Consider the following 72,089-nt stretch of genomic DNA (forward strand, 5'->3'; position numbering starts at 1 on the left):
GACCTGAGGAGTAAAATGACTCATGGCTAGGTCAGAACAGCAAGGCCCCAAAGCATGGCTCCCCAGCCAAGCAGACAAAATAATTTTCTGTTGTCTACATTTTCTGTTGTCTCAGAGACCTCCAAGGCAGTGGGGAAGTCTGATAGTAAAGTAGGAAAACACATCCAGACTATGAAAGAAATCATGTAAAGCAGCACAGAATCCCACTATGGGCAGTGGACGAAAAGATACTAATCCAGAAGACATGATCAATAATGCACTATATAACCTCGCTGAAAAGGATTTCATAGTGTAAATGCTTGGGATGTTTAGCAAACTCAAAGAAACAATGGAACAAACTGCCAATAAAACACAAAATATAAACAGAAATGAGAAAACCAATCAGAAATGACAAAAATGAAAAACAGTAGGGAAAAAAATCACTGGAAAACCCTGACATCAGAGTAACATGTGCTGAGGACAGAAATAATGGACTAAAAGATGACGTGCAGAAAACCTCCTGACAGCAACAGAAGATGAAAGAAAGTCTTAAGATAAATGAGACCTTTGGGGTAAATTTAAGAGAAACAATTTAAAAATCCTTGAGATCCCAATAAGACAATCCTAATGAAGAAGCAACATTCAAACACATTACTGAGAACTTCCCAGAGCTGAAGAATTGGTGTACCCACATACTAACAGCCAAAAGGTTAGCAGCTAAAAGAAGCCTAAATAAAAACACCCAAAACATCCTCATCAGAAAATTGAAATAGAATATTAAAAGGAGCAAACTCAAAAATGGAAATAACCTACAAAGAAGCATCTTTAAATTTTACATCAGATTTATAAATGAAATCCTCCATGAACAAAAACAATAGTGCAGGCTGAAGAGAGAGCCCAGTGTAGGGTGTTAACCTTGCACACAGCCTATTCAGGATGACGATGATTCAAATACTGGCATCCCATATGGTCCCCTGTGCCTGCCAGCAGAAAATTTTGAGCGCAGAGCCAGAATAACCCCTGAGTGCCACCAAGTGTGACAAAAAAACAAAAATGGTTCAATATAGTAAAAGTGTACACCTTATCAAAGATACTTTACCAGACACTCTCAGATTTGAAGAAATGATAGACAATTTCCATGAATGAACAACAGCTTAAGATTTTTCAGATCGAAACCACTTTTACAAGATGAACAAAAAGAGCTAATTTAAGTCTTTTGTTTGTTTTTTTGGGGTTTTTTTGGGGGGTCACATCTGGCAGTGCTCAGGGGCTACTCCTGGCTCTGCTCTCAGAAATTGCTCTCGGCAGACTTGGAGGACCATATGGGATGCCGGGATTCGAACCACCATCCTTCTGCATGCAAGGCAAACGCCTTACCACTGTGCTATCTCCAGCCCCTGGAAGCTAAGATAACTTTCCTCCCTCTATCACTCGTTCCCTCCCTTTCTGCCTTTTCTACCTTTCTTCTTTCTTCCTTTTCTCCTTCCTTTGGTGTTTTGTTTTCCCACACCTGGTGGCACTCAGGGGTTACTTCCTGGTTCTGCACTCAGAAATCATTCCTGGCAGGCTTGTGGGACCAGGGGATTGATCCCAGCTCTTCTTCCTTGCCATCTTCCACATCACTTCCCTGGAAGAAAAAAAATTGGGAGAAAAAAAAAAAAGACAAGACAAATCCCACAAACACATCTTCCAACCTTTGTCTTGGAGTCTGTATTTGCTTTGACTTCAAATGTGTTTCTTGCAGGCAATAGAATATTGGGTTCAATTTTCTAGACTTTCTTTCTACTCTCTCAATTTAGTCCATTGGAAATGAGTGAGATTAAAGTCCTGGAGTCAATGGTTGGGAGGTGGCTCTTCAAACAATCTCCTCAAATAAGGCCAGGGTGGACATACTAGTATCACATGATATAGACTTCAGGCACAAAAAAATATGAGGCAGCATGGACCATTTAATAGTCAAGAACGTATGCCTGAAAGAACACACACTTCTAAGAACATATGCCTGAAAGAACACACACTTCTAATCATACATGCACTTAATGATTAACCAGAAAAAATACTTAAAACAACTGCTTTTAGACTGGAAGAAAGACACAATAGTAGAAAAAATTGAACATCACTTGATCTTCTCTAGATGGATCAACTAAGTGCAGGAAGAAAATACTTGCTTTAAAGTAAGAAATGAAAGAGGGGTTTAGTAGATAATTGAAGGGTATTTCATCCCCCAAAAGTCAAATACACATTCTTGTCTAATGCACATGGTACATACCTCAACAAAAAGGACAGAAATAATAATTATCGGGGCTGGAGCAGTGGTACAGCAGTAGGGCATGTGCCTTGCACATGCTAACCTAGGATGGACCATGGTTCAATCCCCCAGTATCCCATATGGTCCCCCAAGCCAGGAGCGATTTACTCCTACTATAGCCAGGAGTAACTGCTGAGTGTCACGGCTCAAAAACCAGGAAGGAAGTAAGAAGGAAGGAAGGAAGGGAAAGAGAGAAAGGAAGGAAAGAAAAAGAAAGAAAGTTCTGAGCATGATTTATTAAAAACGGAAGTTAATAAAAACTGAAATAGTTCAGGCAGTTGGAAACTTAATCACAATAAGCAAAAGCAGTATTAAGAGGAAATTTCTTTGCTATGCAAGTATTCATAGGAAAGATTAAAAGGTCCTGCATAAATAATTTGACTGCACAACTCAAGAAACTAAAAAAAACTGCCAATAAAAGGAGCCCAAAGAAGGCTGGAGGAAGGAAATAATAAAACTTAGAGCAAAAATTAATGAACTGAAAACAAAAGATTAATAAAACCAAAAGCTGGTTCTTTGAAAAAATAAACAAGATTGATAAACCACTAGCAAGACTAATAATCCTTATAAATCAGAAATGAAAGGAATTGTTACAATAGACATCAAAGAATTCAAGGAATCATCAGAGATTACTTTGAGACTGTCATGAAATGAGAGAGCCTAGAGAAGGGAAACATTCTTGGAGTCCTATAACCTACCAAAGCTGAACCAAAAAGATTTGGAACATCTGAACAGTCTCCACTTTCAAAGAAATTGAATATGATGGTGTGATAATGAATAAAATACTGATAAAAATCCTACCCCCAAACAAGTCCAGGCCCAAAAGCATTTACTAGTGAGTTTTTTTCAAACCTTTAAATAAGATCTACTGATAATCTATTTCAGATTCTTTGAGGGAAATGAAGATCAACACAGTTTCTGTGAAGTAAAACATCACAGTAAAACCAAAAGTAGATACCAGCAGAGAGAAAAGAGAAAAGGAGAGAGAATTATAAAATGAGTATCACAAATGAATATATAAAGATCTTCAACAAATACTAGCAAATAGAACCTAAACATACATCAATAAGATGATATGCCATGAACAAATAGTATTCACTCCAGAGATGCAAGGATGGTTTAACATGTAAGTCAATCAGTATAATATATAATAAAGAAAAAATTAAAAATCATGATCATATCAACCGATGCAGATAAAGCATTTGATAAGATGCAGCACTTTTGATTGATGCTAAAACTTTCAACAAGATGGGAAAGAACTTACCTCAACATAATCAAAGCCATTTACCCCAAGCCTACAGCAATCATACAAAATGAAGAAAAGTGAAAATTCTTCCTTCAAATATAAGACACAATAATAAGTTGCCCACAGTAACCACTCCTATTCAATATAGTATTGGAAGTGCTTGCAATAGCAGCTAGGCAAGAAAATATATCCAGGGTATCCAGATAGGAAAGAAAGAAGTCAAATTCTCACTATTTACATATGACATGATATTATATTTAGAAAATCCCAGGCTCTACAAAAAAATGTTAAGAAACAAAACTTTTTTTGGCCTTTTGGGTTACTCCTGGCAGCACTCAAGGGTTATTCCTGGCTATAGCTCAGAAATCGCTCCTGGCAGGCTCAGGGGACCATATGGGATGCCAGGATTTGAACCACCATCCTTCTGCATGCAAGGCAAATGCCCTACCTTTATGCAATCTCTCTGGCCCACAAATTTTTATTGTAAATTGGTATCATATTTTCTGGCATATAATACAACTGAGCATATAAGACCACTCCCTACTTTTCCTGTTAAAATGTAGGATTTGGGCTATATTCGCCATATAAGACTACCTCTCTTTTAATGCACACAAAATGGAAATTAAAAAACATAAGAGAAAAAGAGTGGAACCCTCAAAGGTTAACAATATATGTTTAATAAAGCTAGACTTTGGAGTGCCAACAATCATTTTACATTTGTCATTTGTAGTGAGTGTGATTTTTGTTGTTGTTTTGGGGCCACACCTGGTGACACTCATGGGTTATTCCTGGCTGTGCGCTCATAAATTGCTCCTGACTTGGAGGACCATATGGGATGCCAGGGGAATCAAACTGCAGTCTGTCCTAGGTAAGCATTTGCAAGGCAGATACCTTACCACTAGTGTCACCGCTCCAGCCCCATGATTTTTTTTAATTGTGATCTACATTGAGAATGGGGAGAGCAGCTGCCTGGGGTGCAGTGATTAATAGGACATCTAGAAGGAGATAGAGTGCCTCTTCTGTGTCCCATAAAAACTGAACAGAGGACTGAGCACTGGAAAGCCACATACCAGCAATGACACCCGGTGGCTGGATGTTATGCAGTGCTCCGTAACTCAGCTCCTCTGTGGGTCCTGAAAGATTAATCAGGACACACAGAGGACTGAGTGATGATGCCTGGCAGTGAGATGGGATGCGGCCGTAAGAGGGGGGCAGATCACTCGTCTATGAAGCTGGAGTTTCAGCATGCTGTATACTGCTGTATAAAATGACCCCTGAATTTTAAGTTTTTCATGGGTTAAAATGTCTTAAACACTGGAAAATATGGTATGTTATAAAAGTAATATTCAAAAGTTTATGACTTTCCTTATGCAACTAATAAGAGAAAAGGGGGTTATTAATAAGACAATCCCATTCATATTTGAATGGAAATAATGATTTCATTCATATTTTTCATCCTCAGAAAATCAAGTACCTCAGAATCATCTAAAGATATAAAAGACTTCATAAAGAAAACTACAAAATATTACTTCAAGAAATAAAACGGGAGGCCAGAGAGATAGCATGGAGGTAAGGTGTTTGCCTTACATGCAGAAGGATGGTGGTTCGAATCCTGGCATCCCATATGGTCCCCAAGCCTGCCAGGAGCGATTTCTGAGCGTAGAGCCAGGAGTAACCCCTGAGCACTGCCGGGTGTGACCCAAAAACCAAAAAAGAACAAAGAAAAAAAAAAGAAAGAAAAGGGGACATGAGGAAATGTAAACACTTCACCTGTGATTGGGATGATTAATATCATCAAAGCATTATAAAGATTTAATGAGGTTACCATCGAGATTCCAAAGACATTTTTTCAAAGAAATAGGTCAAACACTACTGAATTGCATATGAAACAACAAACCCACCCTGAAATAGCTAAAGCAATCCTAAGGAAAAAGTAGTTGGGAGGCATCACTTCAACTTCAAACTGTACTATAAAGCAATTGTAAGTGAAATAGCATATTACGAGAATAAAGACAGACCCTCAGATAAATAGACTAGAATTTCATATCCTGAGATATCTCAAGTATATGATCAGTTATTCTTCACTAAAAGAGCAATAAAATGAAATGGAACAAGAAAAACCTAGTCACTTAGTGCTGTTGGGAAACATGCACAAAAAATGAACTCAGACATCTTTCTAAAACCATGCATAGGTAAGATCAAAATGTATTAAAGACCTGGGTATTTATACCTGCATAAATCAGGTACATAGAGAAAAACAGGCAGAACTCTCCAGGACACTGAAGCTAAAGGCATGAAACAGCAACTGACCAAGCAAAAGGAAGTAAAGCTAAAGAAATGGAGCAACATCAAATTAAGAATCTTCTGCACTTCAGTGGCACAGAAGCCACAGAATGGGAAAAAGTATTTTTCCACCGCTTATGTGATAAGAGGTTAATATTAAAGATATGTAAGACATTGGTCAAACTTTACAAGAAATAAAATTCAACCCTATCAAAATATAGGGAAGGGGCCGGAGAGATAGCATGGAGGTAGTGTGTTTGCCTTGCGTGCAGAAGAACGGTGGTTTGAATCCCGGCATCCCAGATGGTCCCCCTAAGCCTGCCTGTAGCAATTTCTGAGTGTAGAGCCAGGAGTAACCCCTGAGTGCTGCCAGGTGTGGCCCAAAAACCAAAACAACAAAATGGGGATAGTAGATGAATAACAATAGGATATTCCTCAAAGAAGGGCCAAAAGATACATGAACAAATGTACTAATCAGTGAAATGTAAATAAAAAGAACAATTAATAACATCTCATACCACAGATACTGGCACACATCAAAAGGAACAAGAATAGGTGCCGGAGAGATAGCACAGTAGTAGGACATTTACCTTGTGTGCAGCTGATCCAGGATGGATAGTTGTTCGAATTCCAGCATACCATATGGTCCTCTGTGCCTGCTAGGAGTGACTTCTGAATGCACTTCTGAATAACTCCTGAGCCCTGCTGGATGTGACCCCCCAAAAAAATCCAAACAAACGAACAACAACAAAAAAGAACAAGAATAATCAAAAATTTGACAGGAGATTTGGAGATTGACGGAGATGGATGGAGAGAGAGAGCAAGAGAGAGCTGGGAGGATGGAGGTAGAAGAAGCATTTTTTTTCTTTTTCTGGTTCACCGTTCCTGAAGGTACTGCAATACCAGGTCGATGCGTGGAATGGATGGAGCAAGCTCTTATTCCAGTTCCTAGTGCCAAAAATCCATTTAATATATTGTCGTCGGATAGACGACGTATCAGATATTAAACTGATAAAAACAGATACTACACTTGATCTTAACCAAAAGGCCAAGAAGCAATAGAAGAAGCATGTTAAGATGACAGGGCAGTGGAATAGGCTGCTTAAACGATTAGCCGAGGTGGCTAGGGCCATGAATAAAATTGATGTCTCCTGGAAAAAAAATAATCAAAATAGATTTATCTGGTGATAATGCCAACTGCTTCAGTCTTTCTAGAAAATAATATGGATATTAAAAAGGTTTTTGTGGGGCCAGAGCGATGGCACAAGCGGTAGGGCATTTGTCTTGCATGTGCTAACCTAGGACAGACCCCGGTTCGATCTCCCCAGTGTCCCAAATGGTCCCCCAAGCCATGAGCTATTTCTGAGCTCATAGTCAGGAGTAACTTCTGAGCGTCAGTGGGTGTGACTCAAAAACAACAACAGTTGTAAGAGTTTCCATTTGACCAAGCAACTCCACTACTTGGAATATATCCCAAGGGCCCCCAAAACAAAATGGATAAAAGACATTTGCACCTCTATGTTCCTTCCAGCACTTATCTACAATGGCCACAATCTGGAGAAGTTCAAGAGCTCCAAGAATAATAGATGACAGGGCAAAGAAGTTATGATAGAAGTGGGACCAGCATTCTTGCCATGAGGTGATCAATGAACCTTACCTGAAACAAGGAAGAGGCAGGAGGCAGGTGGGACAAGAGCATGGATGCTCCACTTCATGGCCGTGTATTTCTTCTAGTTACTAAGCCCCGGCACAACGAATAAAAATCAGCACCACAATGTAAAGGTGACAATGGGAAAACAACGCAGATCATCACCATAATTAAACAAAATTAAGATGGTAATCTGAAGACACAATTAGTACTGACCACCTCTGTAGCCTTCAAAAAAGGACTTTAAATAAAATGTTGGGAATGTTCAAAGGACTCAAAACATGGAATGAACTGAACAGAAAAAAAAAATCAAAAGGATATGAGAGTGGAAATGAAAAACTTCAAGCCAACTAAAATAGCAGTACTGAAAAACTTGGTAGGTGAAATGAGAAACTCACTGGAAGGTTTGAGCTGCAGAGTCAGAATCAATAAGCTGAAAAAAGAGCTACACAACAGAAGAGGCTGGAAAGGGGGCCTTAAAATACACACGCAGGGGGCCGGTGTGGTGGTGCTAGAGGTAAGGTACTTTCCTTGCCTGTGCTAGTGTAGGAAGGACCTAGGTTCGATCCCTCAGCTTCCCATATGGTCCCCTAAGCCAGGAGCGACTTCTGAGCTCATAGCCAGGAGTAACCCCTGAGTGTCACTGGGTGTGGCCCAAAAAACAAACAAACAAAAATACACATGCAGAGGATAGAAAAAGTCTTCAAAATAAGCAAAAAGATGATAATAGATCTCTGGGATAAATTCAATAGAAAAAACATAAGAATCATTAGAATACCAGAGACCCACGAAGAATCAACAGTCAAGGACATCATTGCTGAGAAGTTACCAGAGCAGAAGAATGCATGGATCCACAACCTGGATGCCCAGAGAGTACCACCTATAAGTACAAAAAAAAAGGGGGGGTGGGCAGACCAAATCACAACCTAGTCATAGTAATAAAAGCCACAGATCAAGATAGAATATTGAAATCAGCAAGATCAAAAAAAAAAAAAAAAGAAAAGAAAGAAAGAAAGAAAAGAAAATTAAGGGCCGGAGAGATAGCATAGAGGTAGGGCATTTGCCTTGCATGCTAAAGGACGGTGGTTTGAGTCCCAGCATCCCATGTGATCCCCTAAGCCTGCATGGAGCAATTTCTGAGCGTAGAGCCAGGAGTAGCCCCTGAGTGCCGCCTGGCATGACCCAAAAACAAACACACAAAAAATGAAGAAAAAAGAAAATTACATACTAAGAAGTATCCTTAAGAAGTTAGAGAGGCCCGGAGAGATAGCACAGCGGTGTTTGCCTTGCAAGCAGCCGATCCAGGACCAAAGGTGGTTGGTTCGAATCCCGGTGTCCCATATGGTCCCCCGTGCCTGCCAGGAGCTATTTCTGAGCAGACAGCCAGAAGTAACCCCTGAGCACCGCTGGGTGTGGCCCAAAAAAACCCCCCAAAAAAAAAAAAAAAAAAAAAGAAGTTAGAGAGGGGGCCGGGAAGATGGCGCTAGAGGTAAGGTGTCTGCCTTACAAGCACTAGCGTAGGACGGACCACGGTTCGATCCTCCGGCGTCCCATATGGTCCCTCCAAGCCAGGAGCGATTTCTGAGCGAATAGCCAGGAGTAACCCCTGAGTGTCAAATGGATGTGGCCTAAAAAAAAAAAAAAGTTAGATAGTACAGTGGTAGGGCATTTGCATGGCATGCAGCCGATCCAGAACAGATGGTGGTTTGAACTCCAGCATCCCAAATGATCCCTATGCCTTGCCAGGGGCGATTTCTGAGCACAGAGCCAGGAGTAACCCCTGAGTGCCGCCTAGTGTGATCCAAAAACAAAACAAGCAAACAAAAGAAGTATCCTTAAGATTTACAGCAGATTTATCATAAGCAACCCTGGAGGCCCAAAGGCAATGGTGAGATATAGTTAAAAAAAAAAAGCTTCAAAAAAGTGAATGCTCACCCAGCCAGACTTTCAATCAGGTTTTAAGGTAAGTATACACAGCATACAGATAAAAAGCATGTCAGAAATGTTACAGACTAAAATACCAATCTTAGAAGAACTGAAGGAGGAGGTGCCCTGGACATGCCTGAACAGGGTGAGTCCAGGTCGCCACCACTGAAGCCATTATTGAGAGTGCCTGAGCACTGTGGGTTTGAAACCAACTCCTGAGCAGATTGGGGCTAGAGGAGAGCTGCTGCTCCGCTCCGCTTTGCAGCAGTGCACATCGCTAGTAAATGAACTCCACCATAAAACGTAGAAAAGAACACATAGCAAGCATGACAATGGGGAAACAATGCAATCCAATATCAGAAATATTAAGTAAAGATGGCAGTTCTGATGACCCAAAAAATGCCAACCACCTAATTAGCCTTTCAGATAAGAAACTTAGATTAGAAATATGGAGGGTGTTCATAGAACTCAAAGAAAGCATAGATCTAGCTGAACAGATCACAAATACAGAAATCAGAAAACTCCAGACTGAAATAACAGGACTGAAAAACTTGGTAGATGTAATAAAAACCTCAATAGAAAGCCTCTCCAACAGAGTAACAGAAATTGGGGACAGAATCAGTGAGCTGGAAGATGAGATACAGAAAAACTCCATAAAGCAGAAGAGATTGGGAAAAAAACTAAAAGAAAATGATCAGACAATGGAAAAGTACTCAAGGAATGTGAGCAGATGAAAATTAAAATCTTTGATAAATTCAACAGAAACAATGTAAGAATCATTGGAGTCCCAGAGACCCAGAAAAAAATTCTCAGGAAGAATCAACAGTTAAGGACATAATTACTGAGAAACTCCTAGAGCTGACAGTGTGCAACCAAATCCTGCATACCCAAAGAGTAACAGATAAAAGACAAAGAAAAGCACCCTAAGATTCATCCTAGTCACTATGATGAATCCCACAGATAGGGATAGAATACTGAAAGCAGCAAGGTCAAAAAAGGGAAATTACATTCAAAGGAGCATCCTTAAGATTTACAGCATATCAACAAGAAAACCCTCAAGGCCAGAAGGCAGTGGTGGGATATAATGACAAAAATCAATGAAATGAATGCTTCACCTTGAATACTACATGCAGCTAGACTCACTTTCAGGTTTGAAGGAAGTATGCATGGCTTCAGAGATAAACAACAGCTCAGAAACTTTACAGACTCAAAAACAGCACTAAAAGAACTGAAGGATCTACTTTAAGGCAAGAAAGACCCAATAAGTATACCAAGTTACTACAAAATGATAATACTAAATTCTATGACAGTCATCTCTCTCATCATCAATGGCTAAATGCACCAAGAGACAAAGAGTGGCAAAATAAGTCAGAAAATTGAATTCAACTTTTTGCTGCCTACAAGAAACAAATCTGAACAGTCATACATGAAGTCAATGGTTGGAGGAAAATCATTCAAGCAAATAACTCTCTTAAAAAAGGATAGAGTAACTATACAAATATCAGGTAACATAGACTTCAGTCTTAAAAAGATGATTAAAGACAGAAAGGGTAATTTCTTAATAGTCAAGAGATCTGTACATCGGGAATAAATCACACTCAAAAACATATGCACCAAATAAGGGGCCAGAAAATACTTAAAACAACTGCTAGTAAACCTGAAGAAAGACATCAATAGCAAGACAATAGTTGTGGAAGACTTCAACATCACTTTGTCATCTCTTGATAGAGCAACTAGGGTAAAACTTAACAAAGATATACTGTTTTTAAAGGAAGAAATGGGAGACAGTGACTTTGTATAGGGTTTTTCCATCCCCGGAAAGCTGACTATATATTCTTTGCCAATACACACGGGACATTCTGGATAGAACACATGCTGGGCCATAAAACATACATTCATAAAATTAAGAGGATATAAATTATATCAACTCTCAAACCACAAAGCACTGAAAATTAAAGTAAATTACAAACAGAAACAGAGAAATAACCTTGACACCTAGAAATTCAAAAGCTCTCTACTGGCATTAGGTCTGTGATGGAGAGGGACCTGCACCTTCGTGCAGATAATGGGAGGGAAAGGCTCTGACCTGAGCGGTTGCCACCATGATCCGTGCTTAAGGACTGTGGCAGAGATGGGACCTGCATCTTTGTGCACGTAATGCGAGGGAGGAGTCCTGAGAGTGGGGCCCAAATTCAGCAACTGCCAGGGTTAGGGCCGCACTCCAGAGAAGAGACCCAGCCCCACACCACAGGTGAAAAGGAAGGGCTGAGACCCAAAGGCAGAACACTCTAAGCCACCAAAAGCAAAAAAATATGGGTAAACTAAGGAAGACACTATCAAATGCCCTACCTCCATGTTATCTCTCAAGACCATTTTAACAATATTAAAACAGGGCCGGAGAGATAGCATGGAGTTAAGGCATTTGCCTTTCATGCAGAAGGACGGTGGTTCGAATCCTGGCATCCCATATGGTCCCCTGAGCCTGCCAGGAGCGATTTCTGAGTGTAGAGCCATTTGTAACCCCTGAGCACTGCCAGGTGTGACCCCCCCAAGCCCCTCAAATAGAATAACACATTTGAAATTAAATGAATGATTTTAAATGTTTTGTTTCAAATAGTGATTAAATTAGATTATTAACGATACACTAAATTTTAAAAAATTAACACAAACAAAACCCTTTACTATGTTCAGTGGCCAGAGCAATAGCATAGAGAGTAGGGCATTTACCTTACATGTAGCCAACCTGGGTTCGATCCCCAACATCTCATATGGTCCCCTGAGCCTGCCCATTCTCAGAATAAAATGGGCTTGAGGTCTTGGCAATATAATAATCATCTTGTCTATTAGGCATAGAGATCTTTCACTTTAGAAGAAGTATGACAGACATTGTTATAAAGACAGGTCCACAATTCCTTATATGAGAAACTGTTTGCAAGGTGAAAAATATTTCAGTTATAAAAAGTAAATACAATTTAGGATGATGGCCTTTTTTTGGTCATGGCAAGCAGTACTAGTAAGGGGGATATTTGAGGACCATGTGACCACGGAGCATGTGATCAGCTCTTTGAGTTATCTCTCTGACCCCTAACAACAACTTGTATATGTTGCATTACTCTCCACAATAGATGCATTAGTATTTTTGTATCCTATAAGTAGACTAAACATAAAATCTCAAGTCAGATTTTGCTCCTAATTTGATACAATTACAAGAAATTTTGTGATTTCCAGAGACCTTTGGGTTTCAGAGCTATAGACAAGGAATTATAAACTATATTCAAAATGTGTTGACATATTTGCTTTAAATTATTTATGATATTTTTTATTTTGGAGACGTAGAAACTAAACCACTTCAAAAATTGTATAGTGTTTTCAAGATCCAGTGGCCAGGAAGGGCATTTGATTATAGGCTGTTTTCACTCTAGGAGCTCTGCTTTTCAGTATTAGGACTGTGACTGAGGAGGACTTTGCAGACTGCACTAGCCCAAGTTTTTGCTACTCATTCTGTGACATTGCACAGCTTTCTTGTTTGTTTTGTGTGTGTGTGTGTGTGTGTGTGTGTGTGTGTGTGTGCGCGTGCTTTTTTTTTTTTGGTGGGGGGGTCACACCTGGCAGCACTCAGGGGTTACTCTTGGCTCTATGTTCAGAAGTTGCTCCTAGCAGGCTCAGGGGACCATGTGGGATGCCGGGATTCGAACTACAGTCCTTCTGCATGGAAGGCAAACACCTTACCTCCGTGCTATCTCTCTGGCCCCTGCACAGCTTTCTTAGAACAATGTTTATATTAATTTTCCTTGTGCTGTTGCAGTTAAGTGAAATGCTAATATGAACTGGAGTTATCAAAAAAGTTAAACCAGACGCACCTGAAGTTTCATTTCTGCTTTGTTGCCTAAAGCCCACTTCAAGATTTACACAAATTTCTAAAGACCACAATTTACATTATCACAGTGACTTCTGTTTCTACTAAGCTTATAATAATGAATTATTATAAGTCATTAGAATCTCTTGATTTTGTAAAGTGTGATGCAGACTCATTATATAAAACTCAACTTTCTCTTAAGAAGAAACATATTGGGGCCGGGAAGGTGGCGCTAGAGGTAAGGTTGCACCTTGCAAGTGCTAGCATAGGACGGATGCGGTTCGATCCCCCGGCTTCCCATATGGTCCCCCCAAGCCAGGGGCGATTTCTGAGCGCATAGCCAGGAGTAACCCCTGAGCGTCAAACAGGTGTGGCCCAAAAACAAAAAAAAAAAAAAGAAGAAACATATTAAGAATGATGGATAGTTCTAGCCATTGCCACCTTTCCATAGATCTATATTGCTCTAGCTTCTAAGATTTGCTGTATCTCCATTAAAGCTAAAATGTCTAGTAATTAATTTCAGCATTTCTTTTAATTTTAGTGTTTCATAGCAACTAAAATAAGTCTGTATCGGGGCCGGGCGGTGGCGCTGGAGGTAAGGTGCCTGCCTTGCCTGCGCTAGCCTAGGACGGACCACGGTTCGATACCCCGGCGTCCCATATGGTCCCCCAAGAAGCCAGGAGCAACTTCTGAGCGCATAGCCAGGAGTAACCCCTGAGCGTCACAGGGTGTGGCCCAAAAAACCAAAAAAAAAAAAAAAAATAAGTCTGTATCAAAAGCTGTATCCTAATCTAATCTCTCCAGGATCAGCCAGTTAATTAAAGTGGAGGCATTATAACATTTTTCGTATTAACATGGAGAGGTAAAAACTGGGGTTGAGAGTTCAAGACATCTGTAATGGTTTAGTTGAGGAAAAAGAAGTCTATATGATCACCAAAATTTTTTTCATAAAACCTTACACACTACTGAAATGTAATTTATTTTTTATCAAAAGACATAAATAACCTTGATTACGAATTTCTGGTCAATTTCAAAATAAGAGTCCATAAAATGTCTTTACAATATAAAATCAGTGATGCTGAGAAAGTTCTAGCTAAAAGTTTCCTGGCAGAACTTGTGCATATGTTGCCAGTTTGTTTTGAAAGCTTAGCACATGACAGAAGCTCAAGTGCTTGCTGATTGAATAAATAAAATGCAACAGTAAATACATATACTAGTGTCAGAAGTACTTCAACACTGCTATTACCTGGTCATGTGTCCATTACAGTAGAAAGGAGGAATTCTAAATTCTCTGCTTCATTTCTGCCCTAAATGAGTGACTGGATGCATTAGTTAACTGTTCTAAGCTTGGTCTTATTCTATGAAGTGACCTCTAAGGTAACTTTGAATTTATATGAATGTAGTGGTCTTCAGAAAAACAATATAGATATATGGAAATAAATATTCAGATGTTATAGATGAAATAAGTAAATAACTTCTCCCTGATCCTTCAGTTTCTGTCTTTTTTCTTGAAGTTCCTTTGAAATAATAGTATTAGTCTCTACTCAGAGCATTATCAGTTGTCTTTGAACTCTTTCAAGACAAAATAGTTCAATATCTTCTCCTATGCTATATTTATAAGGATCACTTTAATGATTTATATCTATTTCCATTATTACGTTGACAAGTTTTTTGTTGTTGTTGTTGTTTTGTTTTGTTTTTTTTTGTGCGGGAGAGTAACACCAGCAGCGCTCAGGGGTTACTCCTGGCTATGAACTCAGAAATCACTCCTGGCAGGCTCGGGGGACCATATCGGATGCCAGGATTTGAACCACTGTCCTTCTGCAAGCAAGGTAAACGCCCTACCTCCATGCTATCTCTCCAGCCCCAAGTATTATTTCTTAATTCAGCCAAAGATAGTTTAAAAACTATCTTTACCCTACAAAATTAAAGTGCTTCTTATCCTTCCTTCATTTCTTCTCCTTGAATTTCAGAGGATTTGCCTGCTAATAAAGGCTTATTTTTCCCCTTTAAACACATTTACTTCTATATAGTCCAGAATTAAAATATTTAAATTCTCTTTTTTGAACCATTTTATTGATTAATTTCAAAACCTGAAAGTCAATAACAAAATTATCTGGATATTTTTCATTGCAATACCTGGTATTCTGCTTGGACGTGCAGAGAAAGATGTACTGTGCCATTTGGAAAAAAAGGCTTTAGGAAAAGAGTCATATAAATTTTCTTCTTACACTCAATTTTTTATTTAAAATAATTAAATTAATTTAAATAAAATAATTTTAACAGTCTTCATATTATGGAAATCTTTCACTTTAAAATAGCCTTAATCTTGAAGTTTAGATTTTAAGTCAAATCTCAAACTTGAGTGCATATTGAAGTAAAGGAGCTTTAAGGACTCCTGATTTTTGTGACCCGAGAGATAGCATGGAGGTAGGGCATTTGCCTTGCTTGCAGAAGGATGGTGGTTCAAATCCCGGCATCCCAAATGGTCTCTCGAGCTGCCAGGAGTGATTTCTGAGCATAGAACCAGGAGTAACCCCTGAGGGCAGCCAATTGTGACCCAAAACAAACCAAAAAAAAAAGAAAAGAAATCCTGATTTTTAAGTATCCCACATCTAGAAGTTTTTATTTTATTGGAATATGGCATGTATCTGGTTTCTAAAAAATTTGCAAAGGCTTGCTGAGTAACAAAAGTAGCAGACCATGACCAACAAGTCTAATAACTTAAATATAAAATAAAATATACTGAGCCAAGTACCAGGCAAATGGCTCAGCACAGGAGCACATGTGGGAGCCTCAGATTCAATCCCCAAGACGACATAGCCCTTAGGACACAATGGGGCATGCTGTCCCTCCAAAACACCACTACACCTAAAGAAATGAAGTCTATTGAGCCCTTTGAAATCAAGAACTGAAAATAATAACCATACACTAATCAGGGGGGTTATAGAATATTTTATTTTTTTTTTTGCTATTGCCTCCATAATTTACTACTGCAATTTCTCTGCACTCAGCTTCTGAGATGTTTCATTGGCTAGTTGATATTTGAAAGGAGACTGAATTTTCTCTGAAAACCTGTTTTTCTACTTTTGCTTGTGTGTGTGTATGTATGTATATATGTAGGTATGAAGAATTTGGAGCATAGGGAACTGACGTGTTGCAAGGAAACCATCATGTAAAATGTCATCAGATCTATGAACTTTTGTTTCAATAACTGATTTTTCCCCTTCTGGTAAAAATTTGAGTCATATTGTGTTTCCAGTGGCTCCAATATAACTGTCTAATTTCCAATGACAGTTGAAAGCTGGCTCCCTTTAAGTCCACCTTCTAAGACAACTAGAAAAGCTAAAGCCAGCTTGGCCATCCCTCTAGTAGGTATATGATGTTATGAAGAGCGATTGGGTAGAAGCAGCTCCAGAAGAGCCCGAGTGAACATACTGTCCCTTGGCTGCCTGGGAATTAGCCTAAAAAGCAAACAAGAAAGAAAACTCTGTTAGAGCAAATGAATGAAAAACTGGGCTTGACCTTATATATATTTTTTCTTTAAAAAAAAAAAAAACACAAATCGCATATTTATAATTGGAAAGATAATGCTTTCAGTATGTACCAAGAAGCAGTTTATCTTTTATATAGTTTAGTTTTAGCTATTACATTTGAATGTTTTTTATTTAAACACTTTGATTACAAACATGATTGTGATTGGGTTTCTGTCATGTAAAGAACACCCCCATCACTAGTGCAGCATTCCTATCATCAGTGTCCCAATTTTCCCTCCCCCTACCCCACCCCTGCCTGTACTCTACACAGGCTTTCTATTTTCCTCATACATTCTCATTGTTAGACCATATATTTTTACTCATTTGAAATCAGTTACACAAGCATTTACATAAATTTTTTCCTCCTTAAACTGATTTACTACTCCCTCTTTTCTTTACTACTCTCCTTTATTAATTCCACTTTTCTGAGTATTTCTCAAGCAAGTCTGAGGTTTGAGTCAGTTATGTGAAGTTTATTATTTATACCTGAAGTAATGCAATGACAATACTAGAAGTTAATATTGGGAAACTTTTCATTAGGATAATGAAAAAAATACAAGTTTTAATCTGAATAGTGGAAGCTTAAAATAGTTATGAATTAGGAAATGTCCAAGCATCAGGTACAATGCACCCAGTCATATACTCTAGTAAAAGAAAGATGCACTGTCAAATTTAATTTTTTGCTCTATATTTGTCTGTTTATATTTTTATACTAGGAAAGTGACTGAATGGCATGGTCAAGTTTTAGATAAAGAACACTTACAAAAGCATTAAAATAATCTTTTGTTTTGTTTTGTTTTTGGATTTTAGGCCACACCTGGTGACATTCAGGCATTACTCCTGTCTATGCACTCAGAAATATTCCTGGCTTGGGGCGGGACCATATGGGATGTCAGTGATCGAACTGAGGTCGGTCCTGAATCAGCAGCATGCAAGGAAAACACCCTACCACTGCGCTATCTTTCTGGCCCAAGAAGATAATAATAATCTTAAAGTTTATTTACAAATTCTACCTATATTACCTATGTTTTATATGGATGTTACCATAATCTTTTGATTTCTGTTTAATTAGATAAATTATATTTAAGTTTATATATTAAATATTGAATCCTGTGCTATTATTTGAATGTCATTCTATAGTACATTCTCTTTAAATCAGTTACTATTGTCTGCTCTTGAATTCATTTTTATCTACAGTGATTTGAAAAATGCCTTATGAATCTAAGCACAATTACCTAGTTTGATCTCAGATCTACTAAATAAGAAATTTGTGTGGTTTTTCAGATTTTTTTTTTTGCCTTATTTTGGGGAAGGGCACACCTGGTAAAAGCTCAGGGGTTACTCCTGGCTAAGCACTCAGAAATTACTCCTAGCTTGGGGGACTATATTGGACGCTGTGGGATTGAACTGCAGTCAGTACTAGGTCAGCTGCGAGCAAGACAAATGCCCTACCGCTGTGCCACCACTCTGACCTCTTTTTCAGATTGTTTTTATTTTTGGTTTTTGGCCACATCTGGTGCTTGAATATTTCTCTTGGTTCAGTACTCAGAGGTCACTCCTGGCTGTACTCAATAAGACCATCAAGTGCCACAGATTAAACCCAGTGTCCTGATATGCAAGTTACAGCCCTTTGATCTATCTCTCTAACCCAGAGAGATTTATTTTAACAAGACTTTCAGGTAATTTGGATTAACACTCGAGCTTCAGAACCACACTACATGATAAACTTTGTTTCCCTTCTTTGGTGTTTAACCATTCTGTTCTTTTCTTTCACAATTTCTACTTATGTATATAAACTACATTTCCCTAACTCATCAGTTATTTCTACAAGTATAGCCCTGGTCTACTCTCCATTTCAGATCACCCTTTCCAAAGCTCACACCTCTTTCTAAGACCAAAACTTCTAGTTTTTGTTTTTGTTTTTGGGCCTCACCTGGTGACATGGGGCTACTCCTGGTTCTGCACTCAGAAATCGCTCCTGGCTTGAGGGACCATATGGGATGCTGTAGGATCTAACCACGGTCTGTCCTAGGTTAGCGTGTGCAAGGCAAATGCCACACTGCTTGCGCCACCGCTCAGGTCCCCCAAAACTTCTAGGTTTTTTTGGTTTTTTTGTTTTTTTGGGCAGTGCTCAGGGTTACTCCTGGCTCTATGCTCAGAAATCGCTCCTGGCAGACTTAGGGGACCATATGCTGGGATTCGAATCACGGACCTTCTGCATAAAAGGCAAATGCCTTACCTCCATGCTATCTCTCTGGACCCAACTTCTAGTTTTTTTAACTCACAAAAATACTCTAAAACCTAATCAACTACTACATCTCTTTAAATATATAGACCTGTTCTACACCTATTCTTTCTCTTCCTTACTATCCTTTCTCTTCTTCTGAAGACCTGTATTTAATATCCATCTTATGTAACCCTGTTTTTTTTTTTCTTCATTTTTTTTTATTTTTGAACCACACCCATTGATGTTCAGGGGTTACGCCTGGCTATGTGCTCAGAAATCTCTCCTGGCTTAGGGGTCCATATGGGATGCCGGGAGATTGAACCGCAGTAGTCCTGGGTCAGCCCCATGCAAGGAGAATGCCATCACTCAGGCCCCAACCCTGTTTATTTCTAAGTTTTTTTTCTTTCTTTCTTTTGTTTGTTTGTTTGGGTCACACCCGGCAGCACTCAGGGGTTACTCCTGGCTCTATGCTCAGAAATCACTCCTGGCAGGTTTGGGGACCACATGGAATGCAGGGATTCGAACCACCGACCTTCTGCATGAAAGACAAACACCTTATCTCCATGCTATCTCTCTGGCCCCAAATTTTCTTTTTTTTTTTTTTTTTTTTTTTTTTTGGTTTTTGGGCCACACCCGTTTGACGCTCAGGGGTTACTCCTGGCTATGTGCTCAGAAATCGCCCCTGGCTTGGGTGGACCATATGGGACGCCGGGGGATCGAACCGAGGTCCTTCCTTGGCTAGCGCTTGCAAGGCAGACACCTTACCTCCAGCGCCACCTACCCGGCCCCGGCCCCAAATTTTCTTTCTTAATGATCTTTCTCAATTTCTTTCTCAATGATCTCTACTCCATTTTCTTCAGTTTTAGTTTCTTTGGCTTTTTAATTTTACCTTTAAACATTCAAGCTCCCTTCAGTTTATATAAACTCTAAGTTCTTTGAAGGCAGGGACTATATATGCTATGTTCATCCCAGTTCTTGAGTGATAATTGGAATTAAAAATGAAAGGTTTAGGCCAGAAAGATAGCACAGCAGTAAGGCGTTCACCTTAGGCACAGGACAGTGGTTCAAATCTCGGCATCCCATATGGTCCCCCGAGCCTGCCAGGAGCAATTTCTGAGCATAAAGCCAGGAGTAATCCCTGAGCGCTGCCGGGTGTGACCCAAAACCATAAATAAATAAATAAATAAATAAATAAATAAATAAATAAATAAATAAATAAATAAATTTTATGAAAGGGTTAATGATTAAAAAAAAAACTTTTGTCCCCATTCCTGCTAGCAGCCTTTCTGGTCTTTTATGCTAAAAAAATTTTTTGAACAGATACCTGTTTTCTGCTTCCTCTTTCAATGTCTTTCTTTGCCTTTATTTTTAATATCTTTGTAATATGTTTTAGTCCCTTGAAACTGCTTCTATTTTCTCTCAGAAATGTGGCTATCTTATCATATTGCTATTTGTCTAAGGTGCTTTCTAGCCAAAACACAGGATAGCCCTGATTTTGCCCTAGACCCTCTTACCTTCCTTCTGCAGCTTTTCTATTAAAACTGTTCTTCAACAAATATGTTATGGTCCTAGTGTGGATGATTCAAAACTCTTTCCACTCTCCAATGCTAAAATCTCAATAGGTTCTATTTGAATATATCATTCTGGTCTTAAGAAATACTTCACATTGGAATAATAGTATAGTGGGTAGGACATTTGTCTCACACATATGTTTGATTCCACGGCACCCCATATAGTCGCCAAGAATTGTCAAGAACGATCTGAGTGCATAACCACAAGTAAGCCCTAGGAACAGCTGAGTGTGATCCCCAATAAAAGTAAGATAAAGGGGCCAGAGCAGTGGTGCAGTGGTAGGGCATTTGCCTTGCACGCACTAACCTAGGATAAACTGCAATTCAATTCCCCAATGTCCCATTTGGTCCCCCAAGCCAGGAGCTATTTCTGAGTGAGTAGCCAAGAGTAACCCCTGAGCATCTCCAAGTGTGACCCATAAAGCAAAAAATAAAAGAAAGTAAGATAAGGAAGAAAGAAAAAAGAAAAAGAAAGAACAAAAGAAAGAGAAAGACAGAAAAAGGAAGAAAAGAAAAAGAAAGGAAGATGAAAGAAAGATGAAAGATAAAGAAGAAAGACAGACAGAAAGATAGACATACAAAAGAAAGAAAGAAAGAAAGGAAGGAAGGAAGAAAGGAAGGAAGAAGATGAAAGAAAGAAAGAAAGAAAGAAAGAAAGAAAGAAAGAAAGAAAGAAAGAAAGAAAGAAAGAAAGAAAGAAAGAAAGAAAGAAAGAAAGAAAGAAAGAAAGAAAGAAAGAAAGAAAGAAAGAAAGAAAGAAAGAAAAAGGAAGGAAGAAAGAAAAAGGAAGAAAGAAGAAAGAAAAAAGAGAAAGAAAGAAAGAAGAAAGAGAAAGAGAAGAAAGAAGAAAGAAAAAAGAAAGAGAAAGAGAGAGAAAGAGAGAAAGAAAGAAAGAAAGAAAGAAAGAAGAAAGAAAAAGGAAGGAAGAAAGAAAGAAAAGAGAAAGAAAGAGAGAGAGAAAGAAAGAAGAAAGAAAGAAAGAAAGAAAGAAAGAAAGAAAGAAAGAAAGAAAGAAAGAAAGAAAGAAAGAAAGAAAGAAAGAAAGAAAGAAAGAAAGAAAGAAAGAAAGAAAGAAAAAGGAAGGAAGAAAGAAAAAGGAAGAAAGAAAGAAAAGAGAAAGAAAGAAAGAAGAAAGAGAAAGAGAAGAAAGAAGAAAGAGAAAGAGAGAGAGAAAGAAAGAAAGAAGAAAAAGGAAGGAAGAAAGAAAAAGGAAGAAAGAAAGAAGAAAGAAAGAAAAGAGAAAGAAGAAAGAAGAAAGAAAAAAGAAAGAGAAAGAGAGAGAGAAAGAAAGAAAGAAAGAAAGAAAGAAAGAAAGAAAGAAAGAAAGAAAGAAAGAAAGAAAAAGAAAGAAAGAAAAGAAAGAAAGAAAGAAAGAAAGAAAGAAAGAAAGAAAGAAAGAAAGAAAGAAAGAAAGAAAGAAAGAAAAAAAGAAAGAAAGAAAGAAAGAAAGAAAGAAAGAGAAAGAAAGAAGGAAGGAAGGAAGGAAGAAAGAAAAAGGAAGAAAGAAAGAAGAAAGAAAGAAAAGAGAAAGAAGAAAGAAGAAAGAAAAAAGAAAGAGAAAGAGAAAGAGAGAGAGAGAAAGAAAGAAAGAAAGAAAGAAAGAAAGAAAGAAAGAAAGAAAGAAAGAAAGAAAGAAAAGAAAGAAAGAAAGAAAGAAAGAAAGAAAGAAAGAAAGAAAGAAAGAAAGAAAGAAAGAAAGAAAGAAAGAAAGAAAGAAAGAAAGAAAGAAAGAAAGAAAGAAAGAAAGAAAGAAAGAAAGAAAGAAAGAAAGAAAGAAAGAAAGAAAGAAAGAAAGAAAAGACAGGTTTCTCTTCCTCAGAAAGCCAGGCTAAGTATCCAATTTATCCACTAAATAAGAGGTTTTAGCATCTTACCACAGCCCGCTTCATAAAAGCCTCCTGGGTTGCCTTCTTGTTTGCAGCCTTGCCACCCCAAGCAGCCAATGCACTAGCCTGCAGGGCCCGTCCATAAGAGAAACTTAATTTCCAGGGCTTTGGTAGAGGGCATAGGTTGATGGCATTGAGATTCAGAGTAGCATCCTCCTCGCTCATGCCACCAGACAAAAAGCAGATACCTGAAAGGAAAGAAATCATTCTATGCTACCACTTCCAGCTTAGGCACCTTGCTTAGGAAAGTTAACCATTAATTTAAATGACGTAATCTTTTTTCTATTTGATTTGCTTGGAACTGGGTAGGAGAAATTGGTTTGGCTTTGCTGACACAGGAGATTCTCTTGACAGAGGAAAAAAAAATTTTAAATAAGGGGGTGGTGAAATACCAAAGAAGTCAGTGGTTTGTGTACATTACATTATTGATCTTAAGGATAGTAAAGTAAGAGTGCTGCTGTTGTGAAATAGCATAGATCTGTTTCCCAGTTAGCCATGGACTCCTAGGCAAGCATAAAAGCTTGTAGGACTTCTTCAGAGAAGTAAGACACAACTGGAGGAAAAAGAAAACTTTACCAGGAACAGCGGCAGGAACAGTTCGGTGGAGAGCTGTGACAGTGGCCATCGCCACCTGCTCTGGAGTATACTTCTTAGTGCAGGCATGTCCAGCAGTCACCATGTTGGGCTTCAGCAGGGTGCCCTCCAGGTAAACATGATGGTCACTCAGGGTTTTGTAGACAGTAGCCAGGACCTGAAGGACAGAGGTTCACAAGGTGAAACTTAGCTTTAGAATTACATATCTTTGGCACTTTTACCCTGTGGGGCACAAGATGAAAAAAATCCAGATGCGACTTAGCCAAAGTTTTCTGACCAGTATTGCAAAGAATACCAAAGCGGTCTACTCCCTACTCCTCTTCTGTCTTTGAAGGACTATTATTGGCATGCCTCGGCTGCCTGAAAATCCTCCCTCCCTCTGAACTTTCCTCCCTTCTCCACTCCCTTCCTTTTTTCTTCCTCCCTCTCTCTGTCCCTCCCTCTCTCTCCATTCCTTCCTTCCACTCCATCAAACATTTGAATCTCCCTCAATTTCCTTAGTTGTAATATCTAAATTAGTTTTCATTCTCTATCCCTATAGAAGCAAGTAGTTGAAAAGACTTATTTTGGATTTTGGGCCACACCCGGTGACGCTCAATCGCTTCTGGCCTGGGGGACCATATGGGACATCAGGGGAATTGAACCTCAGCCGCGTGCAAAGTAAATACCCTTCTGCTGCGGAAGTACTTATTTTTTATCTGAGTTTAGTCCTCCCGCTTTTAATTTTTTATGAATCTCATACATTATTATCTTATATGCTATCATATATTTTAAAATCTCTTAGTTTTTTAATAGTAGAACCAAGGTCAAAAAATGTACATAAGGGGCAGGCGCAGTGGCGCTAGAGGTAAGGTGTCTGTCTTGCAAGTGCTAGCCTAGGATGGACCGCAGTTGGATTCCCCCGCCGTCCCATATGGTCCTCCCAAGCCAGGGGCGATTTCTGAGCGCATAGCCTGGAGTAATCCCTGAGCGTTAAATGGGTGTGGCCCAAGAAACAAAAAACAAAAACAAAAAATAAAAATATTTATAAAAATACATATACATGACTGGGGCTGGAGCGATGACGCAAGCAGTAAGGTGTTTGCCTTGCATGTGCTAACCTAGAACAGACCACGGTTTAATCCCCACCCCCCGCATCCCATTTGGTCCCCCAAGCCAGGAGCCATTTTTGAGTGCATAGCCAAGAGTAACACCTGAGCATCACCGGGTGTGGCCAAAAAAAGTAAATATATATATGACTAACCCAAGGAACCCAAATCTTCGGTTCAAAACTTCAAATTCTGTACTTTTTTTTTTAATAAAGTGCAACCCATGACCAAAATTAGAAATCTTTATATATTTCTCCTTATGTTCAATACATGAAAATTCCAACTGATGACTATTTCACATAGAGTAGCTATTACATATTACAGAATAGTTGTTACTTAAGGACTTTCAACTGGAATTGGAAGCTTTATATGTGACTTACCTTCTCTGTCACATAAAGACAGTGTTCTAAGTCATGATCTCCATCAGGAATTACTTCTGGTTCAACAATAGGTACCAGCCCATTCTAAATAGGAAAAAGAAAGGGACAAACTGAAGTTCTGTTCATTGGGAGTTCTTCCTAAGGGTTAGTCTAAAATGAAGCCATTATGAAGAAATAGCTCAGACAAGTGAGTTATTGGCAGTGAAAAAATGTTACTGGGACATTTAGGAGCATAGTCATAGGAAGAGGTTTCTATGGTCTGGTTTTGTTGTTGGTGGTGGTGGTGTTGGTTTCTTTTTTTAATGGTTTTTATGGTTTTTTCCTAGAAAGGGTGTTATTAAAAATTAAAATTTTTCAAAAAGTTTAAAAAATATTTAAAATTTTCTGTATTTCTTTTTGGGGAGTGGGTCACACCTAGTGGTGCTCAGGACCTACTTCTGGCTCTGCACTTAGGAATCACTCTTGGAAGGCACTAGGAGCATATGGAATGCCAAGCATCAAACCTGGGTTGGCCACATTCAAGGTGAATGCCCCACCCTCTCTACTATTGCTCAAATCTCTAAAACTTCTGTATAATATTTGAAAGACTATTTTCATTTCCTCAGACACAATCCATATTACTGAAGAACTGATAACAGGACTGAGTTTGAGGGTAGAGAGAAAGGGAGGAACATTAGATCTTGAAGAGAGAGATGGGTACAGATTAAGGGTTTGTATTTGAATTATGTACATGGGAAGCCATTAACACTGTTAATGTAAATCATAGTGCTTCAATTAAATAATTTAGGAAAAATCCATATCTATTTTAAAGCAATGAAGCTTAAATAACTAAGAAATAAACCTATTGTGTGAATTTAAAATCAAGCCATTCAAACTGGGAATTTCTGGTTGCCTACAACTCATCAACTCAGCATAGCACACACACAAGAATGTGGATCTCAGAAACACTTCCAACATATATTGGAAACTTTAGTACCAAGTCCCACTTCGCCATGAAATTATCTGAAGTAATATAGATTAGAGGTATCAGCCTGCAGCTTGGGATCTATGAGAAATATATCTTGGATGTAGTGAAGCATGGACAAGCAAGAACCTTGGCCTTAAAGGCCTGATCTACAAGGCTTTGCTTATTGATATTGGCAGAGGGAATAAATGAAATGCACTGGCCTTTCAGACATATAGCTTATTTTTTGAGTCAGACCTTTTCCCACTACACAACTATTTCAGAAATTTTTAATCTACCAGGATATTCTATGGAGAAATATGGAAACGACACTGGAGAAAGTTCTCACCAAATGTTTTTATGACCCAAAGGAAAAGCAGAGTACCTGCTGACAGATACTGGCATAGCGGGCCAGGGCATTGGCATTCTCCTGGATAGCAAGGCTAGATGGACACTGGTCAGAAATTCTTAGCACAGCACGCCATTTTCCAAAGTCAGCACCATCTTTCTTATACTGAGCACAGCGCTCATTAAGGCCATCAAGCCCTGCAAGTAGCAAAGAGAAAAATGATTCTTTGTGTCTCTGTCCCTAATCCATGGGATTGCTAACATAGTAAACTTTTCCTCTGGCTTAATTTTAAGTCAATAGATTTGGAACTGATGACATCCAAACAAATAAACATTAGTCAAAATTCTTACCCCAAAGACCTGAACTTAATCAATGTGCATTCCATGAAGAATAAATCTATATGATCCCAGAGCTTGGAACCTTTCCTTTCTACTGCTACTGAATTTTTCTCCCAAAAACACATTTTTGTGGGGCTGAGGATATGGCTCAAAAGTAGAATACATAACTCACTATGTGAATTCTTGGGTTTACTCCCTAGAATCCAATATATATATACGTATACATACATATATACATATACATATGTATATGAATTCTTGGATTTACTCCTTAGAATCCAATATATATATGTATACATACATATATATGTATGTATATATATATATATATGTATGTATGTATATATAAAATTACACTGCAGATAAAGAATGTCTACTCTGTGCAAGCATCAGAGTTAGCACTTTCTGTTTATTGTCTAATTTTATTTTACAACTGTTCTGCAAATCCCATTTTAGTCAAGACTTGGAACATTTGTTTAGCAGTTATTAGAAGAGCTGGGATTGAAAGTTAAATGACTCTAAATCTAGTACAATGGTCTTTTTTAAATTTTTGCTTACTCATTTCTATGATTGCCTTGATTCGTAGTCTAATTGGCATAATTTATATCAATAGAAAATATTCTTACCTTGAATGGTGGTTTCTTTATTTGTTCCTGCAAGGGGAGTAGCTCCTTGATCTAGCTGCAAATATAAATAATAAAGGTTTCATATAAATAACTTCAATAATAATTAGCAGGTGTATATTAGTAGAGGATATGCCAAACCCCTGCTGCTAAGTGACAGCTCCATACATTCACAAGACAAGAAGTTGAATTAGAAAGGCTTATTAGGAGCCAGAGAGATAGCATGAAGGTAGGGTGTTTGCCTTGCATGCAGAAGGTCGGTGGTTCGAATCCCAGCATCCCATATGGTCCCCTGAGCTTTCTGGGAGTGATTTCTGAGTTAGTCAGGAGTAAGCCCTGAGTGCTGCCGGGTGTGACCCAAAAAACAAAAAAAGGAAGGCTTATAAACTATGAAACAGGTGACACAATTTTGTCCATAGCAGAAAGAAATTTTTCTGGAAGGATCAAAATAAGAATATCAATTATAAAAAAAAGAAAAAACAGAAAAGATAGAAAGTACATGTTTGGATTTGAGGAAATTAGTAATGTGATAACTACTTCCCTTTAATTATTTATTAAATTTTTCATTTATCTACACTTTCAGGAGAACAGAGGCTAATATCATGGACATGAGAGATAGACTCAGCTTGAACTGGCTCCAACTTTTTTTTGTTTTTGTTTTTGTTTTTGGGCCACACCCGTTTGACGCTCGGGTTACTCCTGGCTATGTGCTCAGAAATCGCCCCTGGCTTGGGGGGACCATATGGGACGCCGGGGGATCGAACCTCGGTCCGTTCCTTGGCTAGTGCTTGTAAGGCAGACACCTTACCTCTAGCGCCACCTTCCTGGCCCCGGCTCCAACTTTTTTTACATTAAGGGCCACTGTAAGAGAACATTGGAACCTCTTGGTGATGCTTTACCCAGAGATGTGGAATGATTGTTTGGTGACCCAACCGGAAATGTATGGAGCTTCCTGATTCTACAGTTCTCCAGGGATCACCAAGGCCATGCTTAGGAGTACATAGCTGGCCCTGTAGTACTAAGGGAAGAGCTCAGAGACTGGAAAACACTGTTCATTTCTATTACTTGAGACATATCCTCTTACTCTAAACTGGTTCCAATTTTGTCATTCAGTAGAAAACTATTGTATCCTTTTGTAATTCTGCTTTATACTTCATCTCTAAAATAAAGATAACATAATATAATCTCCAGGTTGTTTTAGGGTCACACCAAGTTCTCAGTACTTATCCTTACTTTTCAGGGATCACTCCTAGCGTGCTTAGGGGACCATTGAGGTGCTATGTAGACTGCTGGGAATCAAACCCAGTTCAGCCACATACAAGTCATTTATACTGCCCACTGTACTATTGTTCTGGCCTCTTAAAAGAAAGTTTTAAAAAAGTTTTTTTTTAAGTTTTTTTTTTTAAAAACTCATTTCATCTTTATAAGAAAGCCTTTTCAGGTAGGTACTTCTATTCTGAGTGCCTACCTTATAATTAAGACCCATAGAAATTGTAGAAATTTTCGTTGAAAGAAAGTGAAGAGTCTCTGGGTCTCAGTGGAAAGAACTAATGGGCAGGAGAATAGACATGTGATGATGAGAGTGTGAAGAATACTGGCTCTTCTCCCAGGTCCTGTGCAAGGTGGAAGGTGTGGCAGAAGTGAGGTGAGAATGAAGTATTCACCTTGATTCCCACAACAATCCCCTTTTCCTTGAGGATGTTTTTGAAAAGCTTTCCCTGGCTGTCCTTCTGGTAGAGAGTCTCATGAAAAAGAATCACACCTCCGATGCTCTGGCTCATGGAATTTTCAGATGTGAAGAGGATTTCTCGGAACTGCCTGCGGTTCTCTTCCGTGTTCTCCACCTTAATCCTCTGCAGGCGGTTTCCCATGGTGCCTGTGGAGTAATAGCAAAAGAGCAAGCTGTACCCTTCCCACTGCCTTTCTCCGTACAGCCTCAACTTGAGGGACACAAATGGACAACAGCAAAACTTCTTCTATGAATTTGATATTCAGAGCCCCTGCTTTTTAAAGTAATTTAATTTTAATCACCTCAGAGAAAGATCTTGGTTGTCTTCATTCTGCTAATTAGGACATATATATCCATTGAGCATGTTAGAAGCAAGTTGGGAATCCCTGAGTCCTGAAAGAGAGTGGGACCAACTCCTATGCTTCTCTGGCTTTGTGGTGGACCACCACTCCCTCCACACCATCAGAACCACCCTAGATTCTTTAAGTCCTAGCCCTTCCCTGTTTCAGAGATAAGAGTTTTTCCAGCTTTCTCTGATTTTTTTTTTGGAGGCGGTTAAGGGGCACATCCAGCCAGATGAGCTCAGATATTACTCTTACATCTATACTCAGTTATCTTGGTGGCGTTCTGGGAATCAAACCCAGAGTGAGTGCTTGCAACACAAAGCCATATACTATTTTCTATTATCCTTAGTTGAATTTTGTTTGTTTGTGTGGGGACTGTACCAGGAGTGCTCAGGGACCACTCCTGGTGGGCCTAGGAGTTTGATTCTGATAAAGTGCTTGCAAGGCAAATGCCCTACCCACTGTACTATGACCCCCGTCTTTCCTTAGTTGACTTTACTTCATCTGAGAGGACAAAGACTAGGATTATAAACAGAATGCTTATCTTAGTATAGAAACAAGAGTAGGTTGTTGAATGATGCTTTCCCCACTTACCTACAGACTCATCTGCAGCCAGGATCCCCTTCCCATTATAAACAGAATGCTTATCTTAGTATAGAAACAAGAGTAGGTTGTTGAATGATGCTTTCCCCACTTACCTACAGACTCATCTGCAGCCAGGATCCCCTTCCCATTGGAAACAATGCGCTGGGCAATATCTGATAGCTCTTTCTTCTGTTCTGGGGTTAGGGCTGGAAATCTGTGAGCCATGTTGACAGTTCTGGAAGAGAGAATATGAAAGCTGTAAATAGAGATGTGGGTAGCTCAACTGGGCTCATGAGCAAGATAGCTGTCGTGGATTGACAAACCTTGGAGCTAATGTTTATGCCCCATTTACACAACTGGGAAAAAAAATTAGCTCTATTTTTTCTCCTTTAGTCTAAGCAGTTGTGACCAGTTAAAATACATGACAGCAGAAAGTTGCATTTCATGGTTATCCTAGCTAGAATGCCTCTGGGTGACCCTTGAGAGAAAAGCATCTAATTAATATCCTGATAGAGGGCCTAGTGGTATTGGAAACACAGGGAGAGGCTAAGAACTGGATGTTGAGGCTTTTAGTCTCTCAGACTAGAATTTACTTTGCTCTGTTGACACACAAGATGATATGTCATGCAGTAAGCTTGAGAAGAGAAGCTAGGCTTTGTTCACCAAGGACTTAGAAAGAGATATGTGTAGTGGGGTTGTTGTTTCTATTGTATTCAACCACTGGGGTACCATTTCAGGAAGATAGGGGAATTTTTCCATAAGTAGCCTTGGGCTGAATAATCTCTGGTCTGTAACAATGTCATGATGATCCCTGCTTTTCTTAACTATCAATTTCACTTCAGCAAGAGCATCTGGCTACAAGATTACCCCAGGCAAATAATTTCCTCAGTGGTAGTTCTCAGATGGGGATTGTGACCTCTAGTTTACTCACACTTTGAGGTAGTCTGAAAAATGCAAACTCATAGAGATCCCATTTCAGATTTTACAAATTTAAGACTACTAAAGGGATAAAATGGAAATAAAGATGCTCTTGAATATCTTAATATCCACTCCACTTCCCAGTCTCCTCTGCCTTCACCTACTACTTATTTATAGGATAATGGTTGCTTCTCCTTCCTGAAATCTCAGTGATACCTCAATTCTCATTTGATCTGTTCAGCAAGAGGGTAACTAGGGCAGGTATTCTCTTCATCAATGAATGAAGAAGCTAAGTATCAGAAAAATTACCCAATTTGTCTAAAGTTTTTAGCTAGGATGAAACTGAGTTAGTCTCCAACCATGTCTCTCATAGCAAATCAATGTCTTCATATTTTCTGATCCCTTCGAGAGCAAGCTTTTAGTACACTCTCTTGATAAGAATATGATGGCTCTCAAATTAATTCATGAGAAAGTATAACTAATGCCACTATGCAAGTAATTTCTGTCTTAAGTATAAAGAAAGGAATTTCAATGCCATAATTAGGACAGAATGGTGGATAATGATCTCTAGAGAAGATGACCTTAAAGCCCTTCATAAATCTCACAACTCAAAGGTAGTATTTTTCCCTGTCTACATATTAATTCCAAATATGTCAAGAGGGCTGGAGTGATAGTGCAGTGGTAGAGCATTTGCCTTGCACACAGCCGACCTGGGATCTTATAGAAGCGATAGAAGTGGAGCGATTTCTGAGCACAGAGCAAGGAGTAACCCTTGAGTGCTGCTGGGTGTAACCCAAAAATCCAAAACAAACAAATAAAAAGCAAATATGTCAAGGATTTTCATTCTTTGACTTGAACTTTTTTGTTTTTCATCAGAGCACCTGGGGCTATAAATCATTGTCCCAACATGAGACAGCATTAATTCATAAACATTTCATAAATTCAGAGACTTGCTGGTGGTAGGTCAGATAATTCTGGGTTCAAGAAACAACTGACTCCTCACTGGTATCATAAACAAATCAAGTCAATGATGTCTCTAAATCTTAGTCCATTAAAAATTTAATGACAAAAACTGAGGCCAGAGAGATATAGCCTGGAGATAGGGCATTTGCCTTGCATGCAGAGAATGGTGGTTCAAATCCAGGCATCCCATATGGTCCCCCGAGCCTGCCAGGAGCAATTTCTGTGCGTAGAGGCAGGAGTAACCCTGTGCTACCGGATGTAACCCAAAAACTAAACAAACAAACAAAAGTAATGACAAAATACCTACTCTATTTCATTGCAAAATAAGTCAAATGTGACTTGTAACATTTTAGTACACAACTGGGAAAAAATTAGCTCTATTTTTCCTCCTTTAGTCTAAGCAGTTGTAACCAGTTAAAATACATGACAGCAGAAAGTTGCATTTCACGGTTATTCTATCTAGAATGCCTCTGGATGACCCTTGAGAGAAAACCATCTAATTAGTGCCCTAATAGAGGGCCTGGTGGTCTTGGAAACGCAGGGAGAGGCTAAGAACTGGATGTTGAGGCTTTTAGTCTCTCAGACTAGAATTCACTTTGCTCTGTTGGCCAATAGAGCAAATAAATGTACAGGTCACATTTGACTTTCTTTGTATTGCTTAAGATATATTATTGAATTTTAGGTTAAATCTTAATTTTTTTATTAAAACAATCCCAGCATCCCATATAGTCCCCCGTGCCTGCCAGGAGAAACATCTGAGCAGATAGCCAGGAGTAACCTCTGAGTGCCACTGGATGTGGCCCCTCCCAAAAAATTATGAAAATCAGGGATTTTTATTTACTTATTTTAAAACTAATAATAACTACCCAAGGAACTTATATGTTTCAATTTACTATCCAGCTGTTTTCTTCAGTCAGCATGTGCTGACTCAACCAGAAAACAAAGAAAAAACAGAGAAAAGGTCAAATAAAACCAATATTGTTTACACGAAGTTAAACTTCTATAGAGGGATTAAAGGTTCATCACACATCAGCAAAAATGTTTTATGTTTGTTAATCATAAGCCAAGGTCACAGGCCAATGTTCACCACTGGAAGACAGGCTACCAGCCAGGATCAGACATGATAAAGATTTCTGTACTCCTAAATCTCTGCTATCTATGACCTTAAATACTCTTTCTTAATTACGATGGAGAGTTCATATTATAACATTAAGTGAATAAGTCAAGCTTCAGAGACAAAATATGTATAAAATGTATAGATTTTTTTATATTTAAAATTTTATAAACACACATTGTTTATGTGTTTATGGGTCTATGAAAACAGAGAACTGCCACCCTAAGTAATGAAATGAGGTAGTGTGACAATCACATTTTACTTTAATGAATTGTTTGTTTTGTGGTCAATCAATCCTAGGAGTACGTAGGGGAGACTATATGGAGGACAGGGGATCCAACCTGGGTCAATCACATGGAAAACAAATTTCTTTTTTTTTTTTTTTTTTGATTTTTGGGCCACACCCAGTAATGCTCAGGGGTTACTCCTGGCTATGTGCTCAGAAGTTGCTCCTGGCTTGGGGGACCATATGGGACACCGGGGGATCGAACCGCTGTCCATCCTCGGCTAGCGCAGGCAAGGCAGGCACCTTACCTTTAGCGCCACCGCCCGGCCCCGAAAACAAATTTCTACCAACTTTACTATCATGCTAGTTCTTTAAAATAACATTTGATTTCTTAAATGGGTTTATGTTATTTTATCTGTCTAACATAATAGGATAACAAGGTAGGGGGATGGATGGATAGAAGGATAGATATGACCAGGTTTTGATCCCTGCTTTATCTCTTGAGCATGGCCAGGAGCAACCCTGAACACAGAACGAACCCTGAGCACTGCTGGATGTAGCCAAAAACAAAAATAGGTTTATTTAGAGGATAAAACATACATGGTTTTCTGCTTCCTTGAATAAGAACAAGGGCAAATAATGCTATAGTGTGAGAGTGAGCAAGAGTGAGAGTGAGCTGAGAGAGAGCAGCTCTCCAAAACCAAAGTTTTTATTAAGTACCAAAACCATCTTCAGGGCAGGGGAGTAAGGACAAAAGACCTGTCTTGAACTAGTCTCACCCAGTATGCTTTAGACATGTAGAACAAGATGGTCACCAGGAAAATCTGTTTTGGGTGAAACCATTGGTAAACAAACAATTACAAAGGACCCATGGATGATCCTTGTTTTGGGTGAAACTAAGTTGTAAGTTTAAAACCAAAGGTTTATTTCTTTTTCTTTAATCTTTTTTTTTGGTTGTTTCATTTTGGGGCCACACCTGATGACATTCAGGGCTTACTTCTACTTCTGCCATCTAGGATGACTCCTGAAAGGTTTAGGGAACCATGTAGGGTACTGTGGATCAAACCCATGACCAAGGCAAATCCCCAGTGGACTATCTCTCCAGCCCCAGAAGACTTCATTGTTGGGGCTGGAGCCATAACGCAGCAGTAGGGCATTTGCCTTACACATGGCTGACCCAGGACGGACCTCTGTTCAATCCCCGGGGTCCCATATGGTCCCCCAAGTCAAGATCGATTTCTGAGCGCATAGCCAGGAGTAACCCCTGAGCGTCACCGGTTGTGGCCCCAAAACAAATGAACAAAAACAAATAAAATAGAAAACTTCATTGTTAAACACAACATATATTACAACATACCAAAATACACCAACTTTTGATCTAAATCTTTTTTGTTTGCTAGCTTGATTTATGGGGTCCCACATGGCAGTGTTAAGGCGTTACATTGATTTGGGGTTGCCCTCAGTGGTGCCTGGGATTGAACCTGAGGATCCAGCTTAGACTTCATACCTCTCCAGCTCTCTCCAATCCTGATAGCAAATATCTTAACATGTAGAAGTTTTAGTGCTTAGTGTCAGTAGAAAGTGTTATGGAAATTATTATTTAGTGGAAGGTTTGACAATTCATAATTAAATGACATCTATGTTTGGGGTCATGGTCTCATTGGAGTTGTGAGTGAAGGGGGAGAGGCAGAGTTCATTTCTATGACAAAGAAACCAGTGTGAGTTTGAGAAGGTGTGGGATGATAATTAAGAAAGTTGCTTAAGGCAACAGATATGTAAATAAAGCACCCACCTAATAAGCAGTTATGGGGAGGACAACAATGCACAGGGATCTCAAAGAGTGATTAGAACCTAAGAAACTAAGTGTTGTCAAGTTCTTTTTTTTCTTTTTCTTGTTTTTTTTTTTTTTTTTTTTTTTTGGGGGGGGGGGTTTAGGCCACACTCTGCAGTGCTCAGGGGTTACTCCTGGCTGTCTGCTCAGAAATAGCTCCTGGCAGGCACGGGGGACCATATGGGACACCGGGATTCGAACCAACCACCTTTGGTCCTGGATTGGCTGCTTGCAAGGCAAACACTGCTGTGCTATCTCTCCTGGTCCAGTGTTGTCAAGTTCTTTTCTCTAGAGGAAAGGTTTAGAAAACTCTTGTGCAGTAGCTCTCATCAATCAGTATCATTAATTAAAGCTTTTTTTTTTTTTTTTTTTTTTTTTTTTTTTTGCTTCCAAAGGCAGGAAAAGGAGGTAACAATTCTATGCTTGGAGAGAAATTATTCAGCAGATTCATTTTTTTTTTTAACCAGTTTTTTTTTCTTTCTCTTTTTCCCTGAAAGCAAAACCTAGCTTTCCTTCTACAAATTCTACAAATACTGCCATTAATCTCGGGTGCAATTCAGATAGACCAAAAATGTTTTTACTTACAGTTGAGAGAAGAGTCTTAGAAAATCAGAAGCTGAGATGAGGCAGCAGTCGCCAAATAGGACGAACCTTTGGAGACGTACAGCTTTTATAGGCTTCTCAAAAAGATAAGGTTGTCTTTTTTTTGTGTGTTTGTTTTAAACTTTGACCAACCCTTCTCACCTTGGTCTAGTAGGGAGGGGTTTAACTAATGCCTTTGATTGGTTCATAAACAACCCAACCTTCTCTGATCCTGCTTTCACACTAAGTTTGAGAGTTCACAGATTTTAAACGAGAGCCTTTCTTTTACCAGTGAGGAAACTGAAACTATGTAAACTGTGACAGGGGTAGGGGGAGGTAGGAAAGGTCCATTAGTCATGGCAACTAAGGAATGATTGCACCTAGAAGTACACAGAAAGAATCTGAGAAGAATGTTCGCTTAGCTCCAACATTTTAGTTAGTTAGTTAGTTAGTTAGTTAGTTAGTTAGTTAGTTAGTTAGTTATGTTGGTGTGGTTTTTTTTTGGGGGGGGGGTTTGGGGCCACACCCAGAGGCGCTCTGGGGTTTTCCTGGCTCTGGGCTCAGAAATCGCTCTTGACAGGCTTAGGGGACCATATGGGATGCCGGAAATTGAACCCAGGTCTGTCCTGGGTCAGTCCAGTGCAAGGCAAACGCCCTAATTGCTGTGCTATTTCTCAGGCCCCAGATCCAACATTTTTTAAAAACTTTATTGATAGATTGATCGATTGATAGATTGTTTTTTGGGCCACACCCAGCGGCGCTCAGGGGTCACTTCTGGCTCTTTACTCAGAAATTGCCCCTGGCAGGCTGGGGGACCATATGGGATACCAGGAATCCAACCCGGTCCTTCCCATATACGACACAAGCAAGGCAAACGCACTACCGCTGTGCTATCTCTTTGACCCCCAGCTCCAACATTTTAAACAAATGGTTCAGAATTTTTGAGAAGTGTGTGTGTGTGTGTGTGTGTGTGTGTGTGTGTGTGTGTGTGTGTGTTACTTCTCTGAGTATTAATTTGCTCTTTCACAAAGTAGGATTTAAATTTCACAGTGGAGTGGCCAGCGAGGCGCTAGAGATAAGGTGTCTGCCTTGCAAGCGCTAGCCAAGGAAGGACCGCGGTTTGATCCCCAGGTGTCTCATGGTCCCCACAAGCCAGGGGCAATTTCTGAGCGCTTAGCCATGAATAACCCCTGAGCATCAAACGGGTGTGGCCCAAAAAAACAAACAAAAAAATTCACAGTGGAATGAACTGAGTTTAAAAAGCACTTCCATAGAGTGAACGTTTTAAAAATTCTCAGTATCCCCAAACCAACTAGGCTCCATGGTTGTTTTTAATGACAGAATACTGTTTTATTCTATTTCCATTCTCTCTCAAAGTTTATGTTTGTCTTCAAAATTAAAAAAAAAAACACTAAAACTCAAAAGAATGAGTCAAGCTAACACCTTCGCCTTGATATGACATTATGGCTCTGGGTTTATTCTAAAGGACTTTTTCCTGGGACAGGAGAGATAGCATGGAGATAGGGCATTTGCCTGGCATGCAAAAGGACGGTGGTTCGAATCCGGGCATCCCATATGTCCCCCCAAGCCTACCAGGAGCGATTTCTGATCATAGAGCAGAAGTTAATCCCAGAGTGCTTCCGGGTAAAACTCAAAAACAAACAAAAACAAACAAAAAATAAGGACGTTTTCTAAGCATTAAGCCAAAATCTAATTTAGAGTTGCTAAGTGAAATATTGCATGTTTCTTTTTTTTTTTTTTGGGGGGGGGGTCACACCCGGCAGTGCTCAGGGGTTACTCCTGGCTTCATGCTCAGAAATTGCTCCTGGCAGGCACGGGGGACCATATGGGATGCTGGGATTCGAACCGATGACCTCCTGCATGAAAGGCAAACGCCTTACCTCCATGCTATCTCTCCAGCCCCATGTTTCTTGAGGCAAATAAAATATGAAAGTGTGGAGGAGTCTTAAAACAATGGAATAAGCCACAAAAACCAAGTGCACATTCTCAGAAATTTCTTTGGAATGCATCACAAAATGGAGGGAAAGCCCCCTACCCCCATTAAAATGTTATAATCTAACATTGGAATTGTTAAAATGTGAAGTAAAGGGGCCGGAGAGATAGCATGGAGGTAATGTGTTTGCCTTGCATACAGAAGGTCAGTGGTTCTAATCCCGGCATCCCATATGGTGCCCCGGGCCTGCCTGGGCAATTTCTGAGCTTAGAGCCAGGAGGGACCACTGAACGCTGCCAGGTGTGACCCAAAAACAAACAAACAAAAAAAGTGAAGTAAAGAAAAATCAAGTAAAGAACTAGATTGGTGAGAGTTTATGTTCAGACAACTCTAAAAGTTGGAAGTGTGAAAAAGAATGTTTTGTCATGTGTTTTGTTAAAGAAAAGAGGAAGTAGAGAGGCTGGTGATTAAAAAAAAAAAGAATGGTTATTAAACCATGATTCGAAGAAGTGTCATTTTCTTTTTCTTTTTTTTTTTTTCTTTTTGGTTTTTGGGCCACACCCTGCAGTGCTCAGTGGTTACTCCTGGCTGTCTGCTCAGAAATAGCTCCTGGCAGGCTCGGTGGACCATATGGGACACCAGGATTCGAACCAACCACCTTTGGTCCTGGATCGGCTGCTTGCAAGGCAAACGCCGCTGTGCTATCTCTCTGGGCCCAGAAGTGTCATTTTCATCTTTACATCTGCTGCAAGCAGCTCCATTTTATTTTTCTTCATCCTACAATTTTTACATTCTTTTTTTGGGAGGGGGTTGTCACACCCAACTGCGCTCAGGGGTTATTTCTGGCTCAGCACTCAGAAATCGCTCTTGGAAGGCTTGGGGGACCATATGGGATGCCGGAGATCGAACCCAGGTCCATCCTGTATTGGCTGCGTGCAAGGCAAACTCCCTACTGCTGTGCTATTGCTCTGGCCCCTCAATTTTTATATTCTTGAAAATTGCTGCACTCATTCTGATAAATGGGAAATAAAAAAAAAATTCCCCAGCCAAGAGCATAAATTCTGCCCTAGTTCTGCCCCAGAGTTTAGACTCATCAAGAGCAAGAAACAACAACCTGGTTGTAGGCTGACCCAGGAGGAACCCGGGTTTGATCCCTGACATCCCATATGGTTCTCCAAGCCTGCCAGGAGCGATTTCTGAGCTCATAGCCAGGACGGGTGTGACCCCTCCAAAAAAAAAAAATTTTTTTTAATTAAAGAAAGAATCCGGCTGAGTTAGTTTGAGGGAGAAAAATCGACATAGAATAATTTATCTCATATGTGGGAAATAAAAGAAATATAATTATGGAATAGCAAAAGTCTAGAGACAGTGGAATCAAAGAACATAAGAATTGATACTCAAAAAAAAAAAAGAAAGAAAGAAAGAAAAAAGAGGGGCTGTAGCGATAGTTCAGCAATGGGGTGGCACACGTGGTCAACTGGATTAGATCCCCAGCAACCCATATGGTCCCCGAGCCTGCTAGGAGCGATTTCTGAGCGCAGAGACATATGAGCGTTGCCAGATGAGGCCCCAAAAACGACATAAAGAATGAACTGGTACTCAGTAAGAAACATGCCAACTGAAGAGACTAGGATTCGGTCAGGGATGGAAGCACTTAACCAAGAGGAGATATGGAGGTGATAGAATTTTTCAACAACAGCACTGTAAGCCACAGTGCTAAAACTAAAAAAAAGGGGCAGGGGATTAGTGCTTCTTATAGAAGCAGATTGGTGAGTGGAAGTCAAAGAAGTGAGGTTGTGTTTGTGTGGGGGAGGGGGGCAAAGTGGTGGAGGGATTGGTGTTGAAACATTGTATGCCTGAAATCCAAAAATGAAAACTCTTTGTGATTTCACAGTGACTAAGTAAATTAAAAAAAAAAAAAAAAAGGGGGCCGGCCGGTGGCGCTGGAGGTAAGGTGCCTGCCTTGCCTGCGCTAGCCTAGGACGGACCGCAGTCGATCCCCTGGCGTCCCATATGGTCCCCCAAGAAGCCAGGAGCAACTTCTGAGCGCATAGCCAGGAGTAACCCCTGAGCGTCACAGGGTGTGGCCCAGAAAAAAAAAAAGGGTGGGGAGGACCGGATCCATAACACAGCCGTAGGTCATTTGCCCCGCACAGGGTCAACCCCAGACTCAGATTCAATTCCCGCATTTCATATGGCCAGCCCTACCCCGACCTTGCCGGGAACGACTTCTGAGCTCAAAACCAAGAGTAACCTCTGTGCATCACGGGGTGTGGCCCAAAAACCAAATAAATAAATAAATAAATAAATAAATAAATAAATAAATAAGAATGTGATCATAGATAATGCAAATGGCCCAGGGCCAAACTGATAATCCAAAAGTTCCAACATGCAATGTCTAAAAGGTTTTACTTATGTTAATACACTAATTATTCTTATTATGATGATTAAAATAACAAGAGCTATTTTCTGATGTTTTGTTGTAGTCCAATAGGAGCATTCTGATAATGCATTTTTTTAAATAATAAAATTTAGCCCTGAAGTAGCCAAAGGCCTCAAGATCAAATCCTTATAACATAAAAAAGCCTGAGTTCTGGTCAAAAGCGATAGCACAGCGGTAGGGAGGGCATTTGTTGTCTTGCACGAGGCCCACCCTGGATGGACCTGGGTTGATCTCCAGCATCCCCTATGGGACCCCAATCTGCCAGGAACGATTTCTGAGTGCTGAGCCAGTAATAACTCCTAAGACAGCTGGGAGTTGAGGAAGGAAGGAAGGAAGGAAGGAAGGAAGGAAGGAAGGAAGGAAGGAAGGAAGGAAGGAAGGAAGGAAGGAAGGAAGGAAGGAAGGAAGGAAGGAAGGAAGGAAGGAAGGAAGGAAGGAAGGAAGGAAGGAAGGAAGGAAGGAAGGAAGGAAGGAAGGAAGGAAGGAAGGAAGGAAGGAAGGAAGAAGGAAGAAGGAAGGAAGGAAGAAGGAAGGAAGGAAGGAAGGAAGGAAGGAAGGAAGGAAGGAAGGAAGGAAGGAAGAAGGAAGGAAGGAAGGAAGGAAGAAGGAAGGAAGGAAGGAAGGAAGGAAGGAAGGAAGGAAGAAAGAAAGAAAGAATGAAAGAAAGAAAGAAAGAAAGAAAGAAAGAAAGAAAGAAAGAAAGAAAGAAAGAAAGAAAGAAAGAAAGAAAGAAAGAAAGAAAGAAAGAAAGAAAGAAAGAAAGAAAGAAAGAAAGAAAGAAAAAGAAAAAGAAAGAAAGAAAGAAAGAAAGAAAGAAAGAAAGAAAGAAAGAAAGAAAGAAAGAAAGAAAGAAAGAAAAGAAAGAAAGAAAGAAGAAAGAAAGAAAGAAAGAAAGAAAGAAAGAAAGAAAGAAAGAAAGAAAGAAAGAAAGAAAGAAAGAAAGAAAGAAAGAAAGAAAGAAAAGAAAGAAAGAAAGAAAGAAAGAAAGAAAGAAAGAAAGAAAGAAGAAAGAAAGAAAGAAAGAAAGAAAGAAAGAAAGAAAGAAAGAAAGAAAGAAAGAAAGAAAGAAAGAAAGAAAGAAAGAAAGAAAGAAAGAAAGAAAGAAAGAAAGAAAGAAAGAAAGAAAGAAAGAAAGAAAGAAAGAAAGAAAGAAAGAAAGAAAGAAAGAAAGAAAGAAAGAAAGAAAGATCAAGAAGACTCCAGAAAAAGCTTGCTGCCTGCTTCATGGGGTGGGTGGAAATGAACATTTATGCTGTAAAGATGTCGGTAGCAAACTTTTCCAGTCCTAAACCCAAACAAGGCATTTCCCCAACCACAGGTAGTAGAGGTGGATCAAGCAGAAAAGTGAAAAAATTCTTTTCTCCAAATTTACCTCACTCATTCCCCACTTGATTCAATTATGACAAAACTTTGAAGTGATTATTTCTATGATATTTCTGGGTCATTTTTTTACATGATATCCAACCTCTTCTCCACTCTGATCAAAGGTTTATTCATTCCCATTTTCAGGATAAGAAAATTCCAATTTAGATAGGGTTCATAGCACGATCAGAGCCACTAGATGGGTAAAAGAATCTGTCTCACACAAAGCCAGGAATTTAAAGCAGAACTTTTTATAATTTGGTAATCAAAAACTGCATAGACCACAGACTATCACCCACCTCCACTACCACACCAGCAGTTTATAACCTTGGACATTAGACCTAGATTAATCACAGGAAATGATTTGCTTTGGCATTCCAGGGTTGCCCTGGTCTTGTTGGGCATCATTTCACGTGAACAGCAGCCAAGTCAAGCATGTCAGAGGAGCACAGGGAAAACCATCCCTTTGTTTGTGTTTCCATGGATCAGCATTTGGCCACCCACAGTGTCCCATGAAACAAAAACTCAAAGTTCAGGAGAGCAAAGCTAAGGTTTTAGAGAAGCATCGACTATTTTTTTTTTAATACCCATTACTTTATTTAAAGATCACATATCCCATAGTTGCTCATAATACATTTGTTTACAGGTAAGTTGTAATAAATTTATTTTAAAAAAAGAAGAGAAAAGTGTACAGTAAAAGATAATTTGTGAAAATTATTCTCTCCCACTGAGGTCATTAAGTTAAGTCAGAAGGTTTACTAAACCCTCGTTTCTAGTTGATTTTTCTGTTACTCGTTTCCGGAGAAACATCAACTCAGCCAATCAAGACTAATGGCAAGAATTTTTTTTTTTTGTCTCAGTTTGAAGTATCAGCAGGGGAAAAGAGTGTGGGACTCAGAGACTGAGAGTCATTGGGAACTCTCTCAACCCTTAGGTCCTCAGTTTCTGATCTGTCCAATGGATTGGTAAATCATACATCTGAAACTGATTGTGAAGCATGAACTAAATAATATCTAACTAGGAATTTAGTACAGAGTAGACTTTTATTAAATAGAAAAGAATACTGAATTCTGATTTTAGATTTCCTTTAAGCCAGATTCTTCTTATAAAAACATATAACGCAGTGGGTAAGCAAGATGATGCCATTCACAGTTAGTACCTCTCAGTGTACAACTGTTTTTTATTTATTTTCTACTCCCTGCTCCACTCCTCACAATTATTTTTGGTTTTGTTTGTTTGGGGGCCACACCAAGCAATGCTCAAGGGTTACTCCTGCCTCTGCATTGAGACATGACTTCTAGTGGTGCTCAAAAGATCATATGGGTTGCTGGGGTTTGAACTCAAATCAGCTGCAGGCAAGGCAAGTGTTTTACTTACTATATTATCTTTTTAGTCCCCATAATTCTTATTTTAATATTATATCAGTCTAAGTCAATCTACAGGCCATGAACTAAATCCACATATAAACAGTGCGTGAGATCAGAATCTACAAATTTATAAAGGCAACTAAATATCACAAATCATAGTGACACTCAGCTGGTTAGAATTAGTATTAGAGATAAAACAAAACTTATTAAAAGAGCCCACTTCTAGGGGGACTGCGTTTGTGCTCTCCCTTGTTTAAAAAAAGAAAAGAGAAAAAAAAAAGAAAAAGAAAAGAGCCTACTTCTATATAAAATAAGAAAGATATAGGACTGTGTCATTGTGACATATAAAGGTATCTTTTCCATTCTATAGTACAACCATTTCTTTATCCTATTACAGTCTGCTTTGGTAATTGGCATGGTCTCAGATCCCTGAAATTACAGTTTGTTATTTTAGTTACATAAATGAAGTTAGTTTTATCCCAGTATAGTTTACAAAACATTAGTTTCTGAGTGTTAACAAGGATTTTTTTTTTATCTATAGAGACAATCTGCATAGGATACACATGACTAAAAGTAACTTGTAAGTTCTCACATGTCCTCCATGCTATAGAAAATATCATACTTTTTTAAGGTTGAAAGTTATCCATTGTAAGTGTGCATATATGCGTATGCATATTATATAAAGTATAATTTAGCAAAAAGAGTATAATTTAGCTATATAAATAATATTACTATAAACATAGATGAATACTTATCTCTTCAAAACTCTGTAAAATCATTTTATGACACTGATTATTTGCTGTTTGTTTTGGGGTTATACCTGGAGATGCTCAGGGGCTACTCCCAATTAAATGCTCAGTTTGTTCACAGAGGTGTTCAGGGACCATGTGATACTGGAAGTTAAATCCTGGCCTGCTGTGTGCAAAGCATGCACTCAATTCATTGGTCTCTTTTCGCTTTTCTCTTTTATTTTAATTTAGGTAGTTTTTTTTTGTTTGTTTGTTTGTTTTTTTGGTTTTTGGGCCACTCCCGGCGGCGCTCAGGGGTTACTCTTGGCTGTCTGCTCAGAAATAGCTCCTGGCAGGCACGGGGGACCATATGGGACACCGGGATTCGAACCAACCACCTTTGGTCCTGGATCAGCTGCTTGCAAGGCAGCCGCTGTGCTATCTCTCCGGGCCCTAGGTTTTGTTTTTAAGAACAGCCCCCTTCGGGCCGGAGAGATAGCATGGAGGTAAGGCGTTTGCTTTACATGCAGAAGGATGGTGGTTTGAATCCCGGCATGTGGTCCCCTGAGCCTGTCAGGAACGATTTCTGCCAATGTGACCAAAAAAACAAAACAAAACAAAAACAAAACAAAACAAAACATCCCCTTTAACAGTGCAACATTCCCACCACCAATGTCCTCTATCTCCCTTCTCCCCTACTCCTTACCTGCATTCAGGGCAGGCATTCTGTATCTTCACTACATTGTTGTGGAAGTTGTTATTGTAGTCATTTAAGGTGTTTTTAATCGAAAAACATTTTATAAAATTATTTTGATTCAAGGTATACAGCATTTCAAATAAATGTGTATATATACTACATTAAGATTAAGTTCATGGGGCTGGAGAGATAGCATGAAGGTAAGGCGTTTGCCTTGCATGCAGAAGGTTGGTGGTTTGAATTCCAGCAACCCATATAGTTCCCTGAGCCTGCCAAGAACGATTTCTGAGCATAGAGCCAGGAGTAACCCCTGAGCACTGCTGGATGTGACCTGAAAAACAAAAACAAAACAAAACAAAACAAAAAGATTAAGTTCATGGGTCGGAGCAATAGCAAAGAGGGTTGGGCATTTATTTGCCTTGCATGTGGCCAACCTGAGTTCAATACCCAACAACTTCACATATGGTCCCCTGAGCCTGCCAGGAGCCAAAAGTAATCCCTGAGTGTCATTGGGTCTGCCCTCCCCCCAAAAAACATTAATTTCAATACTAAAAGTTTAATTCCATTCTTCACCATACAATGAAACTCTTTTTTTGTTTGTTTTTTGGGGGAGTCACACCCAGTAGCACTCAGGGGTTACTCCTGGCTATGAGCTCAGAAATTGCTCATGGCAGGCTTGGGGGACCATATGGGATGCCGGGATTCGAACCACCATCCTTCTGCATACAAGGCAAATGCCCTACCTCCATGCTATCTCTCCGGCCCCAAGATATTGTGATTTTCAATACTGTTATTTACAATGTTTTATGCATGCAAATTTCTAAACACCACACCCACTACCATAATGTTAGCATTCATTCCTCCACCAATATCTAAAGGTCCCCTTCTATCCAATTGCCCTCATCCTAGGTATGCTCATTTCTGTAGACCAACTTTCAAGCTCGGTTGCTTCGGCCATTTGCTGTTTTCTTACTATGTTTCTTTATTTCTTACATATGAAAGAGGCCATAGGGCCGGAGAGATAGCATGGAGGTAGGGCATTTGCCTTGCATGCAGAAGGACTATGATTCAAATCCTGGCATTCTATAGGTCCCCTGAGCCTGCCTGGAATGATTTCTGAGCATAGATCCAGGAGAAACCTGTGAGCACTGCCTGGTGTGACAAAAAAAAAAAAAAAAAAAGAAGTCAGTCTATATTTGTCCCAATCCATCTGACTGAATTCAGTCAGCATATACCTTCTTGTTCCATATGATAGCATTATGCATGATTTAGTCTTATAGTTGAATAGAATTCCTGTATATATATATATATATATATATATATATATATATATGTGTGTGTGTGTGTGTGTGTGTGTGTGTGTATGTATAATATGATCTTTGCCATTGTAACTACAGGTTTATATTTCCATAACAATGTACAAGTTTCCCTTTCTTCCTCATATTTTTGAATACATTATTTCTTTTTTATAATAGTATGAATTTTTAAAATATAAGAGCTTTATTCAGAAATACGTGCCATATAATTTACCTGTTTATTGTGTACAATTTAATAGTCTTTAATAATTCCCTGAAATTAGAAGATTAAATAACAGTTTGTGAGAGAGATGCAACAGGTTTTTAAAAGTCCATATTCAGAGAACATAAATTATTTTAAAATACCAGTAATAACAAGTGCCATTTGGAGACATCAGATGTAGGACTGGAAAAGTTGATGATTTTATCCCAATTCAACATACTGTATCTTAGATGCTCTTTATTAATAAGAAATATGAAGCTGGGGCCGGGCGGTGGCACTAAAGGTAAAGTGCCTGCCTTGCCTGCGCTAGCCTTGGACGGACCGCGGTTCGATCCCCCGGTGTCCCATATGGTCCCCCAAGCCAGGAGCAACTTCTGAGCACATAGCCAGGAGTAACCCCTGAGCGTTACCAGGTGTGGCCCAAAAACAAAAACAAAAACAAACAAAAAAAAGAAATATGAAGCTGTGTGTTTCAGGAAGACTAATGTACTTGCCTATATTCACATATCCAATGTAGATAAAATTCAAGATTGAGTTTCCAATAATTTCTACATATTATAAATACCACACTTTGATGACTAGAGAGCTTAATTGGAGCTTAATTATGATAATACATGTGGGGGTTTCTTGTCTGAGGAAGTAAGTATGCATAGTTAGAAGATGCAGAGTCTCTTGAAAAGAATGGGCTGCCACATATTCAAATTATTCAGAAAGAAAATAATAACAATATGATCTGCAATGTCCATCCATCACCATTGTCCTTTTCCCTCAAAATTGTTGTTTATTATCTGGTTAGTGTTTTCTCTTTGCCTTTTGCTCAACAATCTCAAAGTCCAATTTTCTTCACACTATCTAATCAGAATTGTCAGTTACTTATGTCATTTATGACCCCAACCTGGTAGCTCTTTCACTATTACCTACCTTTTAGGTGAAATTGTTTGGGCTGGAGGTAAAAAGAAATTGTGGCTAGTGGAAAGAGCAGTGAGAGAGGAGGCAGGAAGTGGAGTGGTCAGTCCAGATTTGTCCTAATTTAGCCCTGGAACTCAAGGAAATCATCTTATCTCAGTAGCTATCCCTGCTGTAAAACTTTGTCTTAGTAATATGATTCCTTCTTTCTAAATTTATAATGCTATACTGGCTAAATGATAACATCTAAATGGGTGCTTTAAAAATTATAAAGCCCAGAAGCAAAGTGATTGCACAGTGGATAGGGCACAAGCAGGGCACATCACACAACCCAGGCTCAATTCCTGGCAGCACATGAATTTCCTAGGCATCATGGGGTACAGCTTTAAAGGCCCACAAGCACCACTAGATATGACTTTGGGGGCTCCCAGCACCTGTGGGGTAAATTGCATTACCCCAGCCCCTGATAGTCCAGGCAGCATGACATCCTAGGACCTGTCTGGTCGGTCCCCACACATTCTGACCACTACTTAGGAAGTTTCCCCAAACTGATTAAATGCTCAATGAGAGACATACTCCGTGGTGAACACATGGCTATCATGAGTAGGCTCTGATACATATCGCTTGCACTGCATGCTCCCTAAAACCAAGCATTGCTAGGTATGTCCATGATGGTCCCTAAACATCACAGAACAAAATGTCAGTTCAGAACCACCAGGCCATGAACCACAAGATGTATACATACACCAAAAAAAAAAATCTATAAAGTCCTACCTAATTACTAATGATTATAAACCATGTTACTTTACAAAAACTGATCTTAAAAAAAAAAAAACTGATCTTTCCCCACTCCTGTAGCATGTGTACACATGTATGACTACACAGAGGCATGCAAATAAGACTTAGATAACAAGATCCTAACCTTCTACCCCAATGGTTGGATGAATATAATCAACAAAGAACTTAATCATTTGTTAATATATATATATGTATATATATACATATATATATATTCCTTCAGAGTCTTTTCCAAGACTAGAATATACCATAGAATATGCCATTCAATCCCCTCTTCATGGCAGAGGAAGGGTCTATTGTTTTAAAGAGGCGAAAGTAGATCATGTCTCTGCTCCAAGGTCATGTCATCAGTAAGCATCAGGGTATATCTGTGTCTCTAAAATCTTCTTAGATCCTTTTGGTTGTAATCATTTATGGTTGTTCTCTCCAAAATTCCTTAGGTTTTGACATACATAATTGGCCAAGAACAAAGGAAATTGTTATTTCTATTTTAGTTATATGTGATTCTATATAAGAAAACAATAGATATTTTCTTTGAAATCATGATTGAAATAAATAAAAATACAATAAAAATTAGATTGGGGTGGTAATATTACTGAAATGGACTGTTTTAACTAGAAATCTTCAAAATACTGTTTGTATGGCAGAGCTAGTTAATTCTAAATTTCAGACCTTACCAATGGTTTATTTCCCTCCTTTTTGTTTTTCCTTATTCTACTTCAGCACCTTTGAGAACTGAAAAGTGGAGACTAATCGATCTAGAATTTATTTTCCTGGAAGGTTGGATACAAGACTCTCAATGGGGTTCCAGAATATATATGCAGTTGACGGAATATGGAGAGAGCAGACCAGTCTGTTACTTGCTTAGTCATCACATCCGTTCCACATACTCTCCCACAAAGTCAAACACAGGTTACTCAGTGTCCACCAATCTAGTCACCTACAAACTCAACATTTTGCCTTTTTGAAGACTCATCTATAATTTTTCTTGGCAAGACAATATAATTAGTTCCTAAGAATTTGGACTTTGAAATTAGATGAAAAGTCAAAATCTATCTCAGAGTTTTCTATTGGAGTACTTTGGACACAGTCTTTTATATTTTTAGCCTTTATTTTCTCAGCAGCAAAAGCTTAATAATAAACCCAGCACACAAAAATATTGGAAGATTGTACTAATTAAATGAGTTAGGTATAAGGCCTTATACCCTGTATGCTTTGGATACATGACTGATATTGCTACCCTTATCACTAACATCCTCCTCTTCACATTTCCCTAAATCTCCTACAGTTTGTAATTTTTGATACCATATCACCCACCTTAAGTATCACCTGTGTCCTTTAGCTCAAGTCTTCTAAAAATTTTCTTTCTAATGTGTGCAAAAAAAAACCACATAAAATCTTCTTTAAGAAGGAAAAGCAAAAATAAATAAATAAATAAAAGGAAAATCAGGGTACTGACGCGATTTCAAATGTTGCATGACCACAACCAAGAGAAACTTTTTCATTTTAGAGGGTGGTGGGGGAACCATAAACAAAGACCTTTTTAATTCACAAGCCAAAAAAGAATATAAAGTATCCATTGAAATGAATGGAGATATTAAAAATGCAAATTCAAGAAAATTGAAGAAAATATAGTGGTGGGAAGGAAAAAGAGGAATGAAGAAGAATAGATGATTGTGGATTAGAAATGGAAAGAATCAGGCCCAGAGAGATAGTACAGCGGCGTTTGCCTTGCAAACAGTCGATCCAGGACCAAAGGTGGTTGGTTCAAATCCCGGTGTCCCATGTGGTCCCCCGTGCCTGCCAGGAGCTATTTCTGAGCAGACAGCCATGAGTAACCCCTGAGCACCGCCGGGTGTGCCCTCCCCCCCAAAAAAAAAGAAATGGAGAGATTTGGGGCAGAGAAATAGCATGGAGGTAAGGCGTTTGCCTTGTATGCAGAAGGTTAATGGTTCAAGTCCCAGCATCCCATATGGTACCCCGAGCCTGCCAGGAGCAATTTCTGAGCGTAGAGCTAGGAGTAATCTCTGAGTGCTGCCGGGTGTGATCCAAAAGCCAAAAGCCAAAAAAAAAAAAAAAAAAAAAAATGAAGAGAGTTTAAGAAGGGGTGTTCATACAAGCTCAATGCACTATAGCCTTGTGCCAATCATTCAAGAGACATGACAATTGCATTCCTTGGCACCCCCATGATGTGCCTGTCCTCAGTAGCCCAGCTAACCTGTACCTATTAGAACACATTATCTTCATGGAATGGAGGCTAGGGAGGATCAGCTGCTGACACCCCAATGGAGGAGACTGTATGTGGCATAGTTGTGACTAGGAGCAGGGGCCCTAGCTCTTCTGGAGGGAAAGGGGGACAGCAGTTATTCTCTCTTTTTTTTTTTTTGTCTATTTTATTTCCCTTTCTGCTGATCAATTTGGTAGTTTCCTTTCAACCAGTGAGGTTAGCTACCTATTGTTCAGAAAAAGGAAAGGCTCATTTTTGGGTCTAGTGAGAAAAAAAATAAAATCACAAATAGGTGTTTATAATTCTGATTTTTGCTCAATTTTTCTGCTTTTATTTAGACCTTTTTTTTTTGTTTTGGTTTTTGGGCCACACCCGGCGGTGCTCAGGGGTTACTCCTGGCTGTCTGTTCAGAAATAGCTCCTGGCAGGCACGGGGGACCATATGGGACACCGGGATTCGAACCAACCACCTTTAGTCCTGGATCAGCTGCTTGCAAGGCAAATGCTGCTGTGCTATCTCTCCGGGCCCTATTTAGACCTATTGACTCAAAACTTTCACTCAACAACCTCTGGAAAATTCAATGTCTTCTCCAATTTGGGGGAGAACTATGGAGTTACAAAGCTCATTCTGGCTCAGATTCATATTTTGCTACAGGCTCTTCACCTTGCTATATCCCTCATTGATTGCTCTCAGAAATCTGAAATATTTTTACTTCACTAGCTAAGGCAATATCCCCAAGTCAACCTCTTCTTTTTTTGTGTGGGTGGGAGCCACAGTCAGCAGTTCTCAAGGCTTATTATTATTATTATTATTATTATTATTATTATTATTATTATTTTGTTTGTGTCATATCTGGCAGCACTCAGGGGTTACTCCTGGCTCTGCACTCTAGATATCGCTTCTGGCAGGCTCGAGGAACCATATGGGATGCTGGGATTTGAACCACCGTCCTTCTGCATGCAAGGCAAATACCCTGCCTCCATGCTATCTCTCGGCCCCAGGGTTTTTTATTATTATTACATTATTATTATTATTAATTTTGGGTTTTGAGGCCACACCTGGTGTTGCTCATGGGTTTCTCTTGGCTCTGCACTCAGAAATCACTCCTGGTGGGCTCAGGGAACCATATGGGATGCCAGGGATTGAACCCGGGGTGGCCACATGCAAGGCCAACACCCTATTTGCTGTGCTATCACTTTGATCCAGGGCTTATTCTTTTTGTTTGTTTGTTTGTAATTTTTTTTTGTTTTTTGCCACACCAGTTTGACACTCAGGGGTTACTCCTGGCTATGTGCTCAGAAATCACTCCTGGCTTGTGGGGGGACCATATGGGAAATGGTTACCATTACCTCCTAGGCTAGCACTTGCAAGGCAGATGCCTTACCTCTTGTGCCACCACTCCGGCCTCCAGGGCTTATTCTTTACTCTGCCCAGGAATGACTGTTGATAATAATCAGAAAACCATATAAGGTGTCATGTTAATCCTATTAAGTTGCATGCAAAACAAGCTTTCTACCAGCTGTAGTATCTCTCCAGAACCTGTTTCTAAACCTCTACATTTTCAAACACTTTTTCTTTATCTTTTTGGGACTTACCTGGCAATACTCGGGGCTTACTCCTAGCTCTGCATTCAGTAACTACTCCAGGCAGTGCTGAAGGACCATATAGGATGCCCTCTGCAAACAGATTAATTCACTGAACTAGCTGGTAAGGTAATCTATTCTTCAAATTACAAGTCATTCAGGAACCCACAGGCTTTCTCTAACATGTTACATCTTCCTGAAAAGGCATTTTGGGATCCCTTCACAATTTTGGGTTCTTGGTAAAGTAGATTCCAAGATTGTGTGGTGAGGCCATATGTGAGGTAAGCCAGTAAGGGAATGTGATTCTCAGTACATGTCATGGAAGGATCCAGATACTAGGCATAGACAGTTGGAAGTACAAGATCTTGTTCTAACAAGGTCAGGTATGTGCTCTTTGTGTAACAGAGGGTGAAAGTGGGGACCAAGCTGTGAAAGCAGCCATCCTTATAGTGTTATTTCCTGTCTTTTTACTCTGTGACATTGAAAGTAACACAGAGGGGCCGGAGAGATAGCGAGGAGGTAGTGTTTTCCTTACATGCAGAAGGTCATTGGTTCAAATCCCAGCATCCTATATGGTTCCCTGAGCCTGCCAGTTGTGATTTCTGAGCATTGAGCCAGGAGTAACCCCTCAGCGCTGTCGGGTTGACTCCCCACCCCAAAAGAAAAACAAACAAACAAAAATGAAAGTAACACAGAAGCAGAAAACATCAAATAAGCATTTGTAAACAAATAAACCAATAATTCCTTATTACCTAAATGATATAATAATTGTATTGTCCTAAATGGGAAGTGTCCAGGATAGACAGAGACTCTATTAGTTAATCATTGGCAGGAAGAAAGTTTAGGAAGATAAGGACAATTCTGAACAATTGCTTTTCCAAAGACTTCTACTTACTTTAAAATGGGATGTAAGGGCTCGAGCAATAGCACAGCAGATAGGGGGTTTGCCTTGCACTTGGCTGACCAATATTGGAATTTCCGCATCCCAGATGCTCCCCCAAGCCTGCCAGGAGTGATTTCTTAGTGCAGAGCCAGAACCTCTACTTAAGGATTTATACATTTGGCAAATTATGCCAAATTATGCATTTGGCAATGTTGCCATTTGGCAGTTTAACTTAAAATCAAGCCCACAAAGACCAGTACCCATTTCCTGAGCAAATCTCAGTAATTGCAAAAAGGAGAAAGAATAACTACATACAGGGCCAGAGAGATAGCACGGAGGTAGGATGTTTGCCTTGCATGCAGAGGAACGGTGGTTTGAATCCTGGCATCCCATATGGTCCCCTGAGCCTCCCAGGAGTGATTTCTGAGTGTAGAGCCAGGAGTAAGCCCTGAGCACTGCCGGGTGTGACCCAAAAACAAAAAAGAGAATAACTACATACCTCCAGGTGGCATTTCTGAAACATAAAACTGCAACCTAATTTGAGTTCTAGGTGCTGAAGCACATCTTTAAAGTATAGTCATATATATGATCATAGCTACAAAGAACCAAGAAAAAACAAAAATAGATGCTGGTACAGCTCCCCGGAGATATTCATATGTAAATATTTAAAGGTACAGCCCATATCTTTTGTGTGTGTGTGTGTGTGTGTGTGTGTGTGTGTGTGTGTTTGGGTCACACCCAGCAGCGCTCAGGGGTTACTCCTGGCTCTACCGCTCAGAAATCGCTCCTGACAGGCTTGGGGGACCATGTGGGATGCTGGGATTCGAACCACCATCTTTCTGCGTCAAAGGCTCTCTCCGGCCCCAGCCCATATCTTTATACTCTTCAAATAAATTGAATATATGGAAGCACACAGTAAAAAAAAAAGTATGGATATAATCAATTACTTAATATGACAACAAAAGGAGATGGAGAACCAGAGAGATGGTACAGCAAGTAGCATGCTTGTCTTGCATATAGACCACACAGTGATGATGCCTGGCACTATAAATGACGCTGATGAAGTCAGACCCCAGTCTAGTAGAGAGTAGAAGCACTCACAAAGAAGCATCCACCAGCCACTTTGAGAAAGTAACTCAGTATATTAAAGGTGGGAAATGGATATTTATATTAGGGGAGAGCAGGGTGTCAGCCCATCAGGTAGGCTGTGAGAGATTAAAACAGGGTGTATGCTTCGTGTTTAGGTAAGGGGATTAGGGAAATAAGGGTGTGCTCTCTGCATGCTAAAATAGGGTGTGTGCTTAAGATGATTAGCTACACACACCACATTTGATCCTCCCATAATCCTTAGCCTTGCCTGGTATGACTTCTGAGAAAAAGTCAAGTGTCAGCATTGAGCACAGCAGTGTGATTTAAAACCCTAAATAAAATTTTCAATTAAAATTTTAAAAAAGTTGAAGCCGGAGAGATAGCATGGAGGTAAGGTGTTTGCCTTGCATGCAAAAGGACGGCGGTTAGAATTCTGGCGTCCCATATGGTCCCCCGAGCCTGCCAGGAGTGATTTCTGAGCGTAGAGCCAGGAGTAACCCCTGAGCCCTGCAGGGTGTGACCCAAAACCCAATCCTCAAAAAAAAAAAAAAAATTTAAAAAAGAAAAGGCTGTAAAAGATATCATATATAAATATAATATAAAATTCTGGTACCCTATCAGATTCTTGCCTTTGTCAGCCAAATAATCTGAAAGCCATTGTGTCCTGCCAGTAGTTTGTCTAAGAAGCAGTGCTTGTTTATTCCGTAGTGACCTCTTGTGGCTACACGCTGGGAACTTGCCTCATGAATGTTCCTTAGTTTTCTGTTCCTCTTCAGTTGAATCTGAGAGCGGAATTAACATCTTTTGTTGTTTGTTTGTTTTTATTTTTATTTTTTTGGGTCACATCCAATAACACTCAGGGCTTACTCCCAGCTCTGCACTCAGAAATTGACCCTGGCAGGCTCAGGGACCATATGGGATGCTGGGGGCCAAACCACTGTGTGCCCTGGGTATGTGGCATGCAAGCAAACACCTTATCAGGCCCCTAAAGTTAGATAGTTTCAACTAAGCTCTCATGTTTTTGATGTTATTGAGTCTGCATGTAGCTATACCATACTCCTATATCCCCCAAATAACCAAAGTTCAGAACCTATTTCCCCTTATTTTCCATTCTTGTCCTCTTCCTTCCCATTTGTTTTTGTTGTTTGTTTTGTTTTGTTTTGGGTTTTATTTGGAGGGGGGCACACCTGGTGGCACTCAGGGGTTACTCCTGACCCTGAACTCAGAAATCTTTCCTGGAAAGTTTGGGGAACCATATGGGATGCCAGAGGATTGAGCCTGGGTCCTTCCCGGGTTGGCTGAGTGCAAGGCAAATGCTCTACGGCCGGTTCTTATGCCTCCAGTCCCTTCTTGCTTCTCATTTTGATTTATTTTTTTCTCCATCCTTTCCCCATTAGATTCTTGGGTCAAGATTGATCTAGGAATTCTTCTTTACTACATTACGTTTCCTATTCATTTACATTTAATACATACTGCATTGCTACCACTCTGGCCCCCAGGAATTAACATCTTTTTTTAATTCTTTAATTCTTTTTTAATTTCTTTTAATTTCTTTCTTTCTCTCTTTCTCTCTCTCCTTCCTTCCTTCCTTCCTTCCTTCCTTCCTTCCTTCCTTCCTTCCTTCCTTCCTTCCTTCTTTCCTTCCTTCCTTCCTTCCTTCCTTCCTACCACTGTGCTATCTCTCTGGCCCTGGGTAGTATCCTTTTATTATTTATTTTGTGGGACAGAGATTCAAGGGAGATCTGTGACAATAATATAATGTGCTATAAGAGAGATCTGGCAAGAAAAATAAAAGAGCCTCTAATACCTCTTTTTTTAAAATCTAATTAAAGAAACATGGTGGGGCTGGAGAGATAGCATGGAGGTAAGGCATTTGCCTTGCATGCAGAAGGACAGTGGTTCAAATCCCAGCATCCCATATGGTCCCCTGAGCCTGCCAGGAGCAATTTCTGAGCGTAGAGCCAGGAGTAAGCCCAGATCGCTGCCTGGTGTGACCCAACACCCCCCTCCCACAAAAGAAACATGGTTTATAAAGTCATTGATATTTGAATTTTAGGCATATATTTCAACACCAATTCTACTGTCAATGACAACTCCCATCACCAGAGTTCCCATACTCTGTCATCCCTCCCATCAATCTCTCCATCCCTTGCCTGTTACCAAGGTAGGCACATTAAAGTTAGATGGTTTCTTTTTTATTTTGTTTTGTTTTTGTTTGGGGGCCACACCCAGCAATACTCAGAGGTTACTCCTGGCTCTGCGCTCAGAAATCATTCCTGGTAGGCTTGGGGGACCATATGGAATGTTGGGAATTGAACCCAGGTCCATCCTAGGTTAGCCTCGTGCAAGGCAAACTCCCTTTGTCTGTGCTATCTCTCAGGCCTCTAAAATTAGATGGTTTCAACTAAGCTCTCATGTTTTTGATGTTATTGAGTCTGCACATAGCTATACCATACTCCTATATCCCCCAAATAACCGAAGTCCAGACCTTATTTCCTCTTACTTTCCTTTCTTGTCTTTTTCCTTCCCATTTTGTTTTTATGTTTTGTTTGGGGGGCACATTTGGTGGCTCTCAGGGGTTACTCCTGGCCCTGAGCTCAGAAATCTTTCCTGGAAAGTTTTGAACGTGGGTCCTTCCCCAGTCGGCCAAGTGCAAGGCAAATGCCTTACAGCCAGCTGTTATGCCTCCGGTCCCTTCATCCTTCCCATTTTGCCTTTGGATTCCAGAGAAGTCTCTGGCTCAACTCCCCTCTGTCTTTTAATTGGAACTTATCATTCAGAAGATTTGTGAATTGTCTGTTGTGAAGAAACTTATAGATCAAACAGTATGTACTGATAAGCCTGTTGCTAACAAGAAAGTACAATTCTTTTTGACTTTGCAGGAAAGCAGATGTAGGTGGTCTCTCACACATAAAATTCACTTTTAAATACATCACTGTACTATTCAATAAACACACACACATACACTTATGATCCACCACAACAACTGAATGTGTCTCTGTCATTCGCCTAATCCTTCACCCACTTTCCTGGGGACTCAGAGAACTCCTTGAAGTGTTCGGACACCGAGGCCATGAATTACATTCCCACCAGCAGTGGATGAGAGTTCCTTATAGATGTGAGATGATATCTCATTGGTGTCTTTTTGGGTTTCCTCAAGTGATTCAGAGCAATTTTTATGTGTCTATTGGCAATCTGTTTATTTTCCTCTCAGAAGTATCAATACCTCTTTTTTTTTTTCGGTGTGTGTGTTTGTGTGTGTGTGTGTTTGTGTGTGTGTGAGTGTGCGCGCGCGCGCCCGCACGCACATCCGGTGATGCTCAGGGGTTACTCCTGGCTATGCGCTTAGAAATGGCTCCTGGTTTGGGGAATCATATGGGACGCCGGGGGATCGAACCGCGGTCCGTCCTAGGCTAGCGCTGGCAAGGCAGACACCTTACCTCTACCTCGAATCCATCCTAGACTAGCGCGGGCAAGGCAGACGCCTTACCGCTTGCCCCAAAATACCTCTTTTTGAGAAGATTCCAATGAAGTTTTTGGAGAACCAGAACTTCTGAAGTATTTCTGTCCTCTAGAGGGAGCTCTAGGATATTTTTCCTCTGAGGTCATTCAAGAACTAATATTTCTAGAAATACAAAGACAATAATCCCTTATCACATGGATATTGGGTAAATTCTACCATTTTGTGGGTAGCCTTTATATCCTAGTCACCATTTCCTTTGAAGTGCAAAATATCTTTTTTTGTTTGTTTTGGTTTTTGGCTCACACATGGCAGCGCTCAGGGGTTACTCTTGGCTCTACGCTCAGAAATCATTCCTGGCAGGCTTGGGGGACATATGGGATGCTGGGATTTGAGCCACTGTCCTTTGCACGCAAGGCTCCATATCATCTCTCCAGCTCCACAATTTTATTTTTTTATTGTTTTTTGGGCCACACCCGGTGACGCTCAGGGGTTACTCCTGGCTATGTGCTCAGAAGTCGCTCCTGGCTTAGGAGACCATATGGGACGCCGGGGGATCGAACCGCGGTCCATCCTAGGCTAGCGCTGGCAAGGCAGACACCTTACCTCTAGCGCCACCACACCGGCCCCTGCAAAATATTCTTTTTTTGTTTTGTTTTGTTTTGTTTTTTTGGGCCACACCCGGCGGTGCTCAATGGTTACTCCTGGCTGTCTGCTCAGAAATAGCTCCTGGCAGGCACGGGGGACCATATGGGACACCGGGATTTGAACCAACCACCTTAGGTCCTAGATCGGCTGCTTGCAAGGCAAACACCGCTGTGCTATCTCTCCGGGCCCTGCAAAATATTCTTTTTTTTTTTTTTTTTTTGGTTTTTGGGTCACACCCGACCGCGCTCAGGGGTTACTTCTGGCTCTATGCTCAGAAGTTGCTCCTGGCAGGCTCAGGGGACCATATGGGATGCCGGGATTCGAACCACCAACCTTCTGCATGCAAGGCAAACACTTTACCTCCATGCTATCTCTCCGGCCCCGCAAAATATTCTTAATGTAAGATAGTCCCATTTGTTTATCTTTGCTTACGCTTGGCCAATGGTGGTTCACTCTTGAAGATACCTTTAGTTTCAATATCATTGACATCAGAATTCAATGACATTGGAACACTATGTACCTATGGTTTCAGGTGTGATATCAAGGTCTTTAATTCATTTTGATTTGACTTTCATACATTGAGTTCTGAATTGTGTGAGGTGCATTTAGGTCAGAGAAGGGACCACTATGACAATGACACTTGGACATGATCACTCTGGGCAAGAACTGGGTGCTGAAAGGAGATAAAATGATATGTATAATAACCCTTCAACAATATTGCAAACCACAAAAGGGTAAAAAGGGAGGGAGAGAGAGAGAGACAGAGGAAGAGAGAGATAAAGGAAGAGAGATGAAGGAAGACAGAAGAAGGAGATGTATGTCCCAGACACTGGTAGTAGAGAGGATTGGAGAAAAATTAGGGACATTGTTGGCAGAAAATGTACACTGGTGAAGAGCGTTGTACATAATATGACTGAAAATGCAATCATAAATGACTTTGTAACTAAGAAAAACAAACCTTGTATATATGAACAACCTTGTAACCACAGTGTTTAAATAAAGTAATTATGAAAAAAGAAACACAGATGGCCAAAAGACACATGAAAAAATGCTCCACATCACTAACAATAAGGGAGATAAAAATCAAAACAACAATAGATATCAACTCACACTATAGAGATTGGCACACATCAAAAAGAACAAGAAAACAAGTGCTGGCCTGAATGCAGGAAGAAAGGGAATCTCATTCAATCCTGGTAGGAATGTAGATTTGTTCAACCTTTCTGGAAAATAATAAAGACATTTCTCAGAAAACTAGAAATTGAATTCCCATTTAACTAAGAAATAATGCTCCTGGGAATATATCCTAAAAGCCCCAAAAAACACAGTGCAGAAAAGGCATCTGCACTCCTTTGTTCATTCACAATAGTAAAAATATAGAAACAAATCAAGTGCCTGAAAACAGATGAGGGGGTAAAGAAACTGTGGTACATCTACACAATGGAGTACTATGCAGCTGTTAAGAAAATAATAAACAGGGCCGGGAGAGATAGCACAGCGGCGTTTGCCTTGCAAGCAGCTGATCCAGGACCAAAGGTGGCTGGTTCAAATCCTGGTGTCCCATATGGTCCCCCGTGCCTGCCAGGAGCTATTTCTGAGCAGACAGCCAGGAGTAACCCCTGAGCACCACCAGGTGTGGCCCAAAAATAAAAAAAAAGAAAATAATAAACACTGTGTGTGTGTGTGGTTTTTTCTTTGGGGGGGGGGTCACACCCGGCAGCTCTCAGGGGTTACTCCTGGATCTCAGCTCAGAAATCACTCCTGGCAGGCTCAGGGGACCATATGGGATGCTGGGGTTTGAACCTTGCATGCAAGGCAAACACCTTACCTCATGCTATCTCTCTGGCCCCTAATAAAATTTTCTATACCCGCATGGACATGGGGAGAATCATGCTGAGTGAAATTAATCAGAGAGAGGGATAAACATCGAATATCAAACTCATTTGCAGTATTAAATAAAAACAGTATGAGAATAATATCTAAAGACAATAGAAATGATGATGGGGAGTGCAGTTAAGACAGATAAGGAACCACTATTACATTAATATTTGAAAATATCACTCTGGACAAGAACAAGGATACTCCTTCAGTAACAGAGTTACAACCCACAGTTGAGAGAGAAAACGAGAGAGAGAGAGAGAGAGAGAGAGAGAGAGAGAGAGAGAGAGAGAGAGAGAGTATATAAAAGTGTCTGAAATAGAGGCAAGCTGGGGAATGGGGAGAGGGTACTGGAAGGATAATTGGGAAAACTGGTGGCAGGAAATGAACACTGGCAAAAGGATGGGTTTCTGAACATTAGATAACCAAAACTCAAATATCAACAACTTTTTAACTCTGTATATCACAGATATTTAATAAAAGATTTTTTCTAAAAAGAAACTAGTCTACAGAGCATTCTGCCATACCAGGACTAATTGGCTGTACTGAGAGGGAAAAACAAGTCAACCTCCTTGTTACTCTGTCCGTCACTTAGCACTCAGAATACAGTTTTCCCCTAGGAACTCGATAAATGTAAATTTATGTGAGACATGACAACTTGTGTCTTTCATAAAACAATGCCCAGAGGATAAAATTTTTTCTGAGGCACAATACTGAATTTTAATATGTTAGTACATACAAGTGACAATAAAAGATTAATTGGTTGATACAATCCTATATTCCTCTGGTGTTAATGAATGAAAGATTATGATTCTAATCTTTACAAAGTCTTTTCTGTTTCAAATGTTCTAGGGTTTCTGAAGAGAGGAAAATTCAGCCAGAAGATTTTAGAGTAAAAAATTTACAAGTTTGGTGTTATCCTGGCCAGAGTGATAGCACAATGGGTAGTCTTGCATATGGTTGACTCAGATTTGACCCCCAGCATCCCATATGGTCCCCCAAGTCTTCCAGGAGTGATTCCTGAGCTCAGAATCAGAAGTAACTCCTGATTAAGGCCAGGTGTGGCCCACAAACAAACAAAATATTTGTTATCTGAATGAATAGCATTCTGTATTTATTAAATGGAGATAGGCCATTACATTCATATTTATTTTGGATTAGATTTAATATAATTTTTGAGTAACACATCCCATTCTCTTAATAACATAATGTTAAAACTTATTGCAGTTAGTTTATCTTGTAGTTATTACTTTTTACTTTGAAAAATATGAGGTTTGAATTAATTTACATGGGGAACTTAAATCTTGATCCAGTATGAATTATAAAATTGATGAGATTAATGGTGCATCATGAGTCATTTTTCTAATGAGTTCTTTTTTTTTTTTAATCTTTAGACACTCAAAAGTTACTCCTGGGGCTGGAGAGATAGCATGGAGGTAAGGCGTTTGCCTTTCATGCAAGAGGTCATCGGTTCGAATCCCAGCGTCCCATATGGTCCCCCGTGCCTGCCAGGAGCAATTTCTGAGCATGGAGCCAGGAGTAACCCCTGAGCACTGCGGGGTGTGACCCAAAAACCACAAAAAAAAAAAAGTTACTCCTGGCTATATGCTCAGAAATTGCTCCTGGCTTGGGGGACCATATGGGACGCCAGGGATCGAACTGCAGTCTGTCATAGGCTAGCCCTTGCAAGGCAGATGCTTTAGCTCTAGCGCCACTGTTCCAGCCTCTTTTTTTCTTTTCTTTTCTTTTCTTTTTTCTTTTCTTTCTTTCTTTCTTTCTTTCTTTCTTTCTTTCTTTCTTTCTTTCTTTCTTTCTTTCTTTCTTTCTTTCTTTCTTTCTTTCTTTCTTTCTTTCTTTCTTTCTTTCTTTCTTTCTTTCTTTCTTTCTTTCTTTCTTTCTTTCTTTCTTTCTTCTTCTTCTTCTTCTTCTTCTTCTTCTTCTTCTTCTTCCCTCCTCCTCCTCCTCCTTCTCCTCCTCCTCCTCCTCCTCCTCCTCCTTCTTCTTCTCCTCCTCCTCCTCCTCCTCCTCCTCCTTCTTCTTCTTCTTCTTCTTCTTCTTCTTCTTCTTCTTCTTCTTCTTCTTCTTCTTCTTCTTTCTTCTTCCTCTTCCTTTTTTCTTCCTTCCTTCTTTCCTTCCTTCCTTCCTTCTTTCTTTTCTTTCTTTCTTCTTTCTTTCTCTCTCTTCTTTCTCTCTTCTTTCTTTCTTTTTCTCTTTTTCTTTCTCTCCTTTCTTTCTTTCTCTATTTTTCTTTCTTCTTTCTTTCTTTCTCTCTCTATTTTTCTTTCTTTCTTTCTTCTTTCTTTCTTTCTTTCTTTCTCTATTTTTCTTTCTTCTTTCTTTCTTTCTCTCTCTATTTTTCTTTCTTTCTTCTTTCTTTCTTTCTTTCTTTCTCTTTCTTTCTTTCTTTCTTTCTTTCTCTCTCTTCTTTCTTTCTTTCTTTCTTTCTTTCTTTCTTTCTTTCTCTCTCTCTCTCTCTCTCTCTTTCTTTCTTTCTTTCTTTCTTTCTTTCTTTCTTTCTTTCTTTCTTTCTTTCTTTCTTTCTTTCTTTCTTTCCTTCCTTCCTTTTTTTGTTTTTGTGGCCACACCCATTGACACTCAGGGTTACTCTTGGCTATGAACTCAGAAATCATTCCTGGCAGGCTCGGAGGACCAGATGAGATGCCAGGGATCAAACCTTAGGGGACCATATTGGTCGCCAGGAATCTATTCATCCTGGGTCAGCTGCATGCAAGGCAAATGCCCTATTGCTGTGCTATAGCTCTGGCCCCTCTATTGAGCTCTTAAATATTGCAACCATATTCCCTTCTCTCCTTACTTTACTTCTTTTTCCTATAAGGATTAAAATTTAAAAAATAAAATAACTGTTATATTCAGCTTTTTGTTTTGTTTTGTTTTGTTTTTGGGTCACACCTAGCAGCATTATATCACCAGGCCCTAGCTTTGTGGTAATGTAAAAAGCTTCTCTTTGCAATTTCTATCCATTCTTCCTGAAATGTGCTTTAAATTTTTTCAAGGGGTTAAAATTGACCCGCACTACCCAGACCTTACTCTTTGTTCCTTTCATAAGTTTCTTCCCTAGTCTTATTTATCTTCTTTTCGCATTTCAGTTTTATTTGTAGGCAATTTCCCTCTGAGTCCTTTTACTTTATTTCTACCATTTTCTTTTTTTATTCTTTACTATGTGCAAAGCATTATTCTAGATTAAATGGGTATAAGAGTAAATGAGTAGTGGGCTACTTTGATAATATGGAACTTATTTTATTCTGTAGAAAGACCCCTAAAAAAGTAAATTTCAAAATAATAAGTAAAGGAAATTTCATGAAGGGAATCCTAGGGATAGGGAAGAGATAGAATGTCTGAAAATAAAGGCCGGAACCATGGCACAGCCAGTAAGGCATTTATTTACCTTTCATGTGGCCAATCACCGAAACCCAGATGGTCCCCCAAGCCTACCAGGAGTGATATTTGTTGCTGTTGTTGTTTTGTTTTGTTTTTGGGTCACACTAGGTGGTGCTCAGGAGTTACTCCTGACTCTGCACTCAGAAGTCGCTCCTGGCAGGCTCAGGGGACCATATGGGATGCCGAATTTGAACCGGGGATCCGTCCTGTGTTGGCCAAGTGCAAGGCAAACATCTTACCACTATTTCTCTGTCCCCCAACCCCGGAGTGATTTCTGAGTGCAGAGCCAGTAATCCCTGACTACTGCTGGAACAAACAAACCAGGTTAGAAATCTTTGTGGAGTTAAGATTGAGTTGAGAGCTGAATTCAAGAGGAAAAAAATATCAGGGTCAGAGCAGTGGTGCAAGAGATAAGGCATCTGCCTTGCCAGCACTATCCTATGATGGACTGTGGTTCGATCCCCGGCATGCCATAGGCTCTCCCCAACCAGGAGCCATTTCTAAACGCATAGCCAGGAGTAACCCCTGAGTGTCACTGGATGTGGTCCAAAAACAAAAACAAGAAAAAAGAAAAAAAAATCAGTCAAAGAAGAGCACTTTGCAGACAGAGAAGGGCAGTAAAAAGCTCACAGTGAAACCAGAGAAGTAATTCAACTAACTGAAAGAAACATGTATGGTGAGAACTGGGAGAACAAGGATGAAATGGTAAGGTATAAAACCAAAGTTTTCAAATGGGGCAACTTTGAAATTTTTATTCTACATGTAAAAGGGAGCCAGGTCCTGCTGAAAAATTATGAATCATTTATACAGAACATTGACTATACATTTAGTTCTTCTGCTTTCTCCATATGCCACTCCTAAGATTTTATGACATTAGACAATTCACAAGAGATCTAACATGTAAAGAAACTTAGGACACCTGTGACCTATCTCCCCACCTTTATGACATCTTAAAGTTATCCAATTTTCATATATTTAGGTCACTAGTATTTGTTTCTTTTTGGTAAACTCATATTTGCTTTTGGAATCTCCATCTGTTTTAAACTAAAATTGGTACCATAGCTGGTTTGATGTGGAGGGGTGGGGTGCTCGCCACACCTGGTAATGCTCATGACTTATTTCTGGCTCTGTGCTCAGAGATCACACTAGTGATGCTCACAGGATATGTGATGCCAGGGATTGAACTGGGTAAGCTGTGTGCAAGGCACACAGTTTAACATCTGAACTATCTGTCCAGTACCATTGATGAACTTTAAAAATCAGTTACTATTTCTGTACAGGTTTTCAGGAGAAAGATAAAGAAAATGTGTTATTTCTTTCTTTTTCTTTTTTCTTTCTTTTTCTTTCTTTTTTTTTTTTTTTTTGGTTTTGGGTCATACCTGGCGGTGCTCAGGGGTTATGCCTGGCTCTTCACTCAGAAATCGCTCCTGGCAGGCTTGGGGGACCATATGGGATGCTGGGAATTGAACCTGGATCAGTCCGGAGTCAGCTGCATGCAAGGCAAATGCCTTACTGCAGTGGTATTTCTCTGGCCTAGAATGTGTTATTTCTTAACCAAAAGTTCCTATTAAACTGCAGAGTGACAAATGGCTTATAAGAATGCTGCAAGCCACGTACTGGGAAAAGCTGGAAATCACAGTATGTCCATTCCTATTATGTACATTTTTTATTTACTAAGTGCATTTTTGCTGCAAGGACAATTTAATTTCCAACCATTTTTTCGACATAACTCCAAAGGTTTTCCACATAAAATTCCACATATAAAAAGTGCCAATCAATGAATATTTCTTAGTAAATTTATTGTAGTTGGGATAAAAATTATTCTATGGCTTATATGGTTTAAAATTACCCAATTTAAAAAAGAAAATAAAATTACCCAATTTATGTCATGGGTTACTGTAACTCACAATGCATTTGGTGTGTACAAAAATCCTCTAGTAATCCCAACTTCAATTAAAATGCCTCCTCTCTCTTCCGTTTAACTATTAAATAAATCCTCACAAGTGGGGCCGGGCGGTGGCGCTAAAAGTAAGGTGCCTGCCTTGCCTGCGCTAGCCTTGGACGGACCGCGGTTCGATCCCCCGGTGTCCCATATGGTCCCCCAAGCCAGGAGCAACTTCTGAGCACATAGCCAGGAGTAACCCCTGAGCATTACCGGATGTGGCCCAAAAAAAAAAATCCTCACAAGTGAAAGTGTGTATAAGTTTAATCCTATTATAATATTAATTTTTAGTTACACTATTATATTCTTTTTTTGTTGTTTTTTCTTTTGTTTTTGGGTTACCCAATGGTGCTCAGGGACTATTCCTGGCTATCTGCTCAGGAATAGTTCCTGGCAGGCACGAGGGAACCATATGCCGGGATTTGAAACAACCACCTTAGGTCCTGAGTCGGCTGCTTGCAAGGCAAACGTCACTGTGCTATCTCTCTGGCCCCTATATTCTTTTTTTGTTTGTTCGTTTTTGTTTTTTTTTGTTTTTGGGCCACACCCACCAGCACACAGGGGATACACTCCTGGTTCTGCACTCAGAAATTGCTCCTGGCAGGCAAGGGGGACCATAGAGGATGCTGGGATTCGAACCACAATCTGTTCTGGATAGGCTGTGTGCAAGGCAAACGCCCTACTGCTGTGCTATCTCTCAGGCCTTGCACTATTATATTCTTACTATTCTTTCATAAAAGTTAGCAAAAAAAACTAATGCACAAAAAATTAATGTACAACCTAGATGTTTCCACTTAATAGATCAAAATAAGTTTGTTTTTTTTTTAATGTCAGTGATAGTGTTAAACCCAGACCCTATGTATTGACATGTATCTATCACCACTAAAATATAATCCTAATACACTTAGGGATTTTTTTTGGGGGGGGCACACCGGTGATGTTCAGGGGTTACTCCTGGCTATGCACTCAGAAATCACTCCTGGCCTGGGGGACCATATTGGACGCTGGGGGATCAAATTGAAGTTTGTCCTAGGCTAGTGCTGGCAAGGCACACACCTTACTGCTTCACTCCACCACTCCGGCCCCCCACTTAGATATTTTTTTGTTTTTGTTTTTGTTTTGTTTTTGGGCCACACCCGTGACGCTCAGGGGTTACTCCTGGCTATGCGCTCAGAAGTCGCTCCTGGCTTGGGGGACCATATGGGACACCGGGGGATCGAACCGCGGTCCATCCAAGGCTAGCGCAGGCAAGGCAGGCACCTTACCTCTAGCGCCACCGCCCGGCCCCCCACTTAGATATTTTTAAGCACTCAGTCTACATTTTATGGATGGCTCTGTGGAACTCCATAATGATGTATGTATGTGTTACTGTTTGCCAGATCAGGAAAATTCATCCAGGGGGCTGGAGAATAGTAGAGCAGGCTGGCTATTTGCTTTGCATGTGGCTAACCTTGGTTCAATTCCTAGAACTTCATTTGGTCCTCTGAGTCCTACCATAAATGATCCCTGAGTGTAGAGACCAGAGAAATCCCTGAATACCAATAGGTGTGGCCCCAAACAAACAAACAAACAAAAGAAATTACCATCCATCAAAATGTGAGAATGACAAATCTCTTCCAAAGATGCCTCAGTAGAACAAATGCTTTTATTTGAAATGTTTGTCTATGCAAATACACTCATTTACAACAGGAAGAAGCTTTGTAGATCTGAATCTGATTAAACTCTGAAAAGTGAACAAACTATTAGGGACATTTATGCTCTTGGTAATGTATGTCCCTTGATCTGGGAAAATAACTTGAATTCTCTGCCCCCTGTTTTTAAGATTGAGAGACTTCAGCTTGGTGTAAAGTTTTGAGCTGTCCTAATCAGGAATAAAATACAATAATTAGAACCTAAAATGATGGAAATAACGAAAGATCATCTTCAAGTAGGTATGAATAAAAGGGAAGAACTGAAGTGCACCACAAGTAGATATTGTCCACGGATCTAGTTAGGATCTATGGGGGCAAAAACTCTTGGTACTGTGGTAGAGAAATTAGTTAAGGAATATCAAAACCTTCATTTACTATTTGCAATGAAGGAGTTAGGGAAAGGAATGTTGGCATGCAGTAGAACTGAATTACAAAGAGCATATATGTAAAACATCAAAAATGACCTATTCTTGCATTGGGTGGAAACAATGGTCAGAATTAAATACTCATGCCAAGACAATGACAATAAAATCAAGAGACCCAAAATATAACAAGCTAAACACAAAATGGACCTGATACACTGGTATATCAGAGGTCTAAGGGTGGAGTTATGAGGTGCATGGTGGGAATGTCCCTAATTCACTGTCACTATATGTCTGAAATACAACTATGAAAGGCTTATAATTCACAGTAGCTTCAAGGTTTCAATAAAAAATATTTTCGCCTGAGTGCCACCTCGGGTGGCCTGCTGTGGGTTCCAGGTGAAATCTATTAGGGGTCCCCAGCCTTCCCCCCTCCCTACTCTATGGGGGAGGAGCAGAGGGAGGGGCTGGGCAGATAACTGTCTTCCGGTGCCTTGATCCTGGAGACCAGCATTTCCCAGGTATGGGTTTAGGGGACACCTCATTCAGGAGGCCTACTCCCTAGTAGGGGGGTGCTGGGAGGCTTGGCAGGCCCCCGGCTGTTCCCCTATTTCTCCCCTAAACTCTAGGCCTGGCCTGAGTGCCACCTTGGGTGGCCTGCTGTGGGTTCCAGGTGGGCTCTATTAGGGGCCCCCAGGCTTCCCCCCTCCCTACTCTAGGGGTGAGGAGCAGAGGGAGGGGCCGAGCAGATAGCTGGATTCCAGTGCCTTGATCCCCTACTCCAGGCTTTCTCTGGTTGCTGGCCTAGGTGGACTCTATAGTGGTCCTCAGGCTTTCTCCCTTTCTCTCCCTACACTAAGGGGAGGGGACACATGGGGTGGATGGTGGGCCGATGCAGCACTGGTGTATGTCGGGACATTATGTAGTGACATTCATTGGTATTTCTTTTTTCTCATTGCGCATACCATATATATTTAAAATAAAAATGGGAGGATGGACTCTCAGGCTGGGAAAAGACCAGTTTGGGTGGGGGTACCATATTTGAATATTGTAGATATATTCCCTCAACCGCTATAACTATTATTGAATATTCCCTTAAACGGTGACAATTGTGTCCAATGTGTTAAATTAGATTGTTTATTTTCCCCACTTTTTATCTCTTTTTTTCTCTTTGTGAACTGTTCAATAAGAAATTTTGGTCAAAGAGTCCCTCAGTTTAATGGTTATGTTTGAAGCAGGTCATGGGGATTGTTGGACTTGTTCTTGCAGCCCCCTTATGCACTGATAACACCAGGTGGCATTATTCCTTGTTTGCATGGGCACATTAAAATGGAAACTACAATACATACAATAAGTTCTTATCTAATAGAGATAGGAACACACAAATCCTGTGGTGCGATGGGACCTTACACCCTGGACATTGACATGATGTCAATAGCACAGGCCTCAGAGATTTGGGCATTCTCCATTCACCCCTGAACCAGGGAAGTCATCTATGAAACATCCAAAGTTGTCTATGTCATCACCTGGAAGCAATCCTCTACCAGGGAAGACCCTACTGCTGCTCTGACATCGATTTACTCAAAAGAGTCTTCCCTTAACAATGAGAAGATTTAAACAACAACAATGACCTGGGTACTGGACAGGGATTTTTGCATTGCCCTTTAATTGTGATTTGAAATTAGATGATGCTACGCACTATCCTGACTTCAATGTAGGATATACAGATTCCAGGATCTTCAATACAGAAACATGATACCAACAACAGAGACTATGTGAAAAATAAAACTGTATTGGCACTACAGAAAATGACCTGGATTGGACAAACTAGTTTGCCTGGAGCCTAGAATTGGATTTATGTCAGGAAACTTCAGGGGTAAGGTATCCTTGTATTTAGGCTAAGGTTTTTCCTTTCCATGTCCCCCATACTTTGGTGGGCTTATGCAAATGATAATTGCCACTATAACACTGTTTTTACAGTGCTCCTTTGACTCTAAACCTTTAAGAAACCACTAGTAAAACCATCTGGAACTGCAAAAAAAATATTTTCATTTGTTTTTGGGTCACACCTGGTGATGCTCAGGGTTATTCCTGGGTATGCACTCAGAAATCTTTCAATAAAATCCACAATAAAATAATTTTTAAAAATGACCTATCTTGGAAATGACTAGCTTAGATGTGACCTTTCAGTGATTGTACAAAACATTTTCATGACAAGATCCAATCATTAATGCAAACAAACAAACAAATTAAAATGGTCTAGTCTATTGGCGATCCCTTCTCAAACATGCGGTGGGTACATCACTAAGAAAGAAGTAAAAAAGGAATGAAATTTTAACATCTCAGTTGGTCATCTCCTAGCTTTGGCCACTTTGTACACTACAGGTGGATCTATTGACAACTTAGCTTGCCAATACAACACATAATATTAATCCTGTTTTGCATAGAACATAACAATGAATTTCTACCATTTTTACAAAAAAGAATTTGGCTACAGAATTTTAAGTAGTTGATTAAAAACAACAACAACACTGAGGCTGGAAATCAGAACAATTTTCAGAAATCAGAACAATTTTTAGTGGTAACTCTGCTGCTGTTCAGCATGTGACTCTGGAGAAGGGCCAGTTAGTGTCTTTTGTGTTTGTGTTTATCTTTATATTGTTGTGATCAGTTCTCATGTGTCTATGTATTCCAGAGCAGATACCAAGAACGTAGCTCACTCTGGAAACAAACATGCATAAGAGAGATGGCATACTGAGCTTGAACTGCATTCTAATCCCCACCAGTGACCTGGCAGCCACTGCTTTGATAAGACCCAGCAGAGGAATTTGTGAACAGTAATTTCTGGTGCTGTTAGAATAAGCTCAAGAGAAGTTTCAGGTACATTCCAATGTGAATAGTTGACATCTGGATGTCTGGAAGTGGAGCTGGATAAAAGCTGAGTTGACCTTCAGAAATCACAATAAAACATCAAGTCTAGGGTGCTTGCCTTGTACAAACCCAATCTGGGTTTTGATCCCTGTCTTCCCATATGGTCCCTGAGTACTGCCAGAAGTAATTCCTGAGTGCAGAACCAGGAGTAATCCCTGAGTATTGTCAGGTGTGACTCAAAAACAAATAACCAAAAAAAAAAAAAAAAAAAGAGAATCAAGCATATTTTTCTAGTAGTGTTTGCCTTAGAATAGCTATTTCAAAGATTCTCTATCTCATTATTTTAAGCAGTATCACTAATATTTTGATCTGAAAGATATGTGAGATTTTAATACTTGATATAGGAATGAAAAGAATTGGCATTTGCCTAGGGCCTCTTACGGGTAAAGCACTTGGCTAAGTATTTTATGTGCATTATATCATCGAATCCTCAAGATGAATTTAAAAGGTTTATATGCTGCTCAATTTACATGCACGCGAAGATATTGAGAGAGTGGTTATGACTTTACTACGGTATTTGCAAGGTCCAAAGTGAAAATTCAGATATCCTGATCACAATATGCCTATTTTCTTCTAGAACATCATGTCACCTAGGGAGGAAAAAAATAAAATGAGGTGAATGGTGAGCCAGCAAAAGTTAGGAGGGAAACATGCTACTAATAAGAACTCACCCATTCTCATCTTCTGTAATGTACAATTGAAAAAGAATCAGAATTAAAAAAGGAACTTTCATCTAAAATTACTATTGAACAAAAGTATCCTGACTGATTACTCAGAGGGGGACGCTTCTTGGTCTTGTGTTTCGGAATTCTCATGAATTCTAGGAATAACTGGTACAGATAATATGGAAAAGAAAACACCACACACCAGATTACCTGTCTCCCAGACACCAAGTGCTGCAGCGATGTTTCATGTGTTTTTAACCAACTTTTATTACACGAGGTAATTGAAACAAAATGAATCTATCAACATGATTTTGCCACTTTGGACAGATTCTAAACATATATCCATTCTCATGCTCAAGAAAAAAATATAAAATAAATTCCAAGGGCTCACAACTTTCATCAAATTTTACTTTTATAGTCCTAAAATAGTCGTAAACACTGTGTACAATATTTTTGTAGTCACAAGCTTGATCACAAGGCAGATCTGAACACAAGTAGAGAAGACAACGAGTGTTTCAATGGCCCTTCACTGGGTTGGTCACACAGCATGAGGCAGGATGGCTGTGTAGAGGGAGAGAGGGCCTGATCTGTGGCTCTTGTAAAAGCTTTTAAAGCCACAGCTCTTGATAGATCTGTCCCCTCGTTGTCTCAGTACTTAAAACCTAACAACACCAAACAATGAAATATCTGCAAGCAACCGAGTCCAAATAAAGAACTCCAGAGTGGAATGTCTAACAAGTGGCCCACTTCAATGAGGCACACTAGAGCAGACTGGGCTGGAAGTTGTACCGGAGGCTGGAGAAGAGCCCAATGTGTTTCACGAGGTTGGGCTCTACCACATAGGCTCGCTCGCCCTTGGCCTTCAGTAGGGAGAACAGGGCCGTATCTTTGCCAAAGCCCTTGTGGCAGTATACCTGGGACAGGTAGGTGAGGGTCCGGCGGGCTGCGGGGGCAGGGAAAAGCATGGCTGGGGTGCAGCAGTGGGAAGCGGGGACCACGCTGTACAAGGAAGGGCTCAACCTCCGCAGTTCCAGAAAGTAGTGGCGGCCCACCAGCTCCACCAGACCCATGCTATAGAGGGAGAAGAAGAGCAGGACTGGCCAGCTGAAGCCGGGACGGCTGGCAAAGCGCATGTAGATCCAGGTTAGGAGAGGCCCCAGCACCATGCCCACACCCAGCCACTCCAAGATTCGCATGGGCTCGGGGTTGATGTAGTGCTGGAGCCTCTCGGGATGGTAGAGCTTCAAGTAAAGGGCATCTTTGAGGTGCGGCTCAGAGAAGCGAGCCCTCAGGAGGTGCTCCAAGACGGGGAAGATCTGCTCCTCAGGAACGGCATCGTCTTCCACCATCAGGACATAGTCTGGGTTATAGGTCTGCAAGGATGACTCCAGGCAATACACATAGTCCTGCTTCTCTTTCTCGAATGAGTTAGTTGAAGGGTCATCACCATAATCGTCCTCTGTGCCCTCATAGCGGTTGGCAACTGGGACATACTTGGACAGCAGCTTGGCATCGAAATGACTCACGCTCCGTTCCACATTGCACAGGAAGAGCTGGTGCCCCTCACACTGGGGGCCACACTGCTGAAGCAGCCGGTGGAACTGGGACACCACCTGCAGGACATAGTGGAAGCCTGGCTGCCTGTCCACAGTGATGATGGTGATGACCAGCCAGGGGCGAGGGGTGGCCTGCCAGACAATGGGCACTGAGCCATTGGCGGAGGGCAGCTCCTCGAAGTAATGGAGGGCTGCTTCACCCTCTTTCAAGCTTTGCTGCAGGAATTCTTGGCTCATTTGGTTCAGGTGCCAGTGGCGTAGATAGAAATAGGAGTGGAGAAGTCGGTGACAGGCAAGGGGGGCCAACAAGCCGAATGTCACCACCGTCAAGATGAAGAGCTGGACAGCAGTGCTGCCCCAGGAGAGCCGCCTAAGCCTCCGGAGCAGCATGGCAGCTGGAGAAGAGGGGGTGCTCATGAGGTCAGTTTATAGTCAGGTCTGATCCCAAGAAAAACCCATTCTGGAATGCAGGACAGAATCAGCATGCGGCAAACCTAAAGAGAGAGAGAGAGGAAACAGAATTGTGAAAAGAGGAAAAGAGGGAAAAACAAACAAAAACAAAAACAAAAAGACAAACCCCAAAGATATAACTCAGAGTGTAGGAAACCAGAACCTTAATTCTAGGCTGTGTAGCCACTGGAGACTGTGAACTCTGTTCTCCGTATGTAACGCTTTTGGTTCATGATTTGGGGGATTCTTTTATGATTCCTAGGAGCAAATGAAAACTTGGTGTACCCAAACAAGTCTTCATATCAACAGATAGTTAATTTAGCTTCACAAATTATTAGCCATGTACTCTATAGTAAGACCTTTATTTCAACTCAGTAGACACACAGACAAAGGTTGTTAGTCACCAAAAAGGCAATCTTCATTTCTTTTTTGGGGGGTTATTCTTGGCTATGTGCTCAGAAATTACTCCTGGCTTGAGG

The 72,089-nt window shown here is 40.1% G+C and overlaps 2 protein-coding genes and 1 non-coding gene across 4 annotated transcripts in view; all 3 read right to left on the reverse strand.

Moving 5' to 3' along the window:
- Positions 1-6,685: 6,685 nt before the first annotated feature.
- On the reverse strand, positions 6,686-6,876 carry LOC126033744 (U2 spliceosomal RNA). Its single transcript, XR_007504494.1, has one exon. It is a non-coding gene; the product is annotated as a U2 spliceosomal RNA (small nuclear RNA).
- A 9,588-nt stretch (positions 6,877-16,464) lies between these two features.
- Positions 16,465-35,089, reverse strand: ALDOB (aldolase, fructose-bisphosphate B). Its single transcript, XM_049770179.1, has 9 exons — positions 35,077-35,089; positions 29,553-29,674; positions 28,446-28,657; positions 26,785-26,839; positions 25,857-26,017; positions 24,529-24,612; positions 23,043-23,217; positions 22,455-22,654; positions 16,465-16,710 (listed from the first exon to the last, which is right to left on the reverse strand). Exons 2-9 carry the CDS (start codon positions 29,662-29,664, stop codon positions 16,615-16,617), a joined length of 1,095 nt encoding a protein of 364 aa, XP_049626136.1. The 5' UTR covers positions 29,665-29,674; positions 35,077-35,089; the 3' UTR covers positions 16,465-16,614.
- Positions 35,090-69,810: 34,721 nt separating this feature from the next.
- Positions 69,811-72,089, reverse strand: part of PGAP4 (post-GPI attachment to proteins GalNAc transferase 4) — a 22,876-nt gene continuing 20,597 nt past the window's right edge. For both annotated transcript variants that reach the window (XM_049770137.1, XM_049770145.1), the window contains exon 2: positions 69,811-71,654. In XM_049770137.1, the coding sequence (XP_049626094.1) occupies positions 70,366-71,577 (1,212 nt within the window). In that variant the 5' untranslated portion in view covers positions 71,578-71,654 and the 3' untranslated portion in view covers positions 69,811-70,365. The remainder of the gene's footprint in view (positions 71,655-72,089) is intronic.

This window comes from Suncus etruscus, chromosome 1 (assembly GCF_024139225.1).
Source record: "Suncus etruscus isolate mSunEtr1 chromosome 1, mSunEtr1.pri.cur, whole genome shotgun sequence".
NCBI lineage: Eukaryota > Metazoa > Chordata > Mammalia > Eulipotyphla > Soricidae > Suncus > Suncus etruscus.

Bases quoted from the DNA above. Each gene is read 5' to 3' on its own strand.
- ALDOB (XM_049770179.1), bottom strand. From the start codon at position 29,664: ATGGCTCACAGATTTCCAGCCCTAACCCCAGAACAGAAGAAAGAGCTA. The intron at 22,655-23,042 runs GTAAAGTTTTCT...CTTTCCTTTCAG, and splicing joins TGTTCCTGCCGCTGTTCCTG to GTATCTGCTTTTTGTCTGGT. The intron at 16,711-22,454 runs GTAAGATGCTAA...TTTGCTTTTTAG, and splicing joins CTTTTATGAAGCGGGCTGTG to GCTAATTCCCAGGCAGCCAA.